We start from the raw sequence: 72,089 nt of genomic DNA, 5'->3' as shown, positions 1-72,089 counted from the left end.
TCACGGGTGAGATTATTCATAAGGTAAATCAAATCATGAAATATATTAATTAAGTATAACAATATACTCCATGCTTTGTTCTATATATGAGGATATCAGAACTGATACTGTTCAATGTTTGTCTCTCTTTAAAAACCTCTACAGCAGGGGTACTGAACTCTTTTGTTACGAGGGCCAGATATGACTTAAATGTCACTTGATCAGGTTGGGCCATGTGTACCAGCCCAGATTGACCATGTGTACGAGCCCCCAGATTTGGACTGGAGGGGGTGGCTGCCTCAGCTGGTGAGCCCACAGCATGCTCGCCAGCCCAGATCGGGAGCGGAGGGTGGCTTCCTCGGCTGGGAAGCCCAGTGCGTAAATCGCCCTCCCTTGCAGCCCCAACTTCAGGGGTGGCGGGGAAGGATGATCTACGCGCTGGGCTGGAGCTCCTACCTTCTGATCTCTGCTGCCTGCCGGTTCGGACCTTCATGTGGAGGGCTCAGCCAGCAAGTGGCATGGCTTGGAAGGCCCCTGCAGCCCAGAACTGGGAACAGGTGGAGGCGGGGTGGTGGTGGCTGCCTTGGCTCTCGGGCCGGATAAGAGTGCTCAAAGGGCCAGATATGTAGGGTTGCCAGCTCCCTCTTTGCCACCGGCCAGAGGTTTTTGGGGCAGAGCCTGAAGAAGGTGGGGTTTGGGGAAGGGAGGGACTTCAATGCCATAGAGTCCAATTGACAAAGCGGCCATTTTCTCCAGGGGAATTGATCTCTATCGGCTGGAGATCAGTTGTAATAACAGGAGATCTCCAGCTAGTACCTGGAGGTTGGCAACCCTACAGATATGGCCTGTGGGCCTTATCTTTGACACCCTTGCTCTATAGCATACTGAGAAGAAGATAGGGTCAGGCAATTATTCTGACTCAGCCCCTTCAACAAATTTGCTGCAGCCGCTGAAGTCAGGACAAGCCATGGACAGCATACAGGAGTCTATCTCAGATTCCCTGAAGTCAATGTTGTCAGCTGGGAAAAGTGGAAGCTTTAAGGGAATCAGCAGATGGAATTGTTCTGCTGATGAGCAAGGCCAGATTGACTATTTATGCCAGCCTTGGCCAGAGATTTTATATTGCCTGCCAATTGTAATGACTGATGTTGATTATAGCTATTGTATACTTGAACAGGGCTCTGATTTCGTAACATGAACACTCTACAGTAGCCCACTAGGCTAGGTCCCACTCTCTGGTCACTGTGCAGCTGAGCAAGAATTGAGTATCTTTCAAATTGGCCAGAAAACGTGCCTCCCCCTCCTTCTCTGTGCTGCTGTTCCAGTCATGAGTAGCCTAAATAGGCCTGGGCTTGTGGGTATTGCTTAGCCCTGTTGGGGTTGTCACAGGGTTACCTGGTCCTCTCCTCCGACGGGAGTCTATTCTGCTGCTCTTGGGAATGTCTGCATGTGTGCGTGCGGGTGCTAACGCACACGCATCACTTCCGATTTAGAACCGGAAGTACCGCCTTGCAAGGGGCCTTATACATCTTAGTTTGAGTGGTAAAGGGGCCCCTTACCACTCAAACAAAGAGTTTGAGTAATATAAGGCCCCTCGCAAGGAGGCACTTCCGGTTCTAAACTGGAAGTGACGTGCATGCGATATGTAGGCGCTCGTGCACGTTTGCCCACCGACCCTCAGGTAGTCAGCGGGCAGAGGGGTAAATTGCCAGGGGTTTGCCCACCACCAGCGGGCACCTGGCAACCCTAGGTTGGCAGGATTACTACAGGATGATGCATGTTAAGCCTGCGTGGGGGAGGACACATGAGGACAGAGACGGAGTTCCAACAACACCATCTTTATTGAGAACGAGAACAGAACTGGAACTACAGTGGGCAGACTCTGCTTATATGCCCCCCTTCCTGCCTGCGGCCACTCCCCCCAGACCGTGATGGGGGGGGGAACAACCCCCAGTAACCAATGGGTACACACAGGTTTAGGAGCCTTGGAGAATCCCAAGCTCAGCCGGGTTTTCCCTGCTTACCCACACTGATTCACATCCATACATCCATATATACATAACAATGCATGTTGTTGTTTTAGATTGATAAGCAACCCTGAGGGATCCAAGGATGAGGGGAGGTATCCAAAGCAGCCACTTTGGACTCAATGATACCAGGAGGTTGGGGGGAGGTTATTCCTTCAGTGCGGCACATTGATCCCTTACATGGTGCATAGTGATAAGAGTTAATGGATAGCATCTCTGGGCACAGTTTTGATGTTGGCAAGGTGTGAATATGAACCATGCTGAGTTTTGAGCCAGGATGGGCTGCCCAAATGCTTGCAAACCTGCTTGGCAAGCCTCTTGGGGCTCCCACACTAATGGGGGTAAATGTATTAGGTGCAGTTCAGAGGTTTTATCAAATCCTAGTTAACCCATATCTTGCATCTGGTGTCTTTATTTCAGGGTTTGGAAGCAAAAGGTGGTGACAGATGTTTGAAGAAGTTAGGTGTCCTGAATGCCAGCAGACCTGAAGGCAAGAGGCAGGTAGCGTAGTCAATTAGCAGTCCGAGGGTCAATACCGGGCTGTTCTAAGTCTGGATCCAAAGTCAGTATCAGAAGCAAAGTCCAAGTCCGTTCCAAGGTCCAAGCCACAAGAGTCTTAGTGTCAGAATCGAAGTCAAAGTCTGTTCCAAAGTCAAGGCCACAAGAGTATCCAGCACTATCAGAATACACAGAGTGCTAGTACTAAATTGCTCCCACACTGGCCTGGATGCAAGTGCCTGCTTAAACAGGCCTATGGTGCGCCAGCTGTTGCTTGTTCCTCTGACTCAGCATTCCTTGCTGGATGCAGCTCATTAGCCTCATCACAGTCAGTAGGGAGTGCTCTTTGCTGGACCTACAGTAGCACTCCTTCTATGCTTGTGTAGGAGTGCTCTGAACCTTTGGCACCTCTGGGGGGCTCTCTTATACATACATACATTCTTATGTATTTATTTACTTCATACATGCTCTCTCTTTCTTCCCAGTGGGGACCCAAAGTGGCTTACGCTGTTCTTTTCTCCTCCATGCTATCCTTACAACAACCCTGTGTGGCAGGTTTGTAACTGTTGCAAGGACACCCAGCAAGCTTCCATGAAAATCCAAACCTGGTTCTCCCAGAACCTAGGCTGACACTCTATCCACTGCACCAAACGGGGACTAGGTAGGGTTGCCAGGTCCCCCCTTGCCGCTTTGTGAGGGTGGGGCATCCCCACATGTACATAGCATGCACAGTGCGATGACCTCACTTCCAGAAGTGCTGGCATCGTGTGGGATGCTCTAGCACACTCCTCCAAAAACTCTATGGAAACCAGCTGAGGGATGGCAGGCAGCCTTGTTAATTGGCAGGCAAGTGCCCACCATAATCAGGCAGTTGGCAACCCTTGGTACTACTGACTATTGCAACAGTTGAAATTAACAGACATCTAACATGAATTTCCCATGCTCTTACTTATTTTATTCAAGTTATGCCCTCTTGTCCTGAAATTATTACTCTACTCACAATTGTAAAAATAATCCTGATGAAACTGTCACGATTGCCTAGACTGATATAACCTTTTTAAAAAAATATCAGCAGCTCCAGAACAGTAGCTGTTTTCTTGTCTTCCTTAAATAGGGGTGATCCATTGCTGACAGGCCCAATGCAAGGGGCAAGCATGATATACTTGGAAAGGAAGGGAGTATCACATGGCTGCCTGAGAAACAGTCTGTCTTCTCCCATATCAGTACAACGATTCCCAAGCAACAGTGCAAGAATGCATGCGCAAGAATAAAACAAAATCATTGATCCAATTTAGAGCTCTTAATTAAAAAACCCCATCTTTTTTGAGAATTCAAAGATGCTGCTCGCAATGGGCAATCCAATTATGATTTGAACTGCTGGAAATTTGCCCACCCCTAGTTATGCACATATACAATATTAATTACTCAAGACTATGTATCTGCACTCCTAACAACCTTCCAAAATAGGGAAATGCAAAGCACTCTGCTTCTACTGATTATGTTAGTGTGACCCAATTTTCATGCTACAATTGGGAGCTTTTATAAGCATCAACCATAGTTATTGCCATCTAGAGCAAAGCTTCAATGCTAGTTTTGCTACATGGCTGCAGTCAATTGCAAAATTGTAGATTTTTTTGTTCCCAACAAACCTAATATTCAGCCAAGGGAATTTGGCAAACTCCTGAGATCCACAGCTTTCATTTTCTGAAGGATCATGTTCCTTGCAGTTATATGTGTAATCTTTTATATTTTCCTAAAGCACCCAATATTTTTAGGCTGAAAAATAACCCACTCATACTAATCCGGAATCCCAACACTAGAATCCCACTAGGTGCAAGGAGCCACCAAATTAGAAAGCGTCCCCATTCCTTTGAAAGGACAAAGAAGCTTGGGACACAGTTCTTTGTGAGCAGCTTGTCCCCTTCCAATGCCCTTGAGCATAAAACATAGAAAAGTTATGGTGCAAGCCTTAGCTTCAGGGCCAAAAGTTGTTAAAGGTAAAGGTAAAGGTCCCCTGTGCAAGCACCGGGTCATTCCTGACCCATGGGGTGACGTCACATCCTGACGTTTCCAAGGCAGACTTTGTTTACGGGGTGGTTTGCCAGTGCCTTCCCCAGTCATCTTCCCTTTACCCCCAGCAAGCTGGGTACTCATTTCACCGACCTCGGAAGGATGGAAGGCTGAGTCAACCTTGAGCCGGCTACCTGAAACCAACTTCCGTTGGGATCAAACTCAGGTCGTGAGCAGAGCTTTGGACTGCAGTACTGCAGCTTAACACTCTGCGCCACGGGGCTCCTAAAAGTTGTTAGGAGGCGTGCAAGTAGCTGCACTGGCGTCTGTGTCACTTTTTCTGGCAAGACTGGCCGGGAACTGGCATTGTGCTGCTCACACTGGCCTCCATGCACTGCCGTGGCAGCACAGCCCTGGGATGCCAGCTCGGCCTCCTGCCGGCGTTCTGATGGTGCTCCTCTGTGTGCTGTGTGCCCGGGGCATTCCGGGGGCGGGACTGCCTTTAGGTGGCTTCTGAACCCCCCTTCAGGCCGGGAATGCCTCCTTTGCCCTTACCTGGAGTTACACCACCTTTTTAGATGGTACAGCCCCGTGGAACCCTATGGAGCAGTTCCACGGGGCTCGCAGGTAAGGGCAAAGTGCCAGCTTCGGTGGGGGGAAGAATCCTCCTTTGGAGGCTGTGTGGCTGCACTGCCTCCAGCCACCAGCTCAGCCCTCCCCCTCAGGAATGGGCTGTTAGCACACTTCCCTGAGAGCAAAGCCCACTGGCCAGAACTGAGTGGGATTCTGAGTTGACTTGGTTAGAATTACTGTCTTGAAGTTGCAGCAAAAGAAAATTTGCCCTGAAAGAAAAATACTCTCTCTCTCTCTCTCTCTGCTTCTCATCATAAATCCAGTGAGAGCACTTAACCCAACTCTGATTAAATAAGTTTGGCATGGGATATAAAAGAGGCATTAATTAATATTTGGAATGATATGCAAATAATATGACTATCAACCATTTTCACAAACAAAAAGTACCTTCCTTCACAACTCATAATTTCTGCATTCATAATTCAAACAATATTATTTTTCTGTATCTCTTACTGTTCTCTTGTTATGACTGATTTCTCAGACTTTCAGATCCAAATATGAAAATCCTCATTTGGATTTATTCCCCAGTTACATATTTTTCAGTAGCTTGGCTGATATGCATACATATACATACATATATTTTGGCTGATATACATACACACACACTACCAACCCCCCCCCAGCCCCCACTGATGCCTTGTGCTCTGAGTTTCAGCTACAACAACGGTCCTCTGAAAATCTGAGTCAAATAGTTACAGGAGTCTGATACATTTTCCCAAAGTTATAATGTTCTTACTGACTCACATAGTAGAAGAGACTGAATGAGAAGCTGAAGATTTCAGAATTTTAATATTACAAAGAATTCTCTGCTTAGTTACAAAAATGTGATTGAATAGAATAATATATTAGCCAATATTTTATTCCATCTGTTCCTGTGTATTTGTCTATTAATTAATGTAACACATTCATCACTTTTCAACTTCAATAGTTATCAAAGTGACTTACAAAGTGGAAGTACTGATTATCATTATTCATAACAAAATATTGTCGAAGGCTTTCACGGTCAGAGTTCATCGGTTCTTGTAAGTTATCTGGGCTGTGTGACCGTGGTCTTGGTATTTTCTTTCCTGACGTTTCGCCAGTAGCTGTGGCAGGCATCTTCAGAGGAGTAACACTGAAGAATAGTGTCACTGTCCTTCAGTGTTACTCCTCTGAAGATGCCTGCCACAGCTGCTGGCGAAACATCAGGAAAGAAAATACCAAGACCACAGTCACACAGCCCGGATAACCTACAAGAATTATTCACAACCTCCGGCAGGATGGCTGTTAAACTGCCCTGTAGTCTCTGTCCTCCTGATCATACCATAGAAACCATGCCAGACCAGGGGTGGACCTACATTTTTGGGACCCTGAAGCTTGAATTGTTATGGGGGCTCCTCTGCAACCAGTAACGAGATCTGGGCAACTGCTCTTATCTTTTTCTATGGGGTTGTTCTATGGCCGATATATTGGCTCACTCTCTAATAGAGAGGGAGAAGGTCATCAAAGGGGGCTCATTAGGATAAAGAGGTGAAAATCTGATTTTTGGTGTTAAAATGCAGAAACGATATGAGTGCAGCCTGAATGGAGAATTAAGATGTCTTTTTATGGTTCTGATTGGCTCTAGCCTAAGGGCTGAGCTACAGAACTATTAAGCCGTGCACCAATGAAGGATTTGAGGATCCAGCTGCCAAAATGTAGGCTATGAATAGATTCTGGTGAGCTCAGTGAGCCCATACAGCTGGCGGTTTGGGCGCTGCAAACCCCAGGGAAATTTTTGAAATTTGACCAATTACAGGGACATTTTGAGGCCATATGAAATGGGTATTAGAGCATATCCTAAGGTCAATATTAAGTCATTCAACCCATTGGCTTATGATTCTATCACTAAAATAGCCTTATTTTAATAACAAACACTTTAAAAATCTCCATCGATTTTGTTGAAAAAACCACTCATTAAAAAAAAAAAGTTGCTTCAGAGCCCCACTGGGATTAGGCCCCCTGAAGCTTAAGCTTCATTAGTTTCATAGTAGATCCACCACTGTGCCAGACAGTCTACTATACTTTTCTAGAGATTTATAATGTGATCCTAGACTTCAATTAATTTAGAAGAATGTAACTCTGCTTAGGACTGCACTGTTAGGGATCGTGTTAGGAACCTTATTGAATCATGAAATCATGTGTCATGATTTATTTACTTACTTACTTTATTTATAGCCTGCCTTTCTCAGTGAGACTCAAGGTGGATTACATAGAGTAAACAATGTGTTAAAGGAGTGTGCGCTGTCCTCAACAAGGGCCAGGACCTTTTCAGCCCTGGGCCTGGTGGAACTCCCTCCCTAGTGACATCAGGGCCCTGTGGGACTTGAAGGAGTTCCATAGGGCCTGCAAGACAGAGTTATTCCACCATGCCTATAACGGAGGGCAGCTGCTGGTTGTCATCTGTGCTGGACTCCCTACCTCCCCCTAGTTTTATTAAATTGTGGGAGCACTGACGGCTCTACTGAGCCCTCAACAGCTTTTATATATGGTTAACGCCAGCTTATTCTATTTATGTCCTTTGGGTTGTCTATTTATTAATATTGTTATGCAGTTTTAATAGTTTTAATGGTTGATGTTTTATAGTTTTATTGCATTTACTGTTTGTTGATTTGTTGTTACCTGCCCTGAGCCTGGCCTAGGCTGAGGATTAAGGGTGGGATACAAGTCTAAATAAACAAATAATAAATAACATGAGAGATCTAATAAACTATGCAGTCGGGCTAGACTGCAACAAAAGATCAGACATGATATGTCAAGCAATGCAGAAAATGGAATTGTAAAGTAGAAAACAATGCAATAAGAGCAGGACAATAATACAACAAATAGATAATACATGCAAAGTCGCAAAGACTACAGTTCTGTTCTCTTCATAAATGTGAATTCCTGAGCCACTCTGTTATACTAGCTCAGTTAGCTTTATAAATATGCTCTCCAGAACTGGGCTGTTTTACTTGTATTCTCCTTAGGGTCGTGCAAAAACAAAAATCGGTAAATTTCGGGTTTGGGTTTATTGGGCCCGCTTTCCCCCCCCCCGGTAAACCCAGAATAAGCCAAATACCCATTCTGTTAAAGGGGTATTTCGGCTTCATTCCAGGTTTACTGAAAAAATTCAGGTCCATTATAGTCTATGGGGATTTTTTAAAGCTCCTGTGGGGGCATTTTTGGAGGTAGAGGCACCAAATTTGCAGCGTAGCAGTTAGACTGTTGACTTTCATCAGACAGTATGAATGAGGGGGGGATAAATTAGTTATTGCAACAAGGCATTTCAAAGAATAGATCTCAGATTTTCTGGCCAAGATATTCACCTTGAACACCTGAACACATCTTGTTCAGTCATAAGAGTAATCTATGCTCTTAACTCAACAGCTCTCAATATTTTAACAAAGCTCTGTTCACAAATGAGAGCCATTCTTGCAAATTGTTTAAGCCTGAACTGCTATCAGCATATAACAGGAACAAAACACTAAATCCCCATTTGGACATCTCAGCAATTTAGATTTAGAATTCTTTAGATAATATTTCACATACCCCGCAGCCATTTATATGCTAATGTTTCCTACAAATTATCAGATACAACCTTTTCAGGCCATAAATGACCTGTCATATTCATAACAGCATCTGTACTGGCTGACGGGGTTTTCCCCTTCTATTCTATTCATCCCAAACTGCACATCCATAAAGAAGCTAATTTCAGTTTCACAGCTGATAATGTTTCCTAGTCTTATAATTTACTATGTGCAAAATAGTTCAGAGAAACCGGCATCCTGAAAATTTAAGGGATTTAAGAGGAGGGTGTGGATGACTGATAGAAAGCAAAGAAAGGTGTTTTGTTTTCACTCTTGATTTTGAACTATTCCTGTAGTTTCTTATAACCAGTTTTGCACAAATTTGTGTTTCACAGTAGAAGTGGTACCTTGTTGAATTTTGCTTTGACAGCATCATTGGTGTACCCTGTGACTACTCAGTGCTTAAAAATATTTTCTGTGCCCTGAATTCTTGCAACCTGCATAACATGCAGAATAATACAGTTTGAGTATTCAACAAGAAAAGAGATGTGCAAGATATGGAAACACTGAAGCTCCCCTCTGACTCATACTTGACATTTAATTCAGCTACCTCACAGGTTTCAGAGATTTCAATAGACATTCTTTATTCACCAATATATTTTAATAACCATTAAGGGTATTTATTTATTTATTAAAATGTGTCCTGCTTCTCTGAGCATTCAACTAGCTTACAAACAAAAACAAATTATACAGAAAAACCAATAAGACCAAGTTCAAACAATTATACTAATCAAAGTAATCCATAACAAAATTGCAATATTCTTGCTGCCGAAACTAAGCCAACACAAAATGAACTGAATCTCAGCCAAGAAAAGCTTGCTGAAATAGAATTGCCCACCACAGCCGCCCACCAGAGTTTGCTCAGATTTTCTCCTAACAAGCTTCACTTCTGAAAACTCATGTGCGTTTCATGTGGATGATGTTCTTTGATGTGAGAATAGAGGGCACTGGGGAGCAATCCTGTCTATAGCCCCTGTAAAGGCTAAATAGAGTTATCTTTGAGACTCCCCAAATCATTCAGAGCACTCTGGAAACCTATCAGATCAAGGGTTGCCCTTCCCCTGATGGTGGCAGGGGATTCTCCACTTCGAGCCCTCTCCAAGCCCCCTCCCCCCAACGCCATTCAGTCAATCAGTGGGGGGACTTACCAGCTGCAAAGGGAGGCCGGAGGGAGGCCAGCATCAACATACTGACATCAAGTGATGTCACATTGCTGACAATCGCAGGTATGCTCTGGTATTTGGGCAAAACTCTATGGTAAAAATGGCATCCCTCGGCCTCCATTTGCAGCAAGTAATCCCCCCCCACCTGCCACCCCCCACTGGTTTCCAGGGGGTACCTGGAAATCCTAATCAAATCCACAAGTGTCCAGGAATGCAGTATCTTAATTAGTCACCACCCCTGTGAAATGGAGGGACTAATCCAACTTAGGCCCTGATTTGGATGGCCCAGGCTAGCCTGATCTTGTTAGATCTCAAAAATTAAGCAGGGATGGCGCTGGTTAGTATTTGGATGGATGACCACCAAGGAATGCCAGGGTTGTTATGCAGAGAAAAGCAGTGACAAACCACCTGTTTGTCTCTTGCCTTGAAAACCCTACTGGGTTGCCATAAGTCAGCTGCAACTTGACAGCACTTTACACACAGAGTCCCACCTAGGCCTTTTTTTCATACTCATTACAAAGGACAAATTTCAGACCTCTCACCAGATCACCAGTCTTATGCCCAATGCAGAACATTAAATGTCATGTGTGCCTTTTTATGTATACAGTCTAATGCAGGGGTACCAAATATAAGGCTTGTGGGCCAGATCCGGCCCCTTGAGAGCTCTTATCCAGCCTGTGAGCCAGCTGAGGCAGCCACCCCTTCCCCCACTCTTGATCTGGGCTGGCGAGGCATGGCCCGGCCCAACCAAGTGACATTTATGTCATATTCGGCCCTTGTAACAATTGAGTTTGACACCCCTGCTCTAATACTACCTGAGACCAGTTCATAATTAATATGGAAACCATGAATTCCTGAGCATAGCCAGAAGAGCTAGAAATTTTTAAAAGGTGGCACCTGAATTTTGCACCCAGAATAAACATTCTGCACTTCATATGTACCTCTGAAGAACTGTTCTATATACATAAATTGGGCTACCAGTTCTATGAAAGGGATCCTTCACTCTTTGCATAATACAAAGAATTTCACATCATGGTGCTGCAGCAGCAGGAAAAAATGCGTGGAGGAATTTCCCTTCCGTGAAGCTCTGAAAGGGAAGGGTACCCTATTAGGATCTCAATTTTGTAATCATGAGCCTAGAGAGTAGTACAATTTATGAGGAGTAATGAATTCTAAAACTATCCATACTCTAACACAAAGGCTATGAATGCCAGGGTTGCTCCATATGTGCTAGTTTTTTACTATTTCAATAAATTTCTATTTGATGTGTGCTGCTTCCACATGCTACAGAAGACTTCTTTTGGAGAAGCATAAAGAGAGAGGGCAACAGGAGGTATTGTAGCAAATCTCATGCAGAGTGTCAAATATCTGCTAACACAAAGGATCACAGAATGCTTGGGAATTTCATTTACTTCTACTTGGAAAATTCAGGAGGAAGACTGAAAGCAGATCATGCCCACATTTTCCTAGGACTAGATTCCATGTCTCAGAGAAGACCTAGCCCAAAGGGAGACACACAATGTCCCCTCTAATAACTGGTTTGACAACGAATGTAGGGACTTAAAGACACACATTCGTGATATCTATCGTCAATATCGGACCTCTAAGGGCACACACCCCTACCGATAAAATATTTTAATCTTAAAAATTCATTGCATCAACTCATAAAAAAAGAGAATGGAACATACTAATATCCAATGGGAACATCTTCAGGCCATAACTTCAAATAATTCAGGGGAATTCTGGTCTGTGGTCTCTGGGTCAATCAATACCAAAGGCCCTCCTATGTCATACATCTCCCCCAATAATTGGTACCAATATTTCACAAGAATTTTCCATGAGGAAGGACTGGGTGGGAATGAGCTGATGCCTCCCTTTCCAGACGATGTACCCAAGTGGCCACCTGTCACAACAGATTAAATAAAAATGCTAATTGACCATTTTAAACTGAGGAAAGCACCTGGCCCAGACGTGCTAGGCCCAGAAGTGCTCAAATCGGACCCTAACTGGTGGTCCCCTCTACTGGCCCAATTGTTTGCATGGGTGGATAAAACTGGTGTCATGCCAGAGACAGGGACAAGTGTGATTTTGGTACCTATTCATAAAAAGGGAGACCATACATCTCCATCCAACTTTAGACCAATAAGTCTTTTATCCATAGTAGGGAAGCTATATGCCAAACACCTACTTGACAAACCATTAGCTTGGATATCCAAATATGGGATATTAGGCCAAGAACAAGTAGGCTTTTGCCAGGGGAGAACTACATTAGACCACTGCATTGTTCTTTCACACCTAGTTAATAAATACTCCAGGAAAACCAACTCTAGGCTATATACAGCCTTCTTGGATCTAAAGGGTGCCTTCGATTCCATATCAAGAGATCTATTATGGGATAAATTAATTGGAATGAATATTGATAGAAGATTACTACTTCTCATTAGAAGGCTGTACACTTCCACACAATGTTTTTCTAAAAGGGGGAGCTTTGACAAGACCAGATAGAAATGTTCTGAAGGCCAAACAAATGGGATCAGGAAGTCCTTCCCTTTGCAAAAGTTTGGGTATTCTCAATGTCTTTCCCTGTTTCTAATCTCTTTTATTTTTGGAATGTGATTAAGTTTCTGAAATTTATCATGAGCTTTGTCATGCTGAAAATTGAGTCTCAACTATATTTAGTAGATTGGTGTTGATTCCTAAACCAGTGTCATAATTGTTAGCTTGGAAATAATTCACCAAGCAAACGTACAACAACAGCAGTTTATATGATAGCTTGCATCTAGTGTGGCATACGTGGAGATAACTGGCTTGTTGAATAAACTCTTTGTGATGAATTGTTCATTCAGCTCTAATCTACAGCTGCCATGTTTGAATTCTATTACCTATTGAGCAATAACATTTTTACTGACCTTCTGGTCCTGCTTTGTTTCTCCCTGTGAGAGTTTGCTCTTTCCTCCTTGAAAATGCCAAACTTTCTTTCATTGTGTCATCCATTGCTTAGCAATGAAACTGCTTACATGATCTTTAACCAGGGATTGGCAAACATTGTCATAGCATCCTCCTATCAAGGCATGATCGTTTGCAAGGCCTGTTGAAAAGAAATGGAATCTGAACAAAAGTTAAAATTAAAAAAACAAAAAGTGGACTGTATTATTCATGAAATCATAGAGTTGGAAGAGACTACCAGGTTCATCTAGTCCAGCCCCCTGCATGATGCAGAAAATTCACAACTGTCTCTTTTCACCCTCCCCAAATCCTCCAGGATCCCTGGCCAATCTGGCCTGGAGGAAGATTGCTTCCTGACTCCAATGTGGCAATCGGCATTATCCTGGGTATGTAAGAATGGGCCACAAGAGCCAAACACTGATGCAACTCTTCCTGCCCGCCCTCTCAAGATCTGCCTAAGTTCACAGAATCAGCATTGCTGACAGATGGCTATTTAGCCTCTGCTTATAATCATCCAAAGAAGGAGAGCCCCCAACTTGAGGAAGCCTGTTCCACCGAGGAACCGCTCTGTCAGAAAGTAAACAGAAATGTTTAGCTGAAAACACTTCTGATTTAATTTCAACCCATTGGTTCTGGTCCAGCCTTCTGGGGCAATAGAAAACAACTCCACAACACCATCTTAAATTTGATTCTCACCAACAGGGAAGATAGGGTTGCCAGGTTCCTGTTGGTGGCAGGCAAACCCCCAGCAATTCACCCCTCTGCCGGCCGACCAGCTGAGGGTCGGTGGGCAAACGTGCACATGTGCATACACATCGCGTGCATACACATCGCAGCACATCACTTCCGCAAGACACCCTTAGCTCTGCCCCAAAAGTCTCCCATTGGCGGAGAGGTGGGACCTGGCAGCCCTAAGGGAAGAACTGGTTGATGAGGTTAAAGGAGTAGGCACTCTGGATAGTAGTGACAATGTATGCTTGGAATTTACAATATTGGAAAAACTATACGTAGTCAGACATATAGGTTGAACTTTAGGAGAGCAAATTTTAACAAACTTAAACTTATGCTGGGTAGAATCCCATGGTCAGAAATACTTAAGGAGAAGGGAGTTCAAGAAGGGTGGGAGTTTCTTAAAAAATGAAATACTGAAAACGCAATCACAAACCATTCCTATGAGAAGGAAAAATGGGAGGAGCCTAAAGAGGCCACGGTGGCTCCATAAACAGCTTTTTAAAGATTTGAGAAATAAAAAAGACTCATTTAGGAAGTGGAAGGAGGACCTTATAACCAAAGAGGAATATAAACAAATAACTAGAGCTTGTAGGGAGAGTGTTAGGAAAGCTAAAGCTAGGTGCTTGTGCACTACCCCAATGCCAATTTTTGGCTGCAAATGCCTTCCCTCATCACGTGTTCTGTTTATGCCATGTTGAGCTCTGCTTCCCTCACAAGAAAAGACTAAGGAAAAGTAGGAATTGAGTTCCACCCTTTTTTCGTCTCCTGTTACAATTTCACTTTCCAGTCCCCGCAATGGGCTTATTTTGTCCTTGTTCTTATTCTTACTCTGTACATAGGAAAAGAACCCTTTTTTGTGTGTGTGTGTTTAGCATCTCTCACTAGCCTAAGCTCATACTGAGTTGTTTTCTGTTGCTCCAGAAGGTCGGACCAGAACCAACGGGTTGAAATTAAATCAAAAGAATTTCTGTATTCACATTAGGAAGAATTTTCTAACAGTTAGAGCAGTTCCTCAGTGGAACAGGCTTCTTTGGGAGGTGGTAAGCTCTCCTTCCCTGGAGGTTTTTAAGAAGAAGCTGGATGGCCATCTATCAGCAATGCTGATTCTATGACTTAGGCAGATCATGACAGGGAGGGCATCTTGGCCATCTTCTGGGCATGAAGTATGGTTCACTGGGGGTGTGGGGAGGGGACATAGTTTGGAATTTCCTGCATTGTGCAGGGGGTTGCACTAGATGACCCTGGTGGTCCCTTCCAACTCTATGATTCTATGATCTATGAAATATTTGACATGTTTGGAATTCCCCCTTCTCCGTTTTTTACACCATTAAATATTTTAAAAAATTGTTTGGAGATGGGAGTAAATTGGCTCTGTGATACCCCCAAGGGATGGCTCCCTGTGAACCCCATCCAGACAGAATGATTTTCCATGTGTCTAGCTAGAGTTGAGTTTGCTCCCACAGTAAGGTCCCTATTGAATTTATGTATCTATCTTCATTGTCTGTATCCACTACAGAAGTTCTTCTAATCCTGTGAGAGCCATCACTTTAGACCGCATGAACTGGTTACTCAGAAGGTGAAGACAAGTCTGAGTGAAAAAGGAAGGTTTTAACTCAGTGAACCTCAACTAACCTAGAAACAATACTCTTAGTACATGCAATTTAGCCTGTGTCTGTGCACAGACAACTTGCTGCCTGTAAATAACCCTGATTTCAACTGGGCTTAGCACAAGTCACTGTGCACAGATTGATCAGCAGCTGTCAGCAGAGTGCAATTCTAAACTGAATCTCACCCTTCTTTGCCCACTGAATCCTTATTTTTATTGGAATCTATTTATCTCGGAATAAGGAGGATCAAGCTATTTGAATAAACAAACTAAGAAAGAATCTGATGGCAAGATGAGATAAAGAAGGAGTGACCAGGGATTGAAATAATGGAAGTTGAAAGATTAAATCAGTAAGAGCAAAGCGAGGGAAAAAAAACCCAAAGTACAAAACAAGATCCAAGAGATAGGGCTGAAGATGAAGGCAACAAGACACATATTAGAAATTCTCTTTTGAGCGCTTCCTCCCAGAAAAAGATAACAGACAGAAAATTGGATTTCACTGAACCACAAGCCTATTAATAATTAAGGAGACAAATCAGATGAAAAGTACTTAAGTCAGAAACGGCAGCCGCACCTTTCCCCCAAGGAAGAAGTGCAATCGGTCCTGTGGTATTCTTGAATCTAGAAAAGGCAAGATGTTGAAGTTGGCAGGTAACATTATTGCCTTGGAAATTATGAGCAAGATTGTGGTTTGGGTCCAGCCTCTACCAATTTCCATCCAATTACTCCCTTCTGCTAACTCAGCTAAATCATCCTGCTTTCCCTGTCCCCTCACCGAAAGGTAAAGGTCCCCTGTGCAAGCACCGGGTCATTCCTGACCCATGAGGTGACGTCACATCCCGACGTTTACTAGGCAGACTTTTGTTTTACGGGGTGGTTTGCCAGTGCCTTTCCCAGTCATCTTCCCTTTACCCCCAGCAACTGGGTACTCATTTTACCGACCTCGGAAGGATGGAAGACTGAGTCAACCTTGAGCCCGGCTACCTGAAACCAACTTCTGTTGGGATCGAACACAGGTCGTGAGCAGAGCTTGGACTGCAGTATTGCAGCTTACCACTCTGCGCCATGGGCTCTTACAGTCACCTCACCTAGCATGCCCATATTTGGACTTCCACTTCCCCTGCGAACACACCATCCTCCACTCACCGCAAACCCGCAAATGGCATGCCAAGTTCTGAAGTCCAGATCCAATTCTATCTAGGATCCTAGTTTTGCACCAAATTTGTCCAGTCATGGTTGTTCTTCTATTTGGATCCAGGTAAATCTGGGCACATAAAAGGGTACTCTAAGCCTTTGCAGTTGGTTTTGCTCCTGAACCTCTGCCACTACTGAAATCATGGTAAGTGGTACCTCCATCAGGCCTTTTCCACTGCTGAAATCACAATAAGCCGGTAGCTAGTTCTATTCCTGGACCATCTTCCATCAACCCCTCACCAGACAGCACCATTCTTTTCAGGACAGACAATGTATGGGTCTGATCAGGCTAGCCTGGGCTATCCAGCTCAGAGCAGCCTTACCTATAGGCATCCCTGATTAGGCACTAATTTAGGACAACAGAATTAGGAAATGTACAAGATTTATGTGGCTGCTATATATAACTGTCATGTCATAACATCAATTCAGTATCTTTACAGGAGAATAAACATTATTTGTTTATCAAGTGTTTTCTCTCTCTCAGTTCCTTCCTTCTGAATGGGAGTATTGTGTTGGATTCGGAGCTGTGCATATAACAGGATGATCCCAGATATGTACCTTGAAACCCATGTGTGGATCAACAGGTGTACAGGATGCTCTACATGTGAGAGGCCTGACGCAAGGACCATTTTTGGTAACATGACACGTGAATGTCCATATGCACACTTCTACATAACAATATCATCTAAGGAAATAGGGTCACTTGCATATTCAATTTTTTTTTTCAGACGCCAAAACCACAGTTTTACATTCTGCCACAAACCTTCTCAAGTCTTCATCTAAGTGAATAAGACTACAGCTTCTAGTTATTACAGATGCATCAGATTACCTATTCACCACAAACTAAAAGCTGCTTTAGATTTTAAAAAGTGGGTTCTACAGCTGGGGTAACTATTCTTTGGACCATGTCTCTCTGCCGATTGGTGATCTTTGCTTCTTCCACTGTAGGATGGAGCTGCACTAACTCCCTTTCAAACTGTTTGCCCGTTATCTTCCTTAACTCCCACTATAGCAAAATAGAACAATAAAAGGGAATGGTGAAAAAAATCTGCATTGTAAACTTATAGCAGTGCTTGTAATTTTTCAGTAAAACCTTCATCATTTTTATTCTTTGCTGTAAACTTATATATGTGCAATGTATTATACACATACAATGGATGCACACTTACCGGACTCATCCATGCTGCTAACTTAGTGGGCACATTAAAGGAACTTCTCTCCTTTCCGTTTCTGTCCTTATGGCTCTCTCAGTGCCAATTTCAACTTCCAGCAAAATATTGAAGAAACTGTGGCAGCATCTTTATTTATTGCCTAAGGTTGTTATCCCTCAAAGGTATGCATTACAATACTACATTGCACATCATTCCAGTTCATGAAGGTGTGGTAGGTAATTTAATCAGCTACATATGATATATTACTGTTGAAGTAGGTACTGCTATCCCAAATTCCAATCAGACTATACCATTTTCAATGGTATTACAACTGATCTCCAGCTGACAGAGGTCAGTTCACCTGGAGAAAATGGCTGCTTTGGCAATTGGACTCTATGGCATTGAAGTCCCTCTCCTCCACAAACCCCACCCTCCTCAGGCTCCGCCCCCAAAATCTCTCACTGGTGGTGAAGAGGGACCTGGCAACCCTCTGTGTGACTCATGTTTGCAGAGAGATTTGAATCTGTAGTTTTCTGGTTGACAGCTATATACTCCCATTCACTTATCTCCCCACTTGTGCTATTCACAAGCTGAAGTGAACATGTGTATGATCTGTGTACAGTATACACTTGGTTTTTCTTTATATGTGTGTTGCTTACTTCTTCTGTTCACTCAATGCACATACACCTGAATGAGTGATTGAAACCGTACATTTATCCAGGTACTGGTGTCTGGTTTCATTTGTAAAGTGAACATGCTTTGGCTCTGTTTTTACAAACAGGTGTGTGAATGTATAGGCAAGATGCAAGGGAACTTACTATAACATGCGGACCGGGTTTCTATAGCCTACAAATGGGATGGAGCGGCAACCTTAAGTCTTTTAGCAATACGTACTGACAAAGTTGGTGAGGAAATGTGTACTATGCTCATTAATATCTCCCCTATTTGTTTAATGTGATTTCCATCAACTCTGCCTGTTTTCACAAAAAGCACAAAGAGAAACAAGTGCATACCTTACTACCTCAGCCTCGTTTCCTATGGGAAAAAAAAAACAGATTAGCACATTGGATACTTCTTTGTGTTTAGTTCCTCGCCCATCCTGTTTTTCTGCAGCCATCCTTTTTGACTGTGCTTGTCCATTTTATTCTGAACACAAGGGTAAGACAACATCCCTTTCAAAATGCTCTGGAATGGTTTTGTCAAAAGGCTCTATAAACATTATAAAAACAATAATCAGATTCATACAGAGTTTTCGATTCCGCTCTGCTCTTCATCAGCCGTTGGAAACACGGAGGCTTTTGTTGAGGGGAACAAAATCAAATAAATACGAAGACCTTTGAAATTCTGCCATCATCCTTCACAAGCCTTTCATGCAGCAGATTACTATTTATTTTCATGATAAGGAAATAAAAGAAAGACGTTTTGTGTTAAGATGGCTTGGGCGCTGAAAAGCCACAAAAGATGTACCCAATCTATTTGAGGGAAAGTGCACATAGCACAAACATTGCAGCTAGTGAGTCTCTGAAAGAAATCAAAACATTTAAACAAGCCCCAACGTCTTCCCTTTAGATGGCAGTAATTTTTTTAATCTAGAGGAAAAGCCACTGTCAGCTTCCTAAAACGAACTTAATATCACCTCAAGGCAATTTCCACAGGCACTGAAGTGGGAGAAAGATACACCATGTGTATTTTTAAAAGCCCCAGAGAAAACCAACATCTATAGACAACTGGAGACCATTCAAGTCCTGATTCTCAAGCATCTCTCCAAAGAGAAAAAAAAATGGTGAAAGGAACATTTACATTTATGTGAACAGAGAATGAAAGAGAATGAAAACATAGAAGCAACTAGAACAAAAACATGGCCAGACTGTGGTATAAATGCAATTACATTAGGATAATGGAGTGTTAACTAGCAAGCAGCATCCCCCAGTTTCTGCTAAGCTCGCAGGCTTCTATCTCGTCCACCGTACTGTCAAAATGTGTTTGGTGAATTAATATGATTGCTCCTGATGGAATAGTCTCTTTACACAGTGGCAGTCTTTTATTTCTATAATTGATAGAGTACATTAAACTCTAAGTATGTCTGCTTGTTGGAAACATACATTTAATTAGCCAATGTCTCAAACCTAAGCACAGTGAAAGTTTTCCTCAGGGCTACAATCAGATCAGTTCAGTGCTGCAGCTCCGATACACCAGGGTACTGCGACAAGGACTTCCACCCTCACTTCTGAATCTCTCTATGAGGAGGGTTCTGGTTTACCCTGTGACTGAGAATCCTACCTGATTGTTGTTCAGACACAGTGAGGCGGCCTGAGATTCAGCCAAGAAGCAAGTAGCTTTAGTAACAAACCCAGTAATGGGCTAGATTTTCTCATGATTGATATTGTGCTCCATCCTTTATACATACTAGGTTTCAAGGAAACTTTCAGCCCCAGGGCAGAACTTGCTCCTTAGAAAGTTTGAGTTGGAGCTTGAGTTTGAGCAAGGCCTTAGCCTCAGGGTCCTCTTTTCAGTGGGAGGGATCAGTATTACTCGCTGATCAATAAAAACAGAACAAAAACATAATTCTAAAAACAGCACAACTAAAACAAAACTTCTGGAAAAAAAAGCTTTAAAATTCAAGGCACCCATCCTGGGCTGTAATCTCATTTTATGAACTGTGTTGTATTACTCAACACATTTCCCTCACTCAACAACAGATTTAAAATGGCCACTTAATGACTATACTCAACTTTGCATCGCAGACTCCGTATCCTTTTCCTTGATAGTAATGTTTTGTTGCTGTTGTAGATTATCTTTAAAATTAAACAGATAAATCTCATGCTCAGAAAATAATTGATTTCTTGTTCATGTAGAAACTAAGCCTGAGTATGAGCTTCTTTTCTAAAAGAGCTTATTGTCTAGTTTGCATATCCTGTATTTGCCCTTTTAACTAAATTTAAACCTCCAAGAAAAGGCACTTCAGACAATGTTGGAGATGCACTGCTATGGAAACCTAGATGGGTCAATTATTTCTCTTTCAGTTTTAGGTTCTCTTACTTCTTAGGGTGCCAGGTTGACATATCAAAAGACCTGACAAAATGACTTCTTGAGCATTACTACTAATAATGTCTTACTTCTTCAGTGTCAGTTAAATATCAAAGAATATTACTTTGCCATAGCTGTTATTATGCTCCAGGGATCCCTAACCTTGCTTAGCCTGAGAACAGTTTTGGAATTGGGTGCTACCATAATATGGCTGCTAACAAGGAATCATAAGACAATAGGGGTGGGTACAAAAAATGTTAGTTATCACTAGGTTTTCACTGGAAAGGGAAAATAGCAGCATTGATGAAGGGAAAGAATCAATGCCATCTTTCCCCATCTAGAGCAAGGGTACATGTGTGCACACATGAAGGAGGAGGAACAGAGGCAGGTGGGAAAAGATGCTGGTGCTATTGTTTCCCCATCCAGAGCAAAGGTGCCTGCATGTACATGCCACCACCTCATTTGCATGAAAGAGAAAGGAGATAACTGTTGAGTTGCTAGCCTCCAGGTAGCTGGAGTTCTCCTGGAATTACAACGGATCTCCAGACTGTAGAGATCAGATTCACTACAGAAAATGGCCACTTTGGAGAGCAGAAACTATGACATCACATCCCTTCTGAGCTCCCTCCCCTCCCCAAACTCTGACCTCTCCAGGCAGCCTTAGAGATGAGCTGCTGCAGTACCTTTAAAGGAAAAGATATGAAATTCTTTATGACAGATCTGTAGGAGGGGAGGAGAACTGCTTTTAATTGCTGTGAAGAGGGACCTTCTGCCCATCTCTGCTGTTAGAGGTTCACAAAGATAAGAGAAAAGGGGCTTCATCAGTGGGATGTCATCATAACGAAATTTCATTTCCTTGAACTCACACACATGAACACATGAAGCTGCCTTATACTGAATCAGACCATCAATCCATCAAAGCCAATATTGCCTATTCAGACTGGCAGTGTCTCTCCAAGGTCTCTGGAAGAAGTCATTATATCATCTACAACCTGTTCCCTTTAACTGGAGATTCTAGGGATTGAACCTGGGACTTTCTGCATGCCGAGCAGAAGCTCTACCACTGAGCCATGGCCTCTCCTCAAAGGGTCTTAATCCCAAATAACTTTTGCTATATTGTATAGCTGTTTTGAAAATTCTACCCTTGGATATTTGGGATGAGACCATGACTCAGTGGTAGAGCATCTGTTTTGCATACAGAAATACTCATTTTCAGTCCTTGCCATCTCCATTTAAAAGGATGATTCAGTTAATAGTTGATGTGAAGACCTCTACCTGAGACCCTGGAGAAACACTGCTATTTAAAGTAGAAAGTAGAGAGACCCAGGTCTATTTCAAACCATAATCTGTTCTAGCAACCAGTTGCTAACAGATTTTTTGTGTCATTTCAGATACAATTGTTTTTACTCCTGGCTGCTAACAGATTAAAAATAAATAAATACAAAGCCGCTTGTGTTTTGTTTGCAAAGCAAGGCTGAAGTGCTTTTTAAAAAACCCAAACTTTTTCCTTCCATTTCTTCTTCTTTTTTGTGCTCCTGAATCACTGTAGTGTGGTGTTAGAAATGTCTGAGGTGCTTCCAAAAATGCTGCTTTCCCCCACCCTTTTTCGCAGTGCGTTCTTTTTCATTTTTTTTAATGTTCTCACTCAGGATAAAGCAGCTTGATGTGTGTTCCTTTACTTTAAAAAATACAGTAAAATTAATTTTGAACAGTGAATATAAGAGAAGAAAGACATCCTTATTCCTTTCTGAAAGAGATCAGGTTTTCTTTTTTAAATTAATACATGGAAGGAAAACTATATTGGGTTACAAATGGAGCAGAACTCTTAAAATATTTACACCAAAGCAAAAGCAAACACAGCACAAGCCATTAGATTCTGCACATGCAGATGAAAAAATCATTACAATGTTATTTCCTCTTTTTACGCTCAGCCCCGTCCCTTGGTTGGCAGGAGCGAAACCTGAAACAGGACAGTTTAAAATGACAGTTAGACCAAAATAACTGGTTATTTTTGGATGCTTGTCTTTAATCATTTTCATTTTTAGCACTGATAACGTTTTAGTATCTAAGCATCATTCTTTTTTTTCAGATTTCTTCTATAACTTCTGGAACTATCTAAAATTATGCTTCATTCAGCATTTACATTGAATCAGGGTTAAATCACATGATTATACAAAGGGTTGGATTGAGACTAAATTTTCTATCTGTGGAATGGAACTTTCCTCCCTCCCACTGAATGCTGTTCTTGGAGGAGAGGGGACCAAGAGGAATGGTCTGCAGAGGGAAGGGGGAATTGGTTGAAATTGACAATTTAGTCTGGATCCAACCTAAAAAATGTGGACCATGAGGATCTATGCGGAGTCACAAAACAGCCATGCAATTCCTTTGCGAACAACTCTTATCTTATTTATTGCATTGTCACATGGTTCCATTTAGTAGAAAAGCCACAACCTCCAACTTTGGTTAAAAGGATCAGAGAATCCATTTCACAAGATTAGTGTCCGCCATTCATTTGGAGGAGGGGGAGATCAAACCCAGTTCTCCAGATTAGAGTCCACTGCTCCAAACCACTGCTCTTAACCACTACGCCAAACTGGCTTTTGTGTATGGTCAGTTCCAGAGAACTGTCATGTTAGCCTCCAGCTTGGGAATCATTACCATGCCAATCATCATTTCTATGCAGAGGTTCATTGTGTGGGTTAAAGATTGTGTCCATGGTGGCAGGCTCTACCACTTAGAATTACTGAGTCATGGCAGCTGGATCATATGATCATCCACATGTGTTGGGAATCCCACATTTGTCTCATACCCTGTAGTGCCTGGTAAACCTTATGTTTGACTTTGTTCATTTCACTGTAATTCAATTGTAATATACATGTTGCTAGCTGCTTCCAGAGCCCCATGGGCTGCACAAGTAGAACATAATTTTTTTAAAAAATAAATAGTTCAAATTATATAAGTTTTTTGACAGTTCCCTGACTGTTGATAAAAGCATCCCTCTGACTAGCATACAAAGTTCATTGTATTGAATAATTTGTTGCCTCACTGCTGATTGAATATTAGATTAGCAGAGTGCTGAAGGCACATGGGACAGTGAAATTACCAAGGGTAGTGCTGAAAAATCAAAGTTACATACAGAGCTTTTTTATCTCAGCAAACTATTTTCCCCCCATCAAGTCACCGCTGACTTTGAGTGACCCTGTAGAGGTTTCAAGGCAAGAGGTGTTCAGAGGTGGTTTGCCATTGTCTGCCTCCATACCATGCCCCTTGTATTCCTGGGACGTCTCCCATCCAAATACTTGTCAGGGTCGAGGCTGAGAGTGTGTGACTGGGCCAAGGACACCTAGCAAGTTTCCATGGCAGAGTGTGGATTTGAACCTGGGTTCCCCAGATCTGCCCCACCTTAACCACTACATCATGCTAGGTCTCACTAGCAAACTAACACGAGCCTTTTATTGTAAGAAACTCCGTTCTAGACAGGATAGAGATAGGATTATATCTAGTCTAACTAACAAGGATAGATAGGGATGCAGGAAACATGTACAGCTCTCATAGTGACAAGATGAAGAAGGGAGAGGTGTTAGCCAGAAGGAAGGAAATGCCCTGAGAGGAACAATCCACGCATCAAAAAGAAAGCAATATGACCTGTCTATTTCTCTGGCTCTCTATAGTCCTCCTATGAAGTCTGAGACAGCACAGAATCCTTCACTTCCCACAACTGCCTTAATGTTCCTAGTCCCTAGAAAAGTAGTTTGTGGAACTATTGAGCTGAATCAAGTAACTTGATAGGAAAAGGATTCCTAAATTTGACTGTGAGACCAGATTTGTGAGCATTGGCTTCTGTGTATAAAACTGAGCTCATAAAAACAGAAATCAATGACTGAAGGATATTTGTATTTCCTCGTTTCTCCTTCCAGTCTTGTTTATCTTATATTCTAATTAGAGTTTTCCTTTGGTGAATTCCCACAGGAAATTCAGCTTTATTTGACTTTCCCCCCTGTTAAGGAAGCTATAATCTAACATCAAACCAACATATCAAATGAATCAGATATAATTCCCCTTCCTTTGATAGTTTGAAATCTGTCTCTTTCAGGTTCCCTTTCTTGCCTACTGAAAGCAGTATAGTCTCTTTGAGGTGCTCTGTCTTAGTACTTATTTATTGATATGCTTGTTTTAAAAATATATATACCTTATCCTCTCTAAGAATTGAAGGTGGTTTACATAAATTATGGAGGTGTAGCGACCCACAATTATATGCCTGGTACTGCAGTCTGATGAAGGAATAGTACACCCTCAGCAGTTACTTGAATGCAGCCATGAAGAAATCTCTCTGCCTTTTAAACTTTTAGCTCTCAGCAATCACTATTCAAACATGAAAGGATTAATTATATCTTGGGTACCTAAGACTCAATTTACGGGCAAGAGTTGTGAGGCTCAGTTAGTTTATAAAATGTTTGTAATCCCTTTGAGAGAGGCTGTGTATGAAGACAGTGCACATATTAATAATCAGTTGTACCCTTTCAATGTGTAATCTTTGATGACATTTTCATAATGTGTGTATTTCTTTATTATATGTATTAACATTTCCATTTATTAGGGTTGCCAACCTCCAGGTACTAGCTGGAGATCTCCTACTATTACAACTGATCTCCAGTCGATAGAGAACAGTTCACCTGGACAAAATGGCCACTTTGGCAATTGGACGCTATGGCATTGAAGTCCATCCCCTTACCAAACCCCACCCTTCTCACATTCTGCCCCAAAACCTCCCGCAAAGAGGGACCTGGCAATCCTACCATTTATGAAAGGTAAGAGTTAGTTTTTGTATGAGGTTTTTGTATGTTTCTAGGATTGGACATCTGACAATGTGCATACTTCTGGTACACTAAAAAGGGCATTTCTTAATCTGAGTAGATATGGCTACATTATTTAGTCTTAGCATTTCTACAGACATGCTGTAGCCAGGTAAAAACAAAACAGAGCTGAAAAAAAATACTCTGGGTAACAGGCCATCTTCACTTGAGAGGCCTATGGAACAATAAACATCATGGATTATTTATTTAGGTATTTATTATTTAAAACCCTACAGTCTTGATCAGTCAATTCCTGTGAAACTTATAAATTGAGATAAAAGTTCCTCACAGTACAATTAAAGCCATATGAAAACATTCAGTTGTATCATCTAAAAACAGCAGCCTGAACAGTCCAGCCCAGGTGTTTCCATGAATGCAAGAATTTCAGCTCACGGAGTGCAATTTTTCTTGCCTTCCCTCTTTCCACAACTGTGTTTAATGCCCCCCCCCAATACTGTTCTTGGATGAGACAGAACCTGCAGGAGCAAGATTTTGGGTGGCATTTTGGGCTGTCACAGGACTGGGGAAGGCAGGAAAATCATGCTCCATGATCTCTCCTGCCTTCTTCACCCTCCTGAAATAGTTTGGTAAAATATAGAGAATCCTGTTATAATTCCCCTCATATATACAACTGCACACAAATATAAAATTACATTCCCATTAATGCCAGAAAATGAGAAATAGGAGAGACCTACACTGCAGACTCATTCCTTTAGGGCATTATTGGGAATGTAATTTTATATTTGTGTGTATTTGTATATACGAGGGGAATTCTAACAGGATTCTCTATATGTTACCAAACTATAGTTCCCAGGATTCTTTTTTTTTTTTGTATTTACATATGCCCTTAAACCATAACCTTAAGATATGTAGTGCGATTTCTGATTATTTTTCTATTGGGGCACACTGTAACAGTACCAGACTGATATAAAATATAAAACAAGTATTCTAAATGCTGTTGTATAGTTTGATGGTTTTCCTAGAACAAACTCTCAACTCAATAAAACTTGAATTATTGCTCTAAGCTGAAATGTGAGAGAGAGCAAGAGAGAGAGAGAGCGAGAGCGAGAGCGAGAGAGAGAGAGAGAGAGAGAGAGAGAGAGAGAGAGAGAGCGAGAGAGAGAGAGAGAGAGAGAGAGAGAGAGAGAGAGAGAGATATGCGGAAGATAATTACTGTTTCCAGAGCATTGCTTACACTTGATTAACAAGCTGTGCTTGTTCATACTCCACACTGTGTGCTTGCGTGATGCTCTGACTTTTGGCCAGATGTTGCTGACAGACTGGTTTAGAAACTTGTGCTGACTTAGCACTTTCCTATTCAAACAGAGTGATAGCTAACATCTTCATTGTGGCATATGATTTCACAGCATTCTTGTCGACCCAACAGCTTCCTACAGTTGCTCACATGAAGCAACATGAAGTTGCCTTATACTGAGTTAGACCATTGGTATTGTCTACTGTGATGGCCATAGCTTGCCCAGTGCCCCAGATGGAGGTCTTTCACATCATCATTTTTTAAAGTGGAAATGCCAGGGATTGAACCTAGAACTTTGCATGCAAATCAGATGCTCCACTACTGAACCACAGCTCCTTTCGTTCTTCAGAGGGGAGATTTCATGGCCAGCTGTTTAGGTACTCCTGTGGCAAACAAGAAAAGCAAACATCAAGGTATGCATTTTACAGACAGTTATGCTTATTGTGCAACTGTAGATTCAGATTCACAAACTTGAGAAAAACTTGAAACAGAATTTCCATTGTGTGGAAGAATTAATGAAGGATAGGTACAAGAAATTTAGTCAGAGATATGAACACCCTGAAGTAATCGCTTGTTCAGGCCTGTCTCAGTCAAAGTGTAAGAATTAATTGTAGTAGAAAACTCTTTCTTTGCCTAAGGATTAACTCAGAGGAAATATAACATCTGAAGAGCTGGAATTGATTTTTAACTGGCTCGTACAGGAACTACTCCATCCATTAAGCTTGGAGGTATAAGGAGACAGCTGACTGACATCCCATCCAACTCTACAAGGCATCCAATCACCTTAAAAACCTTCAAAAAGTGAATTCCTCTGATAGGTAGCACAGCAAAAAATGACATACTCTTCTTTTTCTGGATGAATTGCTCTAGACTTATAACTAATTCATAGGTCTGGTAATTTGTGACTCTTAAGGAACACATTGAGAAAGAGGTCTGATTCACATCTAGAAGTAATTTTCAACATGGGAGCACTAACAGGCAATAAGAAACAGCATATTCTAATTGAAGTTGGCCTGTCTATACTTCTTAAGATCATTGATTTGCAGTGTAAATCAGAAGTTTCTAATCTTGTTGATTTTGTGGCACTTGGGGAATTCTGGAAACGGGTAGTGGGCATCACAACAAAATGGCAACCACTGGAGCTGAGGACAACCATAAAATGTTCAGAGGTTCCATAAAGGGCTTCCTGAGCTCTTCTGAAGCAGCTTCTAGTCATGAAGTGGAGGAAAGTCAGGATTGGTGGGGACATGGCACCCATGGGCACCATATTGGAAATCACTGGTATAAGCTGTGTTCTCACATAATTCCTCATTTCGAAGGAGTTGCACATGAATAATTCTTAGCTGATTCCCCTGGTGTAGCCTACTAACTAAGCACTGAACTGCAAACCAGGAAGCTACCAATTTGAATCCTATTCCTGCCATGAATTTATTAAGTGGCCCCTCTTCCACATGCAACTCTGCTAACCCTTATCTGCAACTGTGCAGAAGCCAGGCTTTGCTGCCTAATCTCTCTTCCCCTCTCTGGCTGGATTGGGCCACCAAAGGGATTGGGTGTTTTTTAGTCCCTTGATATGTCTGTGCATGCATGCAAGTGTGTTTCTGTCACTGCCTGGTTCCACAAGCCTCCTCTTCTTCCTCCTTTTGCTTCTCTGCAGAACATAGCAGCTGCTTTCTTTGACTGGACGCTGAGTAGTTGTGGTAGGTAAAAGCCATTGCTGCCACCTTTGTCCTGAGGAAGATAAATGGGTGGGAGAGCAAGCAGAGGCAGCAGCAGCTATTCCTGGATGCCCTGGCTGTTTTCTTGCTTGTTTCTCTAGAATAGGTGAGTAATGGCAGCTAAGAGCAGCTATACTGCTGCTCCTCCTAATTCTGGTGCATGTCCTTCAGAACTAGCTCATTACTTGGGTGATAGATATCTTGTACCTGTTTTCTGGGTGAGGAAGAAGAGAGAATAGGGTTGCCAGCTCCAGGTTGGGAAATCCTGGAGATTTGGGGGTGTGGAGCCTGAGAAAGATGGGGTTTGGGGAGAGGAGGGACTTCAATAGGGTATAATGCCATACAGCCCACCCTCAGGTGAACTGATCTCTGTTGCCTGGAGATCACTTGTAATAGTGTGAGATCCCTAGCCACCACCTGGAGGCTGGCAACCCTAAGAGAAAAGGAAGGAAGGAGACTGTGGCAGAGGGCCTCAACTGAAAGCAGTCATCATGAAAGAATGTTACAGAGGGTCCCCCAAAACTGAAGCTGGCCCCAAGTTCTTAACTTTCTGCTTCCACTCCTTAACTTTCTCCTTTTCATTGTGGAAGTCATTTCTATATGTTTCAGCTGTGGTTGCTGTTGACATAGTGACTGTGGATAATAACTAGGCTGAGGAAGGGAATGGCACTATCCACCAGAAACAGGATCAGGTTTCACAGCCAGGGCTGACAAAACTATAGCTTGGAGATCTACTGTTCTCTGCTCCTGAAACCCTCACTACCCATGGCCAGAAGAAGAAATGCCATGTTGACATTAATGCATGCAGGTCCTCTCAGAGGTCCATACAAACTTGGGCTTAGAGTTTCCAACGCTGCATTCCTGGAGATTGGGAGGTGGAGCTGGTGATGGTGGGATTTGGGGGGGGGGGGAAAGAGATCTCAGCAGAGTATAATGCCACAGAATCCACCTTCCAAAGCAGTCATTTTCTCCAGGGGAGCTGAACACTGTAGTCTGGAGATCCACTGTAATTCTGGGAGATCTTCTGGCCCCACCTAAATGTTGGCAACCCCACCTGGGCACTACCAACATTTGCAGCCTCTAGCCAAAACAAAACAAAACATGAAAACAAAAGGCACCAAAAAGAGAAAGATATAATATGGATATTTTTAATTTCAATGTTTTTTTCTAAACAAGTCATGAAATTTATCAATTTAATTAATATCTAGATTAGGGCCAGGTCAAACGTCCCTCACCCCCACTGACTGGCCCTGGATGCATGGTAAGTAGTGATGTCTACATGCCTAGATGCTATGGGACTTTTTCAGGTATTGATTGATGGATGAGCTGCTAACTTGCTATGGATGCTGTGCAAGTGGTTCTTGCATGGTGCAGCAAGAAGGGGTGCAATGGATACTGCTAGTGTTGTGGTGAGTCACTCCCAAGTGAGGACAGGATGTTGACTAGCTTAAAGTACATTCAAAAAGCTGTGGCCATTTGGGTGGGTCCACAGAATTGGGTTGCCCACCCATCTCTTTTGGTACTTTAGCAACAGCCATGCTTAAAAATAAATTTTACCCATTTAAGATCATAGAGAATCCATGGTTACTCTCAAAGTACTCTGATCCATTTGGTGTCCTACATGTTTCGAGGTCATTGCTAAGGTCAGCATATACATAATATACATCTTTTAACTGAACAAGTATTCAGTAGTTGTCCTTAGTCTGAGATGATTGTTTTGATACTAATATCCAAGCCAAGTCCCATTACATTTTAAGGGTGGCATATCAGCCAAAAAAGTTCTTCTCCAGAATTGTACTAAATCATATTCCATTTCCCGCCCCCCCCAAAAGTATCATGCATTCAAGAATAACTTCTGCCTTCCACACAGATGGATGCATAAAGACTAAATTCAAATTCATCTGGCTTCTGAATTTCTGAATGTGTAGAGAGATTTTACTGGCATCTGGAAATAGCAGTAAATCAGAGCAGGGCCAAAACTCAAGACAGATTTATCAAGTGCAAGCACCATACGACACAGGAATTATGACCAGCTTTACTTTCCCCCATAATAGGTAGCACAGTCAGTTTTGACATTTGTTACATTACAAGTTAATTAGGGCTCGGAGAGCAGCTTTCACTACAGGACCAGCTACTAAAATGTTATAAACTGAGACATATGGAAAATACTCTCTTCTGATCCATTACAATAATCAGTGGCTTATTTGACAAATATTGGTATGGGTGGGTGAAAAGACCCTGAATAATCTCTTCACAGACAGGAGAGCTCTCCCCCAGCCTCAACTCTATAAACAGTTAAAGAATAGTATCTCCTGAGTGCTGCAAGATGTGTGACAGGAAGAATTTTCAGTGTGTGTGGAGGGGCAGAACTTGGAGCAAGACCTAAAAGTTCTGTTCTTGGATATATTCAAGTTTTAATTGCACAAAGCCAGTATGAACTTGAGTACATTTGATGTGGCTAATTAAACATACTTCATAACTACTACAGAGGTGTTCCCGATCAGTAAGCATGTGCAGCTGAACACACACATGAGAGACTACCTTTTCTTCTTCTAAATGAGACTCCTGGGCATTGCTTGAAAATCTCTGTGACTACTACCTAAAATATGCATTAGACTTCCTCAAGTACTTCAGATCCCTACGCTTCTAGCCAAATCTCTTAAGGGTTTGGGCATTTTTTATCCTGGGTTCTCTTGCTGTTGGGTCTTCCTACAAGTTAGCCAATGGTTGCTGTAGGAAGCCTCTACGGCGCCCATCAGTGGGACCTGTGTCAGAGCAAATAACTCAAGTTTTCCTTTCTAGGGAAAGGAAAAATGTGAGTAAATGGCTGTATCCATGAAACAAACATCCCTAGCTTCACAAGCAGAAAATAAAATAATTTGGTTTTTTTTAGATATGCTCTTTGCATTTTGTACAGAGAAATCCAATTTGTTCTTTGTTCAGAACATTTCTCTCCCTCACTTCAGTTATAGAGGCATACTCTAGATTTTTCTGCTCCCTGCCTTCCCTAGTCATTTTCTCAGTTTCATTATTAACCAACCCAATCCTGTAAAATAAAATTGCCCCTATTAGTCCTAGCTTGAGTGGTTCTTCTATATAGCCTTGAACCACCAGCAACAATACCAGTCTTGTTTATCAGTACATACAATGCACTAGGCAGAACATGATCACCAGTCACAACTCCTAATGGGAAGGATACTTATGTGGTGGTGTTGTCAATATGTCATGGTAAACACACCACACTACTAACATTACATTGACTGTCTCATCACTAGCCCTGGCTGGTAACTAACTGCACAGAAGGACTTTATAGTGAATAGAACTGGCAATCCAGGACATGTAGCTTGCCTCATTGGGAATTCCTTTTCTCCAGAGCTACTGAATGGCAAGGAATACCTCTTTACATCTGGTCACATTAATCTGCAAACAGGAAAAAAAACACATACAAAAACATGTTAAATGGAATGAGAGTAGATACTCAGGACTGAAATGTGAGAGCTGAATACAGACCGTTCAACCCTGCGGAGGTTTTCTCATTGGGTTATCAATTTTTTTTTACTGGCTTGGCCTCTGCACTTTTCAGTATATTACTCTAGCTAAGTTTTAGAATTTTACTGTACAGTCACAGTTCTCTCAGAACTCTCTCAGCTCCTGCAGAGGCAGGCAAGAGCAAACAACCTCTGAATGTCTCTTGCCTTGAAAACCCTACAGGGTTGCCATAAATCAGCCATAACACACACACACACACACACACACACTTTACTGTGGGACCAGCTGCCATAATCTGAGACACATCTGGGTTTAATCAGAAACTACTTATTACAAAAAACATTTTGGAAGATCCTGGGCACAAAGTATGCTGGGCAATAAAACAACAAAGCATTTTTTGGGGGGCGGGGTCTAGATTTTCCTGGATTGCTTAGATGAAAAAACTGCAAGTTGCTTCCCTGAAAGGAGCATATCATGTGTCTTTCTGACTTAAGATGCAAAACTGCTTAACAGTCCCTCAAAGCATACAACTGAGAAATGGAAAACAACACAGCTAGAGTAATATTCTGAAATTTAGCAAGCATTCCTAGCCTGTGGTAATGTGCTGTATCCTTCTGTGTTAAGTTATTGTTAAAGACACAGAAGAAGGACTAGTTTAGACAAAAAAAGTGACAACCTTTGGGTGGTTATAAACTGGAGTTGTAACACAACTGGCTACCAGTCATTAATTAACTTGTTATGAAGTTTCTGCACTTGATGTCTTGAACACTTTTGAGATGTTAACAGTGGATGCAATCTTGCTTAACATATTTGAAATGCTTCTAGTGTAATCGTAAGCAGAGTTTTATACGTTTTCTAAGTCAAATGGATTGTGTGTGTGTGTTAAGTGCCATCAAGTCGCCTCTGACTTATGGCGATGACCCTATGAATTAATGACTTCTGAAAGATCCTCTCATTAATAACCTTGCTCAGGTCTTGCAAACTGAGGGCCTTGGCTTACTTTATTGAGTCAATTCATATGATGTTGGGTCTTCCTCTTTTCCTGCTACCGTCAACTCTTTCTAGCATTATTGTATTTTCTGGTGACTCTTGTCTTCTCATAATGTGACCAAAGTGTCAGGCTGCTATCTCGGTTTCAGTATTGTTTCTGTGTCGGTGCTGTACTGTCTAGCCTCAAGGCCGACCACACATACCAAGGCCTGGGAATACTGCTCCTGAGAAAGTTGACTCTGTCTGTGTATGCTGATGTTGTATAATCTCCCGCCATTTACTGCCTTATATTATCGTTCGGCTAGTGAGACTCTCATAGCTGCCATAGTTCCCTGTATGCACTGTATTGCCTTTTTGACCAGTAAAAGCCATCTGCTTGGATTCTATATGACTCTGTGGTGATTTCTGGTTCGAAGGGTCAGGAGCTTACATTATGGCAGCTATCTCTCACCTTCTTTATTGTACTACTAGTCAGGCTGGAGCCCAGGGGGGTTCGCCTGCCGCTTGGATGGGAGCTGAGAAGCTCTCCGAGTGACCTACTATCCTGGATTCCTCTCGGAAGGATCCCACCCTGTTACAGGACATAGTCGCTGAACTCTTCAGAACTACCCTAGAGGTTTGCCGCTTGAGGGGACTGGTACAGGAACAGTGGCAATCTCTTAAAGGGACTCTCTGGATGTTGACGTCGGAGGATACTGATACTCGTTTAGATCTTCAAGACTTGGATCAATTACTGGACGATGCCCGGTTGGCAACTGAGGATTTACAAGTACTAACTGGACTTTTGGATAATCTTATTTCTCGAGAGACTCTTTCCTCTAGTTCTACCATGGCAGGAGCCCCGCCGGAGGGTTTTTCCCTGATCCCGGATGCGGCCAGCTGTCAGGCTGAAGCCAAGCGAGTCGCTATTCGCACCGCTCTTCTCCTTGTGGAATGTACAAAGGACACCCCGGTCGCCACCTTGGCTCAAGCTTTGACCTCGACTTTTGGAGCCGATGCACCTGCACTGGCGGTTCGAATACAACCCTTGCTGGGCGGGGAATCCGACCCCATACTCTCACTCCTGGAAACAGAACTTTTACCGCGCATTACGGCGGAGGCTGCCCTAAGACTTGAGAACGCCAAAGTTCTTGCGGATAAGGATGCCGCCGAAGCGGCTAAGGTCGCAAGAGAGAGAGAGGCTGCTGAAGCAGCCAAGGCGGCAGCAGCAAGGGTTAGGGATCGGGCGAGAATGGATACGCGCCCCAAGGACACTGTACAAGGGCTATCAGGTCTGTCTTTTTCCCCAGCGTTCGTCCCGTCGCGCGCGACCCAACGCGCACGCCGTTTGGCTGACCGACGTCGAGACTCAGGAGAGTCTGAAGACGAGGATCTTTATGGAGATAGCTCTCAATGGGCCACGAGCTTCCAGACCAGTAAACCTCATCTCACTGGTGGCCCAAGTGAGGAGGTTCACCTCTTACGAGCCCAGAATCGGGAGCTCTCCGACCGTGTTGATCAACTCCAAGAACTAATGGAACGTATGCTTCAGGATAACAGGCAATTACAACAAACCCTGATAGCCCAAGCACAGCCTGTTCCGATACCGGGTCAGGGGGTGCCCATCCAGCCACCCCAACCACCCGCTAATGTGCCTGCTCCACCCTTGCCTCCCGGAGCTCCCGTTGTTCCTCCGCCCGGACCACCCGTGCAACCGGGCCAACCTGCGCCCGGCCCTTGGAAGCAACTTAAATTGAGGACTACGTACGACGGATCTCTCGAGACTTTGCCTTGTTTCTTGCATCAAGTGGACAGTTATATGCGAGAACAAGGACAACTTTTCCCCACGGAAGATAGCCGGGTGCGTTATGTAGCTTCCCTTCTGACAGGTAAAGCAGCTGACTGGATGGTCCTCCAGTTTGACACCCGCTCTTGGGCTATTCGTTCCCTCAACAACTTCATGACTGCTCTGAGAAGGAGGTTTGAAGACCCCTTCCTGGGGGAAAGAGCCAAAACGGAACTCTTACAACTAAAACAAGGCTCTGCTACAGTTCGAGAATTTGCCGATGAATTTCAACGACTGGCAAGTAAAATTGTAGGCTGGCCCGAGACCACCCTAATTCATCATTTCAGGGAAGCCTTGCACCCTGACGTTCTGAACTGGTCATACATGCGGGGCGATCCCGATACCCTTGAAGACCGGATTCTATTAGCCGAGGAAGTGGAAAGCCGCCGACGCTTTATTTCCCTAGTCCGTCAAAAGCACAAGGAAAAAGGCACCCAAAAGCCTCAATCCAAGGCACCACCGCCCGTCCCACGAAATCCTCCACGTCCGCCCCAGGAACGTGAAGCCCGATTTCAGAGAGGTGCCTGTCTTACTTGCGGAGAAATGGGCCACTTTGCAGCTGTTTGCCCGCACCGCCATGAATTATTTCGTCCCAGCACGACAACCCGCGCCAGAGGTCGTCCACCATGCAGAGGCACCGCGGCCACCCGCAGCGCAGCTCCGGGAAGACCCACACCCTCTGCACTCCATGCCGGAGACCCAGCCTCCCTGCCTACTACCAACGACCCCGCCGGGTGTCGGATTACAAGTGCCCCATTGGGGGACAACTTTCCCTCTTCGGATGAGGAAAATCCTTGGAATTCTCTAGCCTTAAACCTGGAATCTCCCCTCGACCTGTCAAAAAACGGCTCCGGTCTGTGGTGAATGGAGCGTCTCCACAGACCTCTCAGGATCCTCCTGTTAAACCGAATGCTCCTACCAAAATCAAAGAAGTGGACTCCACCGTCTACGTGGATGCGGTTTTACAACACATTAACGGTGGTCCACAACTACCCGTCAAAGCACTAATCGACTCCGGTTGCTGTCGCACTCTCATAAGCGAAGCCACTTTTGCTGCACTCAGAGCCGAATCTGAGGCTTTACCCGCCCCTGTCCAATTTGCCCAAATGGACGGGAGCCATTTCCAGGGGGGTCCAGTTGATCACCGCACCATAGGGGTGGCAATGGGAATTGGCTCCCACTGGGAGCAAATAGACTTCACTATAGCCCCTATCCGTTTTGAAGTGGTCTTGGGTATTAACTGGATTAAAGGACATAGTCCCAGTATTAACTGGGAAACAAACACTATCTCCTTCGCCAGCCCCATGTGCGATCAGCACCGGCAGAACTTTGCACTGTTATATCCGCCCGTCCCAGCATTGGCCTCCGATGTCCCAGCACTTCCAGTCCTACCTAATGTATATCGAGACTTTGCGGATGTCTTCGACCTTAAAGAATGTGATACCTTACCCCCCCACCGGGCCTCGGACTGTACAATTGAGGTGGTCAAGGACTGCACATTAACCAAAAGTAAAATTTACCCTATGAGCGCTTCCGAGCGCACTGTTCTCCGGGACTTCCTTGACAAAAACCTCGCCAGAGGGTTCATTCGCCCATCGAATGCCCCGAACTCGGCCCCCGCGTTTTTTGTCCGAAAAAAAGAGGGCGACCTTCGTTTATGCATTGACTTCAGGAAACTCAATGCGGTTACCCAAACCAACGCCTATCCTATCCCATTAATATCTGATATTTTGGGACAGTTACAGGAGGGCCGGGTGTTCTCCAAGTTAGACTTGGTGGAAGCCTACTACCGAGTCCGCATCCGCGAAGGAGATGAGCACCTCACTGCCTTCTCTAGCTGTTTCGGTATGTATGAATTCCTCGTGATGCCGTTCGGATTAAAAGGGGCCCCGGGGGTCTTTATGCAACTCATCAACGAAATCCTTCATGACTTGCTGTATCGCGGGGTGGTGGTTTACTTAGACGACATTCTAATTTATTCAAAAACCATGGAAGAGCATGTAACTCTAGTCCGAGAAGTTCTGCAGCGCCTGCGCGACCACCAACTCTTTGCAAAACTGGCTAAATGCGAGTTTCATCAAAGCCAGCTCACATTTTTAGGATACATAATCTCCCACCAAGGTCTTCGCATGGACCCTGTCAAAGTCCAAGCCGTTCTCGATTGGACTCCTCCCACCAACCGCAAACAAGTGCAACAGTTTTTGGGATTTGCGAACTTTTATCGAGGATTCATTCCTAACTTCGCCCAAGTGGCCCTACCCATTACTGATCTACTAAAAACCAAAGGGAAAGCAAACACAGCTACCTTACCCTCCGCAAAAATCCTGTGGACTGATCAATGCCAAGCCGCGTTTGTGGCTCTCAAACGCCTCTTCACATCCGAACCCGTACTACAGCACCCGGACCCAAACCAAATGTTTATTGTGCAAGTCGATGCCTCCGATGTAGCTATGGGAGGGGCCCTCCTCCAAAAAGGTCCGGATGGCCTCCTTCACCCGTGCGCTTACTTTTCGAGAAAATTTGCGCACGCACAATTGAACTGGCCCATTTGGGAAAAAGAGGCAGCGGCCGTTCACCATGCCCTGACTCTATGGAGACAATTCTTAGAGGGGTCCAATATCCCCTTCGAGGTTTGGACCGATCACAAGAATCTAGCTGCCCTCACGGGGTCCCATAAACTTTCAGCAAAACAACAACGTTGGGCTGAATTCTTCGCTCAGTTTCGTTTCGTCCTAAAGCATGTTCCTGGGAAGCAAAACGTTCTCGCAGATGCCCTCTCCCGGTTGCCACAATACCCGGTAAAACTCGAGAGACCAACTGACTCTCTGTTCCCCCCTACGCAAAGGGGAGCCCTTCCTGTACTCGCCGTGCAAACTCGATCTCAGCAACAGCATCCCAGATCCAGTTCTCCAGCACCTCCAACCCGAACGGCTACCCAACCGCCCTCGCAACAACAACGAACCGACGATTCCACTCCTCCAACCCCACCGGCTGCCCTACCGCCTACAATCTGCGCACCACCGCACGTAAGCACTACCCCCATAGCTGGTCCTAAGACTACTTTAGCCGGGGGGGGGGGTGTTCCCGCCAAGGTTCCCATCTCCGAATCCTTTTTAAATACCCTTCGGGACCACTGCCTTTCTGAACGCTCCACTCACACCCTACCCCCTGGGGTAATAGAACAGGGAGGCTCATGGTACAAAGACTCTAAATTATATGTACCCAAGGCACTTCGAAAAGACGTTTTACACTTAGCTCATGGAGTAAAAACAGCTGGACACTTTGGATTCCTAAAAACTCTCCACTTATTGCACAGACAATTTTGGTGGGGGGGAATGCGTTCCGACGTTGACTCTTTTATTCGCAGCTGCCCTGTTTGCGCCACAGTGAAGCGATCACAAGGCAAACCCCCGGGGCTACTGCAACCTCTAGAAACACCCAACAGACCATGGGAAGTGATTGCTATGGACTTTATGACTGATCTCCCTCTCAGCGGGGGAAAAACTGTATTATGGGTTGTTACTGATTTGTTTTCCAAGCAAATCCATTTAGTTCCATGCGCAGGGATCCCCTCTGCTCAAAAAATGGCCCGCCTCTTCGTGACACATATCTTCAAATTACATTCGTTTCCGCGCAAAATAATCTGTGACCGCGGCAGTGGCTTTGTTTCCAAGTTTTGGAAAGCATTCCTCAAGTTGGTGGGGGTTGAACAAGGATTGTCTACTGCATACCATCCTCAAACCGATGGTCAAACTGAACGTGTAAATGCTGTCCTTGAATGTTATTTACGCTGTTATGTAAACTACCACCAAGATAACTGGGTAGAACTGTTACCTTTTGCAGAATATGCCTACAACAATGCTGTACATCAATCTACAGGTTTTAGCCCGTTCTATGCAGTGTATGGACAGGATTTTGGTCCTGTTACGCCCAGAAATAATGTGGAGGGGGAGGGAGATCCTGACGTTGCTTCCTGGGCACACACCCTCCGTACCACTTGGCCTTGGCTCGTTAGCAATCTCGACCGAGCCAAGCGCAAATACAAAGCACAAGCTGATAAACATCGTTCCCCCGGGGGCGAACTGCGAGTGGGTAAATTGGTCTATCTTTCCACCAAAAACCTACGTTCCACCCGTCCGTGCCTTAAACTCAATGCTAAATTCATTGGCCCATTCCCGATCACACGGGTCATAAATCCTGTCACGGTGGAATTAGCTCTCCCGAAAACCCTGAGGCGTGTGCATCCCGTTTTCCACATTAGCCTCCTGAAGCCCCATACGGCCTCTCCACAATGGCATCCCGATCCGCCCCCCGAACAGCCCATTATGGTGGGGGGGGAAGAGCACTTCGAAGTCTCCAAAATCCTTGACTCTCGTATTCACCATGGAAACCTACAGTATTTGGTCCATTGGAAACACTTCCCCCCTGCCTACGACGAATGGGTTCGCGCACGAGATGTCTCCACCCCCAAACTAATCGATGCCTTTCACACTGCCTACCCGGACAGACCATCCCCCTTACAGACTGGGAGGGGGCCTTAAGGGGAGCAGGATGTCAGGCTGCTATCTCGGTTTCAGTATTGTTTCTGTGTCGGTGCTGTACTGTCTAGCCTCAAGGCCGACCACACATACCAAGGCCTGGGCATACTGCTCCTGGGAAAGTTGACTCTGTCTGTGTATGCTGATGTTGTATAATCTCCCGCCATTTACTGCCTTATATTATCGTTCGGCTAGTGAGACTCTCATAGCTGCCATAGTTCCCTGTATGCACTGTATTGCCTTTTTGACCAGTAAAAGCCATCTGCTTGGATTCTATATGACTCTGTGGTGATTTCTGGTTCGAAGGGTCAGGAGCTTACACAAAGTAAGCCTCAGTTTGGTCATTTTGGGTTCTAGGGAGAGTTCAGGCTAGATTTGATCGACAACCCACTGATTTGTCTTTTTGGCGGTCTACAGTATCCGTTAAACTCTCCTTTAACACCACATTTCAAAGGAATCTACTTTCTTCCTGTTAGCTTTCTTCATTGTCCAGCTTTCACACCTATACCTAGTAACATTGAATATTATGGCATGAATTATCTTATTGTATACATAAACAGAACAGAGAAATGAAAATAAGAGCCATATCACTGCAATAATACCTATTATATCAAAAAAGAGAAAGAAAAAGAGATAGAAAAACACATTAAAAATTATACATACATGATCCCATAAACAATAAGCATTGTTTGATGTTAGCAATAATTATTGACCATAGCGATGGTGATTATCATAATTGAATTATAATTTTCACAATTCCATATCTTAGCATAAATCATAAAATACCCTAGATAATACTCAATGAATATAGATAAGAAAAATGAACCATAGTAACTGCTATTGGTATTTTCTAAACATACTTCTTAATTTACATATTATTTTCATCTAACAATAATACTCTATATCAAGAAGATTAATAATAATCATTTCATCAATCTTCTCAGTTCCCCATTTTTAAGAATACTATATATATCATGGTTTCCATTTATCTTGAAATTATTTAATTGGTCTATTATTCACATAGTTAATTTAGCAATTACTGCATATTCAGCTAATTTGCTTTCATACTGGCCACCATTATCATATATGTGAATAATTCTTCCAAAGTTTTTGTAATATTTTTGGTACAAAGAAGATCAGGAACTGAATGTGTATATACTCCTTTTATATACACATTCAGTTCCTGGTCTTCTTTTAGCAGAGAGAATTGAGCTTCTCTATTTTCCGCTTCCAATTATGTAATCTATTTGTTTTCTGTATTGATGATGTCCATGTATACAATCATCTGTTCGGTTGCCTGAAACGTGTTCACAATGAATAACTTATTTTCATAGAATTCTATGAGTTGCTCTCCTGACTCATTTTGTACTCCTAGCCCAATTTTTTGACAATATTTGACTCTACCTTGTGTCCCACTTTTGCATTCCAGTCAGCTATGGTTATCAGCACATCTTGCTTAGGTGTGTGATCACTTTCTTCCTGGACACTTGCTTAAAAGCTTCCAATTTCTTCCTCTTTAAAAGGGAATTAGACCATGGGGCTAGATGTATAAGTGGCTTTTGGTCATGAAAGCTAAATGGGACTTCCAAGCTATGTGTCAGTATCTCTTTTGATGCCAGTTGTGGAGGGGGAGTCAAGGATTACAACAACAGTAGCATTTGGCTTCTGTGCCTCAGGATGTGGGCATTTGGCTGGCTACTCTGGGAAACAGAGTGGGTGGTCTGATTCAACAAGATCTTAATGCATGTAGGTTGTTAAGAGGCTCAATGTATATTTTTCTTGCTCAGTTGAAAAATACCTGGATTTGCTTTATTTGGTAAAGGATAATGTGCTGAGATATCATTTTAAAGCATTTGTAGTAGACATCAAAGAATTATGAACTGGATGCCAGTGTAGAGTAATGATAATTGATTTTGTATTATGTTCTTACAGAAAATCAATAGCCCCCAATACAAAGATGTTAATTTCCTTTGAAACCACTTGATTTTCTACTTTAAAAATTCTTATTGGTTTCCGCTGTAAATAAATCACAGTGATAAATTGCTTATCCTGAACATTTTTCAACATCAGGAGAAAAAATTAATTCCCTGTTCTTATTTCTAAACTACTGAAATGTTGGTCATTAAGAAGTGGGGCGGGGCATGTCATGGAGGTGCAGTGGAAATGTCTACTAATGTTGCTGTTTCAGAAAAGAGCCTTTTAAAACAGAATGTACATTCATATTATAGACGTTGAAAATGTAAAAATTGGTATATGCATCAGGTCTCAAAAACCTTTTAGTTGTTCAACACTTCAACTTGAGACTATTTTGTTAGAAAATGTGATGTGATTATTTGGTTAACCACTGAGAAAGCTGTGACATGAAATTAGTAACCTTCAATATATAGTTTTAAGAGTATCTGCTAATTATCCTGACTGGGTAATACTTCTAGAATACAAGAATTCAGAAGAGTTCTTAAGCCAGGTTTGACAATTGTTGAACCTACAATCCTAAGAATGCTTTCCTGGGAGTAAGTCTTACTGAATAAAATAGGCATTGCTTCTAAATAGACTTGTCTCCTCACAGTGCCATCCTAAGCAAAATTATATCCTTCTTAGCTCATTGGCTTTAATGGACTTAGAAGGGCGTAACATGTTATTGGGTAGCACTCTCAAAAGGCAGGAACTAATCAGGCAGTTATGAACAATTCAAGTAGTTCTTAACTTCTGTTTTTTTCTGGTTAAATAAATCTAGATTTCATTCAATTTGAATTCCTTTCCATATCTTCCAATGTTTATCTAGTATTATATTGTTGTTCTCTGAACAGAGACTGCACCACAGGAATAAAAACAACTAAGGCTGTGCAGCTTTGTTTTCCCAGTATTTTTGGGATTTGGGTTTAATATATCCAGAAAATTTTTAAAAAATTCAAAAAAGCAAATATAATGGATTTGGCTTTTTCAAAACATTTTTAAAAATTGGATTTATTAAACCCAAACCTGAAAAATACACAGCATAAAGAGTATTCAGTGTTGTTTAAATGCTAAGTATGAGAGCCAGTGTGGCGTAGTGGTTAAGGGTGGTGAACTCTAATCTGGATAACTGGGTTTGATTCCCCACTCCACCACATGAAGCATGCTGGGTGACCTTGGGCCAGTCACAGTTCTCTCAGAACTCTCTCGTTTGGAGGTTCTAGCAGGGGAGCGCAGCTATCGTATACCCTTGACCGAAGAACTGTATACTCCTTCTATCTGGGATGGTCGTCCTCTTCCACCGAGCGCACAGCTTCGGGAGGGATGCACATGGAGCGGTGAGGGAGGTAGGGGTCACCCGCCTAGCCAGCCAGATCAGCTGAATCAACCCTGGCAATCAGTGGGGTGACAGATGTCACAGCTTTACCTCACACATCTGTCTGTGACATCTGTCACCCCACTGATTGCCAGGGTTGATTCAGCTGATCTGGCTGGCTAGGCGGGTGACCCCTACCTCCCTCACCCCCTCTTTTTGGGGGGGGGGAATAAACCCGGAATGGGGCGGTGAGGAGAGGTTTCGTGGTCAACGTTTGGTGGGGGGGCGCCTCTTCCTTCTCCTCAGAAACGTTTCCAGAGCCGCACTCAAGGGGCCAAAGAGCCGCATGCGGCTCAGGAGCCGCTGTTTGCCGACCACTGCTCTAGACAAACAAGTGACATGATTTCCTATATTTTACTAGTTAGGCAATGGATTCCTGTGAGTATAAAACTACAAGTACTCTGATTTCTGAAGTATAAAAAAAGAGAATAATTGTCTCAGTTGAAGCCTTTTGGTACCAGAGTTTGGATGGAAACTCTTACTGTTAAATTATGCATGCATATATTGCAGTGACATTTCATGTACTCAAAACATTCATTCAATAGTGATGTTTAATCTGGGTGCAGTTAGCATTCTGTCACACAACAGAAGAGAACATTAGTGAAACATTTGAACGGCAGTGTTACATTATGTAGCTAAGTGGATTTAGAAAACAGTCTCACCAACTTCCTACCTATCTTTATGTTGTGGCAACATTAGTCTTTGTGCCTGTGGTGCAAAACAAGCAAATGAAGAAACACATGGTAGATTCTTCCAGTAATACATGTTGACAGCTCTACTAAATTACACATGTAGCTAGTTCATTGAAACATGGCGAAGTCGCTGACCCTTCCTCCCCTCCCCCCCAATAAAAAAGTGCTGTGAAAAATTGACTCCTTTTCTTTCGTAGAGAAAGAAATAGCTGTTTACTGGTAGTAGTCTGCTGGTCAGGCAAGGAAGCCACTTACATAGCTATTGAGAAGTCAAATGGCAGAGAGAGAACAACTGAGTTAAAACACCAGTGCCGTACACATTACTCATACATCTAAAAACACTACAAGGTTTGGCGTTTGGACCTTGCAAAAAACAAGTCTGAGGTTGGTGCCAAAAAGTCATCAGACTGGATGCTGAGAAGAGGTAAGAGCATTCCATAACCACCACAGTACAACAGGACTATTGAGGGGGTTTGAATGGCAGGCATCTATTAAGGGGGAAGGGGGGAAAGAGAGTTGGGGTTTTGCTATTTTATTTGTGGCTTTAATGAAAATGTTTTTAACGATTATTGTAAACTGCCTTGAATTATGAGGAAAGGCAGGATATAACAGCGCATTCCTGAGTAGCGCCGGCAGCCAGGATGAAAGGCCTCTGGAGGCCGGCGAAGGCCTGCGATGGTGCAAGGGCCCACGGTGCCGGTGTCCAGGAGGCATATGCTGGCATTTGTGGCCCCAGCGCTGGTGTGAAGGCCTGGATGCCAGTTGCTGGCTGCTGCCGTGGCAGTATCGGGCCTGGATGCCGACGGAGCCTTCCGCCGGCATCTGAATGCCAGCAAAGACCGCGTCGTCATCCCAGGAGGTGTTCCTGGGGCTTCCCGGCATCCCGGGAGGCATTCCTGCGGCATGCTGGTGCCGGCCGGGAGGCGGGGCTGCCATTAGGTGGCCTCCTAAGCCGTTATGGCTTGGGAACGCCCCCTTTTATTTTTGAAGAGATATACCACCTTTTAGGTGGCGTATCTCCCGTGCAACCCTATGCGGGTTGCATGGATTTTTGGCGCCGGGTGGAGGTTTAGGCCAGGCCGAAACCTCCTTAGGAGGCAGCGCCGCTGCGTTGCCTCCTAAGCCCGGCGCAGGCATTCTGCTCAGGAATGCACTGTAAATGTTCTAAAAACAAACAAATATACTGTTCATCACAGAAAATGGCTGCGGTTAAGGAAGATGTGGGGAGCGGATGGCAAGATATGCTGAGGGGAAGCAGAAGCTGCTGATTTTGAAGCAAAAGTTAGCAAGCCAGATCTTAACATACGTGGTGAGATGAGGCTCTGGGGAGTTCTTTGCTCATTGCAGGCTGAGGAGTTTCAGCTTCCTCAAAGGGATCTTTCTTCACTCTCTTAGAAGCCTTTAGGTGCTTTCATGGCCTTTCCCCAGCTTCACTTCTCTTTACCACAGGGAATTGGGATGCAGGATTATGATCGCTGCTGGGATTTTAATGATTCCGTGCTTTTCTATACATCTGGAAGTCAAGTTATCATGTTGGTGATGTTAGAATCAACAGTACATCAGCAGAGGAATAAATACTAAGCATAATTATACAAACTGGATACGAAGGGAAAATATAAAAAGTTGACCCTTGCGGCAGCTGTAGGGGAAAGAGCAAAGCAAGCAGTTTATAAGCAGATTGGTTTTTGCTCTCTGGTTGAGTGGGAAATATATGGTGTTTTAGTATCATTTCTCATGTGCTAGCTTACATGGTTCACTAGTCACTTCCAAGGTCACAAAGAGTCACCTGATTTACTAAATGTTACTTACTTCAAATGCTGGTAGTGCAAGCTGTATGCTTATTTATGTCTTCATAAGTGTACAGTTATAGCCATTTGTTTCCCAATACATGTCTGAAGTAACAGAGAGAAATTAAAAACATCACTCATGCAGTATCCAAAGTGGCCATTGTGGCCACTGAGGAAAAGGTTTTCATTTAGAATGCCAGCGAGAAATGCCGGGATCAGCAGAAGGCAGAAACAGATTTGTTGCACGAAAGGAGAATGTCTTGTTGGAACAAAAAGGAACCTTAAATTATCGGTTATACATCTTCACAGTGTGTAAGATCAATATGGCATTCTCCACAGTCTTCTTCTCAAGGCAATTTAGAAATCTTATGAATCTAGAGTCTTTTTATGGGCTTAAGTGATTTGTTGATCCAGTGATTTGTGGCTGGTATAGCAGTGTATTCATGCATGTGGATCTGTCTGCACTTAAAAGAAATGCCTCATCCTTTTCAACTTGATGAAGAGGAGAAGTATGCATCCATCAAAACAGAGCAACCTGAGTTCCATCTGTACATGAGTTTAAACATGGAGCCCTACAAAGCTGTTAGGCCACAGTTTCTCTGGGATAGTCCTACTGGAACAATTCAGAACTTAACGGGTGTGCAAAAAGACTTTTGGGAAAATTGGATTCAGGTATATTGGACTCAATTTTTTTGGGGAGGGGGACTCCCGAATATCCCCAAATTTCCATAGCAGCATGGGTTTGCTTTTTTGGGGAGAATACTTTATTTTTTACCTTAAAAGGTGCCAGGAGTTGAATTTGATGGGCCATTGCTCCTTTTGCCCAAATTGACTAGCCACCCCTGCTTGGTTGGTTTAATTTGAATTTATATAAATGCTCTCTTTTCCTAAGGGCATGGCTGCTTAGGATAGTAAGTGTGTGTGTGTGTGTGTGTGTGTACTATATATATATAGTACATAAATGTATATACATATATGTTGCACCCCTCACCTTTGTGCACCCAAGGCAAGTGCTTTACCTGCCTCACCCATGTAATGACCCTGCTTTATAATGAGCTCCATCTGCAGAAACAAATTCATGAGTTATTTCTCACTGAAAACAACTTATGGAATCTCATGTAATTAATTCATCCAGGGCCAGTCAATATGAGCAGTTTCCCTATCCTCTAACATGTCTACTTAGTAATGGACAATTATTATTATCGTCATCATCACCACCACCACCACCACCACCATCATCACCAATTGTTTCAATGGCACTTTTCAGCATAAAAATGCTTTCTGGTGTTTGGCACTTCTCCAACAATGGATGCATTGAGTATTTTTGCAGAGCAATGCAGACTTGAATGAGTAAGTATTATTGATAGCAAGACATTTCCAATAGGGTAGACATGTTAGTCTGCTGCAGCAAAACCAAAATTGAGTCATGCAGTACCATAAATACTAACCAAGTTACTTGTCCAGTTTCCAGTTTGGTCCTTCTTCAGTTGGAATAGCCTATTTGCCAGTGAAGGATGCTCACAATGAAATTTGATGACACATATGTTTCTTGGCTTGCTATACCACATTGGTCCCACACCATTTTCTTTTTGCAGGAGCCTTGTTTGGGTTCTCTGTGGAGTTTATGAAATGTAACACATTTGCATTTCATTGCTATCAGAGCTTTTCAATACTTGGGGTGGGGGATTTTTTTTTTTTTTTTTTGCCAGAAATTCAGAACACCTCCCCATCCAAAATTCTCACCAATTTGTTGCTGAAAAGTATTATTTCATTATTTTCCCACAAAGAATGGAAACAATGTCTTGTCAAAAAACAAAGAACAACCCTGCTACCTGAATTCTGCAAGAGTTAGTTCCAGTGGTTTGACCTTTCCAATTCTTATGTTCAGCATTCTTAACTTTAAGCATGCCTTGAAAAACTCATTACTTCTTGCCAAGAGTTTAAGGATTCTTGTCTTTTCCCAGTTTGAATCTCTTCTTTGTTCCATATTACCAGAGTGAGGCTTTGGCATGGTTCCTTAATGCTGACACTACCTCCAGGTGCTCCAGAAATTGAATCTGTGTTCAGCATGATGCCTCAGAGGAAGTTACAGCAGCAGCAATGGAAAACATCCCGCCAAATGCACAGCATGTCAAGATAATTTTCATCTGTTGTAACTGGGGGAATTGACAAAGAAGATTGGCACTAGACAGTTTTTGCTCTCGGGAGGGTTGTTTGAACTGGTATGTAACACAGTGGAGAACAATAAAAAAATTCCCACTGCAATATCATCTGTAATGGCTTTGAAGGAAGTACTTGTAATAAAATACAATGGGATTGTTTCTGCACTCACAGCTCCAAGTTTTAAAATGGTAGTATTCTTTATAGCCTCTAGCACAACTGAGAAGGGAGGCAGAACTTTTATTTCTAGTAATATTTGTGCAACTTCAAACTTGGGTGGCTATTGTTAGCCAACACATGAAAGCTGCTTTCTATTTAGTCAAACCATTGGTCTATCAAGGTCAGTATTGTCTACTCTGACTAGCAGCAACTCTCCAGGATCTCACATCACCTACTACTGGATCTTTTTAGTTGGAGATGTCAAGGATTGAACCTGAAACACACTGCATGCAAAGCAGATGCTCTACCCTGAGCTAGAGCCCCACCCCAAATAATCCATTTATTTGAAACCAACACATGCCTTGAAATTTACCATGCATTCCTGAGATTCGGCGTACGGGAACAGCAGGGAGAAGGCACAGGCGAGCTGCCTCCTAAGGCTGTTCCCCGTATGCCGGAAAACAAAAAAAGCCATTTTGTGGCTTTTTTTTTGTTAAACGGGGCCTTTAGCCCCATAGAGAACAGCGGGGCTGCACCTGTTAAAAAGCAGGCACAGCAACGCTATTTCCGGCGCCAGCGTAATGGGGCAAATGGGGACAGGAAGCCACCTACCGATGGCTCCTCCCCCCGGCCCGCCTCAGGAACGCCTCCCCATGCCAGTACGGCAATTCTCCGCCGTGGCCTGCGCCATGGAGAACCCATGCCAGCAGAGGGGCAAGGCGCAGCTCCGCGGTGCTCGGGCACTGATGGAACTGCCCTCGCCGCCAGTGTAAGTGCATCTTGTTGCATGATTAGACACACTTATGCTGGCAGCGGGGCCACGCTGCCTCCTAAGAGGACTCCCCCCCCTCAGGAATGCACAGTTAGTCTTCTACTTATTGGTCTTGAATAAGGAAAGAAAATTAATAGTGGCTCATTAGGATAAAGGGTCAGAAAATTATAAACCTTTGATACCACCATGGAGCTGAAATATAAAGTTGGATCCTACCAGTTTTCTATCTCAGGATCACTCCTAGTCTTTTTCTTTACCTAGCAGTACCCTGCAGTTTCTGAAAAGCTGATGCTGGTGGTTACAGGATATTACAGATAAAAAGACGGGGTTAGGAACTGCATAAAGGAGGAGAATTGGCTGAGATCGCCGTTCTTCCTCTTCCAACATCAGATAGATATACTACCCATAATTAGTTAGTTATTAAATCATATCAGAAATGTGATAGAAAGAGCAGTGCAGTAGAATGATATAACCTATAGCATTTGCTGGTCAAGCATCACAAATGGAGTAATAAACATGACATATATATACAGTCACTATGGCTAGTACCTACTGACATGGATTTGTCTAATTCCCTTTTAAAACCATCTGGGTTCTCTTCAGATCATATAAATCTTTTGCCTTTTATTAAAAAATCTCACATTTGACCCACTCATTGGATAAAGAAGTATTTCCTTTTGCCCATCCTGAATCTGTTACCCATCAGCTTCACTGGTTGCCCCTGAGAGCCAAGTGACAGGTAACAGTTGCCTATGGCTGCCAGCACCATTTTAGAAGCATTTGTAGGTCTTTAAAAATTGCTGTGAGGACCCAATCCAGATTGGGTGGGCAGTGTGGCGGGCCCAGGACCTCTTGTTTCTACCCCCTGCACTTTTTCAGGTGCAGAAACAGCCCCTATGGCTCTTTTGGTACTTGAAAAGGCACATGGGCGGAGGGGACAAGAGCTCCTGAGGCTGCTGCATCACATGCCTGATCCAGATCAGGGCATCACAGCAATTTTTAAAGAACTACAAATGCTTCTAAATGGCTTTGGCACTCTCAAGATGGCCACCATCACTTTTAATTTGGCCATCTATTCTAGTATTGAGTAATTATCAACATGGCCTCATCTGCAGATACTTAAATCCATAGATTGGGCCATGGAGACAAAAGGGGGATTTCCCAACAAACTTGGGGGACCTCCAGATTTGCCGAAAAAGGTGAAAAGTTTAACAACGGAGTATGTGTGTGTTAAATTTCCCCAAACACATGAGTGCTGCCTGTGCACACTCAGACAATGTGCCTCCATTGGCCCACCTTAGTCCATGGTGGGCACGAGGTAGGTGCAGGTGGTGGTGGTACTGCAGGTGGGAGGTGGGGGAGGGCAGGAGTTGCCAATGCCATCCACCTAGAGCTGAAGCAGTGGCACTGTCAGCGGAAGAGGAGGAGCTGCTGCTGCTCCCTTTGTCACTGAGGCTGCCAGCACCAGCCCCTCCATCTGCTGCCTCTTCTCTGCAGGTGGGCAGGAGAACAGGAGTGGAACCTGCCCCCCAAATAAAGTAGCACAGCAGGAACACTGCTTACCACTGTTCTGTTGCCACTAGCACTACCACCACTGCCTCTCTTCTACAGCAGGCAGAGGAGGAAAAACAGCAACCATTACCCCCTCAAATGAGCTTGGCAAAAGGTAGGGAGAGGGGGGAACTGTGGTGGGGCTGCAGGCTGGCTGATGACTGGCTGGACCAGCAGGCAAGCAGAGGGGAGAGGAGGGAATTCCCCTCCCCGTGAGTCTTGGGGTCCTCCACTTGTTACCTTTCCAAATATTCATCAGGTAATCTATTACTATTGGAAAACAAGACTGAATTCATTGTTGCCTTCTATAACTATTTTCACATTCTGAAACTAGAAATGGATTTACATTCTCCTGTTCATTCAGAATGACCCAATTTGCATAAGTTTAATGGTACCCCCTCAAACCTACAGTTACTGGGAAGGTAGTCCCTGACTTCACTTCATTAAAAATTTGCTTTTGTACATGCAAACCTCCTGCCTCCTTTCATCTTGTGACATCTGAGTTTTCTAGTCCCTTACTGATATTCCTGTTCTATTTATTGCCTACAGTTCAATGTTCTCAATAAGTTTCCAGCATCTCAAAAGAAATCTTTAGCCACACCAGGTTCCAGTCAAAGCCACACTTCTGTTAGTTGTCTTGCCAAATTAAATGTACTTTTAGCCGCTGCCGACCCAAGATAGTGTTGAGGTGATTCATTTTTTAAAATATGTTTCTCATTAAATTTTCATAAAATGTAAAAAACAAGACATGCATTATTTACAATAAATATAAAAAGTGATGTATCTGTGTGAACCTTATGTTGCCAGTAATTAAGAAATGCATTCATGTTCTGAATAGGTTCCTTTCCTTGCCACAGTCCTTCTTTGCCAATATAATGAGTTAGTTTTGACAAAATGGCAAACTGGGGCAATTGATTGTCCGTTAGATTATTGCTGGAATCAATGGCATTCTTCAGGATTATCGATAGTATCTTGTAGCATAGGTTAACCTGTGGTATATCTTTATTATATCTCACCTTTCTGTTAAAAAATAGCTGCTAAAAACACAAAACATCCCAGCAGACAAGCAGTCAAACAGTTATCAGGCTGCCAACTTGGAAGGCTTTAAGAGGGGAATGGACATATTCATGGAGGAGAGGGGTATTCATGGCTATTAGTTAGAATGGATACTAGTCATGCTGCATACCTATTCTCTCTAGTATCAGAGGAGCATGCCTATTATTTTGGGTGCGGTGGAACACAGGCAGGATGGTGCTGCTGCAGCTGTCTTGTTTGTGGGCTTCCTAGAGGCACCTGGTTGCCCACTGTGTGAACAGGCTGCTGGACTTGATGGACCTTGGTCTGATCCAGCATGGCCTTTCTTATGTTCTTATGTTTTCTCTCTAAAGTCCTGAGCTGCTAGAAGGTGTGGTTGAGCAGGTAGAAAGGTTCAGCCCTTGGTTTAAAGTTCTCCCCAAGCAAAAAGAAAGTGCTATACTTTACTGTAACAAAATAAAATAGTATTTTGGGAACAAAAACATCTGCTACTTTTGTGATAAAATTTATCATCTTGCTATGGAAGTAAAGCAATTTTCTTTCTCCAAGCTTGCTCCACTCTTGCAAGAGTGAGGGGGGAAAGGGGTGAGATTTCTTCCATTTCCCGTTTCTTGCTGCAGATCTATGCTGTCTGGCAGAGTGTCTAGGAAAATCCTCTGATGCTTAGCCATGGCTTTGGAGTATATGCAGAGGACTGTTGGGGGAAGGAGAAAGCAGAGGAAGATGTACTTCTCCAGACACTTGCTTTTTATGGTTGTTTGGACCCAGCCATAGCCCTTTCTTGTTCCCTGATACCACACTATTTTCAAATGTCGATAAACTGACTAGCTGATAGACTTTATCAATTAGTTTCATCTTGTGGTAATTCAAGCCTTGGAAGTGACTACTTATCATGTGCCTCATGACTTTATGTATAACTATATTTGGTTTTGTCTTACTAGACTTGCAAATGTATATACACCAAATTGCCTCAGTCTTAAAATAACCTTTTCTGACCTGTATGGCGCAGTCTAGCCTGATCTCATCAGATCCCAGAAGCTAAGTAAGGTTGGTTGTGGTTAGTATTTAGATGGGAAACCACCAAGGAAGTCCAGGGTTGCTATGCAGAGGCAGGCAATGGCAAACCACCTCTTGCCTTGAAAATCCTACGGGGTCGCCATAAGTCAGCTGTGACTTGATGGCACTTTCCATCACCATGTATCAAGGCCTTTCACATACCATATTTTTTCTCATATGGAGCTAATCTCTGGGTAGAAGAATGTCCCATGTGATGTAACCCTCAGATGTAATTTAGCACAATAGATTTACTTTTCAGTACTGTGTGATTGTTTATAATGTTTATATGTTACATATGTTCCCCCTCAGAAGTATTCCCTGACCTTACCTGAATTCCCAGCTTTCATTTTTTTAAAAAGTAAATCTCTAGCCTCTTTATTGTAGAGTTAGAAGAAGTGCAAGAAGGTTTCTCCCCCCCCCCCCCCACTAATTGCCTAGGAATCAAGAGAGGCTGCAACTTGACAGCACTTTCTACAACCATCAAAAATACCCCTTATGCTTTAAACAGGTCAGTCTGTCTTAATGGGGTTACAGTCCCCTAAAAGAGCAGGTTTATACCTTTGTATGCTGATAGGCCTATCCTTTCAGGTGGATGCTCAGGTCTTCTCTGTGGCACATAGCACCTTTGGCCTATTTTGCTTGGTAACTAGCTGTTCTGTATCCTTGATAAGCACAGTTTATTTATGGTTATTGATGTTCTGATTACATCTAGGATCATAACTGTGATGCACTTCATGTCTGCAGACTTTGATAATGACTCAGAAGCTGCAACCAGTTTATAACGCTGCAGTGTCCATGCAAAGTGAAGTGAATATTCTTCACTAGTATTAAAAGAGGGCCACTGATAAATTTCTGGCTACAGTTCAAAGTACCGGTTATTAGAGTTGTATGTTTGGACACTTCCTGTCCAAATATATATCCAAAACATGCCACATTGGTATTTTCCAGATATATAAGCATGTATGGTATTGGAGATTTTTCAGAATACTGGTAAATAGGGCTGTTGATTCGGTTCGGCCCGAACTGAAAAACAGCCGAATTTCCCCTGATTCGGTGGTTTTTAGTTCGGGACGAACCGAACTCAAAAATGGAGGGCAACCGGGGGAGCCGAATTCAGGGAGTTCGGGAGTTCATGAATAAATCCGGCCAATTCGGGGCACAGCAGCATAACCGTCAGTAAGCAGAATTCTCCTCCCCCGGCCAATCGGTGGCCAAGCTGGGTCTTCTTCTGGCCAATCAGTCAGGATTGAGTACTGGAGGAATCAGCTGATGTGCAGCCCGGCCGGGGAGAGAGAGAGAAATCCTCGTGTGTGTGGGGGGGGGGTGCTTGTGCACATTCACTCCTTTCTGTGGCTGCAGGGGGCGTATTATTTGGAGTACAGACCCCAAACTTTCAGCAGAGATTCAGACCAGCCTTCTTAAGAGACCACCCAAGTTTTGTATACATTGGGTCAGGGGGTCCCGAGATATGGGCTCCCCCCTTTTTTCTTTCCATGGCTGCAGGGGGCGCATTTTTGGGGGTAGAGACCCCAAATGTTCAGTGGAGCTTCAAATGAGTCTTCTTAAGATACCCCCCAAGTTTTGTAAACATTGGGTCAGGGGGTCTCGAGATATGGGCTCCACCCCTTTTACCTCCCCCCTTTTCCATTTCCGTGGCTGCAGGGGGTGCTTTTTTGGGGATACAGCCCCCAAACATTCAGCATAGCTTCAGACAATCCTTCTTAAGATACCACCCAAGTTTTGTAAAGATGGGTTCAGTGGGGGCAGAAATATCGGCTCCCCCTTTTCTCTTTCCGTGGCTGCAGGGGGCACATTTTTTGGGGTGCAGATTCCAAACTTTGAGCGGAGCTTCAGACAAGCCTTCTTAAGAGACCACCCAAGTTTTGTAAACATTGAGTCAGGGGGTCCCGAGATATGGGCTTTCCCCTTTCCCCTTTTCCCTATTGGGATAAATGGGATCCTGTATGCATCTCCTCCAGAACAAAACGTCCCGTGCCTAAATGGAAACGTCTTGGATTACCCAGTCCTCCCTAGCCCCTCCTGATGGAACAGAAGACAGCCACAGTAAGACCCCTTTGGGGGCTTTAATCTATAATTTTTCTCCTGTGTGTGTGTGTGTGGGGGGAAGCAGAGTCTGTGTGTGTGTGGGGAGGGAGCAGTTTCTGTGGGTGGGTGGGAGCCAAAGGGGGCTTTTGCCGGTTCTGCCTGGGGTGTGTGTTCCCCCTCGAGTCTCTCTCTCCCTGGTTTGAGGGGAGTTTCAGTTGTGTGTCTTCAGGTTTTCCCTCATTCATAAAAAACTTCTCAGCTGTTTGTCGGGGCTGGGAGCTTTGTGGGTGGGCGGCAAGCTCTGCTCAGAGATGCACATTAAGGGTGGGGGGACCCCTTTCGGGGCCCATATCTCAGCCCCCCCCCCCCCGACCCAATCTTTACAAAACTTGGGGGGTCTTTCAAGAAACGTCCTTTGAAGCTCTGCTGAAAGTTTGGGACCTCTACCCCCAAAAATGCCCCCCCAGAGCCACGGAAAGGCACGGTTGTGTTTTTAATGGCTTTATTCGGCCGAATTTTTTTCCTGAACTTTGAATTCCTGCCCAATTGCACGGACCCGAAGCGGGGGAGTTCGGACTTCGGCATATCCCGAATCTAAACGGGCCGAATTCAGCCGAATCCGAACTATACCGAATAGTTTTTAATTCAACAGCCCTACTGGTAAATGGGTCCTGAAAAAATCTGGGAATATTCAAGAATATACAGGAGTATTCAGGGCCAGTATTTTAAGGCTCTCAAGATTTCTTCAATTTCTTCAATTTCTACAATTTTGCAGATGCATGAGATATACCTATATCTAGATTCCAAACATCCAAGGGAAATATGAAAGCTGAGTCTGGATTTTATACTGAAATGTGACAAGAGGACATACAATTGGCAAACTGCCCATAAGGATCATTCCAATGATTATGGATTTAAATATGGGTGTAGTTCCCTAAATTGCCTTTTCATTTCACATTGTATTGTTCATAGCTGTTTTATACTTCTAGGATTTAAAAAAAGCTGAAAATCCATTTCTGATTAAAGCCAACAGAGACAAAACAAAAGAAAATTATGATGAAAATGAATTATTGCAACAATGAATGCAACAAAGCAAATTACAATTGTGAGCCAACATTAAAAATGCACATCTCTATGTTATAGCTGGTGGTTACACCAGCCTGTGTGGGCTTGATGAAAGTAACAGTTTTGCAGTTGTATAGTTGGCTAGTATGAACATTTATGTTTTGGATGCTGACTGGCAAGTAGTCCAGGGATGGGTAGACAAAGGAGCTGCTGTTGATTTGGAGAGACTGCTGTTGTTTTCTCACATCATGTATGGGGTGCTTTATCAAAATATACCCTTGCTCAGCATATCAAACAATAAACGGATGCTACCAAAACACTTTATTTAGTTATTTAAAATATGTATGCATAGGTCAATCATTGGCCACATCCCTCTTATACAAAGATGGGCAAGGATCCAATTTACAACAAGTGGCCTTCACAAAGCCAAGAATTCTGTCAACATCAGTCATGGAGACCAACCTTAAACTATCTATAACACACTGACAAGAGGTTGCCACCAGTAAGCCATGCACAAGCTTTGAAACTGGCATCTATTTCAGACCAGGTGAGAGAGATTTTATCAGCAAAGAATCACTATTCCTTTCCTTTCTCCATTAGAAGTGCCTTGATTCATATATATTGAGCAGCATAATTCTAAATCTTTTGTTTAAGGGATATATAAGGACTGAGATAAATGTTGCCACTGCCAATGTAATCTTAGGATTGCTGTCACTTAATAAATAGGGTATTAACTCAGGCACAGAGGTACTAGACCAATCCGTTAGAAGAGGAATAATATAACTTGATTATAGAGACTCATAAAAATGACACTCCAGGAGCACGTGTTCTAGAGAATAAACAGAACCAGAAGAACATGGGGAGGTCCTTTCCAAATATGGTAGTTTATGTATCTGCCTTGCATAACCATAGAAGGGTTAGCATTTAGTTTAGCAAGAAAAAAGCTCTTAAGAAACGAGGAGTTGTCAAGAAATAGGTATAGACTAGCAAAACACAGTGTGCTGGTGGAAATTAGCAAAAGCAGGATGCAGTTACAGCAACACAGACCACCAAATGTTTATGCAGTAAATGCTTTATGAAACTGACCCATAAAGTTCTCTATTAATACAAAGCTAAATCTACTAAACTTATGCACAAAGAAGTATATAATCCAAAGCTAATCTATTAGTACAATATTATTCAATACAAAAATGACCGGACAAGAGAGCAAACCACATGAGGAGAATAAAGCCTCTCCTAGCTGAAATCCAGGCAGCTGTGATGGCTTAGCTTTTTAGAGCTGCTGAATGACCAGTAGCAAAGTCTTGGTGGAAAGCTTGCAGCTTGCAGCTTGACATGTTGAATCAATTACAAATGTTATTTTAAAAAAGCATAAAGCAATATAATTATTAATTTGTTATACATTTTAATGAATTTATGATTGTATTTTGTATTTTATATTAGATGTCCTGATGAAGCAAATTGCAAAATGCTAAATAAACTCGTTACCTTGCACCTTGCCCTCCATGATACAGGGTGCAATATCAGCTCCTATACCAGATTACCCCCACTGTAGAAGATAAAATCCTATGCATAGTCCTTCTCATGTGTCTGACACAAGACAACTTGCAAAAATCCCATCATTGCCATGGTAGCCATGAAGTTCTGAGCAAAGAGATCTTAGCATGGATGGTGAAGTCCTGCAGCACTATGAAATTTGGGGTTCACTACACCAATTCCACCAACTAAGTCAGAACTATGACCAGCATGCCAGGCAGATGGTATACTAGCAGTAGCCCTAACCTCTCCCTGGAACCCAACACAAACTACGGAAGATCAAAATTGGCTTTTGTCAGTGCAAGGAACTTGTGGAAGGAGAAACACTCATGAAGATAGTCAACCCCCCTCCCTGTCTCCCTGTTCAGGATTGACAAAGGATTGAATACTCAGCTGGGACTAATTAAGACAAAGCAGTATTAGAGTTAGGTGTCTATATCCTCCAGCCATTCAGTCACACATGCCAGGTCAACACCTTCATCTCTAATCAAACCCTTTATCAGAGAGATCTTATTATTTGCAGCCTTGGAATTAATCAACATGAAGTTTGAAGTGTGGGGTCTGACAGCCCTTTGACCTTCATCCCACCAAATGGGACAGAGACTTTACATTTTACTTCTCCAGTACTGTCTGGTATGCCTCTTTTGCCAAGAGGAAACTGACTATGTAAGACCTATAGCTGGAATTACTGCTCAGGAAAGTGATGAGCAGAAAATTATACATCTTGCAGACCACACATAGGTTGCAGTAGCTGGAAGAAGTCATAAATGGAGATGCTGAACTGGAGACTATATTCTGGGACCAGACTGCCTAAAGCAGTGGTTCCCAAACATTTTGGGTCACCACCCCCTTGGTTCCACAAAATCAACCCCAGCACCCCCTACCCAAGCCAACAACACAGTTGAAGAGGCCCACCTCTAGTGCCCCCCTGCTGCCCCCTTGCCTCTTAGTGCCTCCGTAGGTAATCCCACCGCCCCCCGGGGGTGATACTGCCTACTTTGGGAACCACTGGTCTAAAAAGTCATCATGATGCCTAGGTTGCAACTCATGCAGGAAATGCTTAGTAGCAGGGAAAGCCAGCAGGGTGATTTCTGTTCAACAAGCACACAAATTGTCTCCTTATCTTCCAGTTAAGCCATGAGCTTCTTGTAAGCTCTCGCCACAATATTCCTTATGACTGCAGTCACATAGAAAGCTCCAAAGCTGAGGAAACTGAAGCTTAAGAAGCAAGGCTGTTTTCCGATTTGGTTTTTGGCAAGGGTATCAAGAGATCAAAGGAAAATGAAAGTATCATTCTCTGATGAACATATCCACACAATGAAGGGAATAGCTTTTCTTTTGAAATCATTTTTTTCCTGTTTCTTTTTCTGTTAAAAAGATTACATGCTTTTAATACTGACAAGTTGCTAGGTAGTGTTTCTTCAGTCTCTCTACATCACTGCTACTTACAAATAAACTATTTTATTTTTACATTAGCAGACGTTTTTGGTCCAAGGTGGAAAATTTCACTAAATTATGTAAGCTTAACTTCTCTGCCCAAAGATTTTTAATGGGTGCTAATGGGGGTAGAAAATACACCTGCTTATAATCTCTCCCACCATATATTATCTATTCCCAATACAAATACTTTATTTACCAGAAAAAAAGATTAGCACCGCCTACCCCAAAATGCCATCAAGAAGAAGTGGGGAACATCTTAAATTCACATACAAGTTATAGTTATATACAGTAATTAACAAAACTTTTTGTGTATGGCTATTTAGGGGGATTGCCTTACATTCAAAGTTTTTTTTTTCTTTTGGGTACTTTTGGGGTATTTTTAACAGATTTTTTGAATATATACTTAGGTAAGGAAAACTATGGAATCTTGTTTTTAGAGCTGCAAATAGCATGTTATCTGTAGGCTTAAGTAAATGCTTTTGGGATATTTGGTTACTGTACATAAGTAGAGGGAAAGGCTGATAGGGTTGCCAACCTCCAAGTACTAGCTGGAGATCTCTTGCTGTTACAACTGATCTCCAGCTGATAGAGGTCAGTTCCCGTGGAGAAAATGGCTGCTTTGGCTATTGGACTCTATGGTATTGAAGTCGCTCCCCTCCTCAAACCCCGCCCTCCTCAGGCTCCACCCCAAAAACCTCCTGCCAGTGGTGAAGAGGGACCTGGCAACCTAAAGGCTGAACATGAAGTCATGCCTTTTTTCCAGCTGTTACTGGGGAAACATTATTAAACAATAGGGTTATCAACCTCCAGGTAATAGCTGGAGATCTCCTGCTAGTACAACTTTTATCCAGCTGATAGAAATCAGTTCACCTGGAGAAAATGGCGGCTTTGGCAATTGGACTCTATGGCATTGAAGTCCCCCCTTCCCCAAACCCTGCCCTTCTCAGCTCCACCCAAAAAACCTCCCACCGGTGGCGAAGAAGAACCCGGCAACCCTATTAAACAAGGGCTGCTTACAGTCCCAGAACCAAAGGAGGTTAGGATGATCTTGGGCTTGGGCTTTTTCCATGGCAGCCCCAGTCCTATGAAATAGGCTGCCCAAAGAATGAGGTAAGTGTTGTCTTTGCTGATTTTTATTTAAAAAGACAAGGCAGAATTACTGACAGGCTTTTGGAAATTGGCCTGCATTGTTTCAGTGTATTGCTGTTGGTTTTAATGTTTATGGTTTTATCTCTGTTGTTGGAAACCATATCGAGTGCTTGTCAGAAAAGTGGTAAATCGTCATGACATCTAACTCTGAACTGGGCTATAGAGCAAGGGTAAAATATCTGCACAATGGAGCCAGGGACAGGCAGGGTGGATTTTTCTACAAACCTAAGGAAAGTCCTGGGTTTGAAAGAAAATCTGAAATCTTATATTTTACCCCTCTAAATAATAGAAGGGTGTCTGTAGGGTTAGGAAATGAATATCCACGGAGATCTTGCAAGTCATATTCTTAGATCTCAATGGCCATTTGAGGAATAACTAGGCAAGCACAACAATGTCACCTAACTTCCAAGTCTTGGTTTCTGTCAGTAAAGGCTGAAAAGGAAGCAGGACTGTAGTGAAAACCCCATAGAGCCCTCTTGAGGGCTCTTTCCCCCCTCCCTGCGATATTCCCTGGTGAAGGGAGGACTCCTTGGCTGAGGCCTGGCAGCAACTACCAGGGAACTCACTACCACATGATTTGCTCAACTTGTCCAGGTTCATTGATAGCCACTGACTTGCTACTGTGAAAATTGTGTGACTTGACAACAGGGTTGCCAGGCCCCCCCGGGTTTGACGGGGACCCTCTAGCATATTCCTCCCAAAACTCTATGGTTACCACACAACTCACTGCCTTGCAATTTGAACAACTTGGCTGAGACTGATAGCAGCCACCGAGTGATTCACTGACATGTGACTTGCCCAGGCCTCACAACCGCCATCGCAAAACTAGGCCAGGCATCTCACTAATGTGCAACTTAAGCAACTTCGTTGGGCATGGTGATGGATTACTTAGACAATCTGTTCTAAATCAGCATCAATCACTTGTTGATCTATGGAACCCTTGGGGCTGTGATATGAATACAAAGAAAAATATCAAAGATTCTTTTTTTTACTTTATACTCCATTCTGCATTTTCTAAAAAAAACTTTATACTCCATTCTGCATTTTCTAAAAAAACATCCCCTTTATGAAGCTATAGTCTGAAATTTGTTTGACTTTGACTGATAGCATTCACAGCTCACTTCTTCAAATATTTACTTAATTAGATAAATTAACTTTTAAAGGTATAACATTAGCCATGTTAGCTAAATGACACAACGTTCTGAGGTAATATACCTCACTTTATCGGATGTTAGAGACAAAGAGCAATGATGAGTTATTATCATTGGGCTCTATTTGTGAGCTTTATAGGGGTATCTGTCTGAATGTTGGACTGAGATTGCTAGATTAACAGTGCATTCCTGAGAGGAATGCCTGCGCCAGGCTTAGGAGGCAACCCAGCGCCGTTGCCTCCTAAGGAGGTTTCGGCAGTGCCGAAACCTCTGCCAGGCACAAAAAACCTGTGCAACCCTCATAGGGTTGCATGGGAGATATGCCACCTAGAAGGTGCGTATCTCAACAAAATAAAAAATAATGTCACCCCCGCCCCCCAGCCGGTGCCGGAATGCCTCGGGAATGACTCCCGGGGTGCCGTTACACCCCGGGAACGACTCCCAGGATGCCGTCACACCTTCCAGGTCTCCGCCGCGGCCTGTGCCAGTGGCCAGAGGCTGACGGAAGGCTCTGCTGGTGTCCGGGCCCAGTTCTGCTAAGGCGGCCAGGGACCTGCGGCCGGGCCTGCACGCTGGCGCCGGGGCCACTCACACCGGCATGCTCCTTCTGGATGCCAGTGTTGTGGGCCCCAGCGCCGGTGGAGGCCTCAGGAATGGGCGTGCCCGCCGGCGCACCTCAGGAATAGGCTGTAAGAGTGCAATCCTGAGATCCGTGGCTGCCGGGAGCGGCAGAGCCGCTCTGACTCCTCAAATCCTTCCTGGCCACTACAGAGAAATAAAAAGTTTTTTTTTTTAATTATAAAAGGAAAAAAGAGGAAATGGCCTATTGCAAACAACAAGGCAGCACCACACAAAAAAAGGTGGCTCAGCCCCACCGCTGCTTAATTGGGTATACCCAGGGTGAAAGGGTCATGTAGGGTTGTCAAGTCCCTCTTCACTACTGGCAGGAGGTTTTTGGGGTGGAGCCCGAGGAGGGTGAAGTTTGGGGAGGGGAGGGACTTCAATGCCATAGAGGCCAATTGCCAAAGAGGCCATTTTCTCCAGGTAAACAGATCTCTGTCGGCTGAAGATAGGCTGTAATCAGTGCCGGATTTACGTATAAGCTAAACAAGCTATAGCTTAGGGCCCGACTCTCTTGGCCCCCCAAAAAAATTTAAAGGAAAAAAACGTTTCTCGAGACTAGATTATAAGTCTTTGTAAATTGTGTTTCTAAAGGAACTTTTGTTTTTGCCAAATGCCTATGTGTTTGCATTATTAAGTTTGTTATGAATAAAAAATCATTTTAAGTTAGAGCTGAATAATTATTTCACTATTAATATACTTCTTCTTGTGTTTCAGTTGAACAATTACTTTGATAAAATACATATTTTGTTATGTGCAAATGGATTTAGATACCTATTAGGTCCATAAATTACCATATAGCATATATTCAACACAACAAACAGCAACAATTTTTTGTTGACAAAGGACAGCTGGACATATAAAGGGCCCCATTACCTTCAATAGCTTAGGGCCTCATCAAACCTAAATCCGGCCCTGGTTGGATAGCAGGAGATCTCCAGCTAGTACCTGGAGGTTGCTGAGGTAAAGATGCACTGGTACTACAAAAGTCTGGCTGAGAAAACAATAGTACAAGGCTCACAAAATCGATTGCAAAAACATGTATTAAACAAGTAAAACAGTGAAAGTGCAGACGTGTGCTTAAAAGGAAACTTATCAAACTATCTACACACAACAACGTAATATCTAATAAATACAAATCAATTAATATGTCTTAGTATGTAGTCATTTTCATTGAGCAAACCTGTCGGGAGCAAGAAGAGTCTGTTTGAGAACTTTGTATGTAAGAACTTTTGTACAAGAATTTAAGGAGTTTTGTCTCCAGTTTGAACGGAGAGTGAAGAAGCCGCCCTCAAGGGGCGGCGAAAACGCGAAGCATCCGGACAGCGTTCCGATATCTTCCGTCTCTTGGTCTTCTGTCTTCAGTCCTTATGAATTGCAAAGGACGCGTTATTTATGAACTGTAATAGAGTCCTTTTGACTACATACTAAGATATATTAATTGATTTGTATTTATTAGATATTACGTTGTTGTGTGTAGATAGTTGATAAGTTTCCTTTTAAGCACACGTCTGCACTTTCACTATTGTACTTGTTTAATACATGTTTTTGCAATCGATTTTGTGAGCCTTGTACTATTGTTTTCTCAGCCAGTACCTGGAGGTTGGCAGCCCTAGGGTCATGGAAGCTGCCTAAAGGCTGCTCCACCCTCAGGGACTGCACCCCTATGCTGGGGGTGTGGTTGTGTTGGTGGTGAGGGCCGGCAGCATCCAGATGCTGCCATGTTTGCCCCCATGCCGGCGTAGATGCCACCTTATTCTGTGATAAGGTGGCACCTACACCGGCGTGGGGTCATGCAGGCTCCAAAGGAGTTTTGCCCCCCCCTTCAGGTATGGGCTACCCATCTGCCTCTGGGCTTACATTCTCATAACACTTCCCAGTCATATTTTTCTTAAACTGGTGGGACAGCTAATATCACCATCGCCCACTTTATCCTTCCCTCACACTTGTGCCACAGTAGATTCAGAGATGTCAAGAGCTTGGCTAAACGGCTTGTTCCATTTTCTAGGTGTCAGGATAACTGGTATTTTAAAAATGGGCTCTCTGCCTCCAATTCTACTTCAAAGGCTATGCAGGAAATAAAAATATACCTGAGAGCAAGACATCAGCATTCTGTAACTTAGCTTCTGATCTGAAATTGTGATGAGATAGCCATTTGCCAAAATTACTCTCTTGAAGTGTAGACAATAAGGACTACAGCAGTTTTTGGCCCGGGGGGAAATTTTGTGTGAATATTTAAAAATCTGTTTCTCACAGTAAACACAATTCTACATGCTTTGATATTCTAAGCTTGTGTAACTAAACCTAGGCTGAGATTTATGATGGTTCCATGTGATTAATGATTATGCAGCTTTTTAATATACATTGTTCATTATATGTTATTGATTTATCTACAAGAGTCAAATCGAATGGATAAGTTTGCTTGATGTTGGTTGATAAACTGGGGTTTCCTTTCTTGCCAAGCCTGTTTTTGAGAACATAAGAAAAGGAATGGAGGCTAGAACTGGAAACTCAGCTGCGGTTATAGTCCTGAGAAGAACCAACAGCTGCCAAACAGGGGTCTGAGGGCAATTTGTAGTGCAGAAGTGGCGAGAAAAAGGAAGCACTTAACTTGTCCCTGCTGACTGCCTCTGCTCTGTAGTCTCTTTCTGCCACCAGCTTCTCCCCAGCTGTTGTTCCAGAAGAATGTTTACTGAGTTGCTGGATTGCTGCCGCCAACTATTTCATTGTGGTCTGAGCAGAGCAATGATTGTGGTCATGCTAGAGGGGCAACTTTTGAAGTAAGTGTATTCCTCCAGAAAGAAAAATCAACCTTCTAAACTGGTTGTGGGACTCCAGTTTGAGAAAATGGCCAGTAAGCAGGAATGTAGAGGACAAAGCCTTCTCACAATGTTGCACTGTGCAGAGATCTCTGACTTTCCACCATAAAGCATAAAGTTGGTCATGTTTCCTTCTGCCTAAGGGATCCAACAAAATGCCTAGTTTTCTTCAATTCTGTTTAAATTTCATCTGCTTAAACATTACAATTCACAGTGTCATCAGAATTGGACATAGATCTGTCGTTCTTTTCATGTGTTTTTGTTGCTAAACATTAAACTTTTTTTGCTTCTATTAGAAAATAATAGCTAACAAAGTGGACTTTCAGTATATTTATGAAAGGAATGCTAATGCTCATTTTTAGTTGCAAGGAATGTCTTCCATTCTTCTCTGAGTCTCAACACTGTTTTTTACAGTTTTGTGTTCAATGTCCCTCTCTTCCCTCTAGGGCCGTGTTGGCAAACCTATGGAACGCGTGCCGCAGCCGGCACACTGAGCCCTCTCTGTGGGCACGCGTGGACCCATCGCGTCTGCCTAGGGCTGTGCCGTGTTGCCGTGGTGAGGGCGCTAAGGGCGGCGCTCCTTCTCCCCAAGCCCATGCTCCCTAAGCCCATGCTCCCCAAGCCTGCGCTGGCGCCCTCCCTCTCTCAGCTGAGCTGCGACCGCAGCTCAACTGTCTGTCGGGGCCCCACCCGTCTTCAGTTTGGACGGGGAGGCTGCGGCCGAGCACCTTGCCACGCCCCCCCTCTCAGCTGAGCTGCGGGGCTTCAGTTTGTCTGGGGCCCCACCTGCCTAAAAAAGCATTTAAAAAATTCTACAACATTTGCAGACAATCCTACAAGCCATCAGGAAATCTACAAGGAATTTTCTAGCATTGTAGCAGCTGCAAGGGTGAATTTCAGTAACAGATTTTTACAGTTAGGTAACATGGAGACAACCCTGTGTTTTCTTACTTCTCCAGATAAAGCCAAATTTGAAGAACTTGATCTTTCCTGCCTACATTGGTTAGATTTAGAAAATCTGGAAATAGAGCTTTCTTGAAATTCTATTAGCTCCATCTGGAAAAATAAATTCTACGACCTGCGTGAAACACTTAAGATAGAAGGGATGCCAAAGGACAGCACAGTTAGTTCTGAAAATGAAATCCTTAAAGTGTGGGATTCTCTGCCAAATAATTTTAAGTCAATGAAAGCACTTGGGATTGCTTTCCTTACTTTGTTTGGATCATCTTATGCTTGTGAGCAGCTGTTTTCAGCTTTGAATTATATCAAATCTGACACCAGAAACAGGCTAACAGATGACCTGAGTGCTGCATGTGTTGCTCTCAAACTTACAAAGTATGAGCCAAGGGTAGACAAATTATCAGCATGCACACTAGGGCTGTCAAAAAAAAAAATTCGGTACAGTTCGGATTCGGCCGAATTTGGCCCTTGTGGGTTCGGTACGTGCCGAAGTCCGAACTCCCCCACTTCGGATCCGTTCAATTCGGTGGGAATTCAAAGTTCGGGGAAAAAATTCGGCCGAATAAAGCCATTAAAAACACAACCGCGCCTTTCCGCGGCTCTAGGGGGGGCATTTTTGGGCTTAGAGGTCCCAAACTTTCAGCAGAGCTTCAAAGGACGTATATTGAAAGACTCCCCAAGTTTTGTAAAGATTGGGTCAGGGGGGGCTGAGATATGGGCCCTGAAAGGGGTCCCCCCCACCCTTAATGTGTATCTCTCAGCAGAGCTTGCCGCCCACGCACAAAGCTCCCGGCCCGACAAACAGCTGATGAGAGCAAGGGCGGGGCAGGTGCTAAGAGCTTTGCAAAGCAACACAACTGAAAAGCAACACCTTTGCAAACATGCAAAGGGCGGGGCAGGTGTGAAGAATTTTGCAAAACAATACAACTGCAAAGCAACACAAGCACGCAATGCAACACCTTTGCAACAGTGCAAAGCAACACCTGACACCTGGGAGTTTGCATACCATGGAAAGGGACAGAGGCAGCTAGCTATGCATAATGAGCAGGAGGGGGAATTTCTCCTTTTGCATTGGACTTGGGACCAGGCAGATGCATTCTTTAAGTCACCATTTGAAAACCAGTTTTGAGCAAGCATCAAAATAACCTAACTGATCTTATGAATGAGGAAAAACCTGAAGAATAAAAATGAAGCCCCCCCTCAAACCAGGGAGAGAGAGACTGGAGGGGGAACACACACCCCAGGCAGAACCGGCAAAAGCCCCCTTTGGCTTCCCCCCCCACCCACAGAAACTGCTCCCTCCCCCCACACACACACAGACTCTGCTTTCCCCCCCCCACACACACAGAAAAGAAAAAATATAGATTAAAGCCCCCAAAGGGGTCTTACTGTGGCTGTCTTCTGTTCCAGCAGGAGGGGCTGGGAGGCTGGGTAATCCAATATGATTCCATTTGTATCCAATATAAGATCCATATGTATGCATCTCTTGAGGGTGATCCATTCATCCCAATAGGGAAAAGGGGAAAGCCCATATCTCGGGGGGCCCTGACCCAATGTTTACAAAACTTGGGTGGTCTCTTAAAAAGCCTTGACTGAAGCTCCGCTGAAAGTCTGGGGTCGGCACACCCAAAAATGCGCCCCCTGCAGCCACGGAAAGAGAAAAGGGGGGGAGCCGATATTTCAGCCCCCACTGAACCCATCTTTACAAAACTTGGGTGGTCTCTTAAGAGGGATTCTCTGAAGCTATGATAAAAGTTTGGGGGCTGCACCCACCAAAAAGCGCCCCCTGCAGCCACGAAAATGGAAAAGGGGGGAGAGGAAAAAGGGGTGGAGCCCATATCTCGGGGGGCCCTGACCCAATGTTTACAAAACTTGGGGGGTATCTTAAGAAGCCTTGTCTGATGCTCCGCTGAAAGTTTGGGGTCGGCACACCCAAAAATGCGCCCTCTGCAGCCATGGAAAGAAAAAGGGGGGGAGCCCATATCTCGGGACCCCCTGACCCAATGTTTACAAAACTTGGGTGGTCTCTTAAGAAAACCTGTCTGAATATCCCCTGAAAGTTTGGGGTTGGTACCCCAAAAAATGTGCCCCCTGCAGCCACAGAAAGGAGCGAATGTGCACAAGCACCCCACACACACACACATGAGGATTTCCTTCTCTCTCTCTCTCTTTCCCCGGCCGGCCGCACATCAGCTGATTCCTCCAGTACTCAATCCTGACTGATTGGCCAGAAGAAGACCCAGCTTGGCCACCGATTGGCCGGGGGAGGAGAATGCTGCTTACTGAAGGTTATGCTGCTTACTGACGGCCCCGAATTGGCCGAATTTATTCGCGAACTCCCAAACTCGCTGAATTCGGCCCCCCCGGTTGCCCGCTAGTTTTGAGTTCGGTTCCTCCCGAACTAAAAACCGCCGAATCAAGGGAAATTCAGCTGATTTTCAGTTCGGGCCGAACCGAATTGACAGCCCTAATGCACACAACAGCAAAAATCACATTAACTGTTCAAAAAATTTGACGATGTCCTCAAAGATGTCACAAAAATGGTGAATTACATCATGGCTCGTGCTCTGAATTGTCAACAGTTTCAAGCACTTGAGGAGGTTCAGGCACAGTATAATTGTTTACTCATGTACAATAATGTCTGGTGGCTGAGCAGAGGACGAGTCCTGGAGAGATGCATGCCAATTGCAAACTTTTACCTTTCAATAAAAAGTTGTTTGTATCACTGAAAGCTCTGTTATTGGGTTTTTCTTTTAACGCAAAATATGTGAATGTATGAGTTGTTTTTTCTAAACTAAAAACTCAGTATTCAGGTTAAATTGCCGGATTGGCACTTGGCGATAAATAAGTGGGTTTTGGGTTGCAGTTTGGGCACTCGGTCTCTAAAAGGTTTGCCATCACTGCTCTAGGGTATGCCTGAGTTTGGGCATCAAAAGATGGATGCTGCACAGTCACAGGGTCAGATTCCCACCCCCCAAGATGGCATCCCCCAAGGTTCATTACATCTTTTTGACAACTTCCTTGAAGGATGTTCATGAGTAGCCAAAGACAAAAACATAATCCCCATTTTACATAATGCATAAGTGATAACAGCCCTGAAAAAAAAAAAGATGTTTATGTATTCTGCTCTGATCTCATTATCAAAGGTAAGGTTGATGTCAGAGAGTTGAAAGACTGGAAATTGTGCTAAACACCTATTCATGGAAATTGTATTGTTTTTAAAACCTCCTTGGCCAGAGACAACAGAGGGACAAAAGAAATGTTCACGAACAGACCAAAACTTTTCTCAAACCACTGTTAGGCTGTTACCACACCAACAACTTACAGGATATTATCATCATGTTTGGTGTGTGAGTTTTGGATGCGTGTTCGTAATTCCTGATAGCACCATGCCTATTTTGCCAGTGTTGTGATAGCTCCCAAGACAGTTTATTTTTATTTCACACCTCCCAAATTAGAGGTGGGTGCTGCCAACAGAGGGGCAGAGAAATGAATAGAGTGTACAACTTGTCCACACCCCTTAGATTGCCGTCTTTGAAACGAGGTAAGGAAATACATCGTCATATAAGCATTTTTTTAAAAAAACATGGACATTTAACGCTTTGAAATCAAGACCAAACAGAAGGTTTTGGGTGTGAACACACAAAGATAAGACGTTTTTATAAACATCGCAAATACTTGATGCGGTAACAGCCTTAGTTCTCTAAAAAAAATTATTTATTTGTAACCTAAGAGTATATTTGAGACAGCATGGTCATCAGCTGGGGCTTTTCATCCCTCTTCCAGCAGCAACCTACTCATGATTCAAAAAAAGCTCAAAAGGTTGGAGATCCTTTGGCATGGTACCCCATGGAGTATGAGGAGCTGACACTCAAAGAAAAAAGTAGCCCTCCTCTTCGATCAATTAGAAATGCTTTCTAATGATGTACACATGTGCACTGACTCTCACTGTACAGAAAGAAATCAAACTTTCATAAAATGGCTGTTGGCTTGGAAGCCGCTCTTTTTTTTTTTTTTAGCTGCCCCACTTCGACAGGATGACTCTGGAGGATGTAGCTTGAGAACAGCTATCTCAGTACTTGGTTTACACTAATGTAAGCAAAAGGCCCACTGAGAGTGATTCCCCAAATCAGGTAGATCTTAAGCAAATGGTGTAGGAGTTTTGCTTGATTAAGCCTTGAATAAAAAGCTGTTAGACCTGTTTCCTACATATATTGAAATAAATGTATAAGGGATATTGTAGCAAAGCCTGCCACTAAACTCCAGTTTAGGTAAAGGTCCCCTGTGCAAGCACCGGGTCATTCCTGACCCATGGGGTGACGTCACATCCCGACGTTTACTAGGCAGACTTTGTTCACAGGGTGGTTTGCCAGTGCCTTCCCCAGTCATCTTCCCTTTATCCCCAGCAAGCTGGGTACTCATTTTACCGACCTCGGAAGGATGGAAGGCTGAGTCAGCCTTGAGACAGCTACCTGAAACCGACTTCTGTCGGGATCAAACTCAGGTTGTGAGCAGAGCTTCGGACTCCAATTTAGAGATGACCAAAATGTTCCTCAGAAGAGCTGTCGTCCTATTGGTACAGACATTTTACTTCACAGCCACAGGAAAATGGAGGTTGAGAGGACAGCAAGTTAGGAAGCCTGGAAATTAGTTTCATGGTAAATTCCATAATTACTTAACAATGGTTTGAGGGGGGGGGGCATTGGTAGACAAATGCATGGCAATGCTTTTTATTTATTTAAATGAATAATATCTATGATAATAAGAATTTCTTTGAGTTATATTTTTTTCAGACTGAAGGGAAATGTAGTATGCTCTACTCTGACATCCTTTTCCAAGACATTTTTTTAAACCTTTGACATTCCAAAGATTCCAATGAGCATATAAAAGTTGACAGCAATATAGCATCTCCTGCAAGATGAATATAAAAAAAAGAATCAGTGGAGAATTTCAAAGATAAACTTGATTGCTTTTTATGCTCCTTGCACTATTCCTCTGTGAGTGTTCTCCGTGGAAAGTGACATTTTTTGTCACAAGTTATGGTCGTTGCATAAATAGTAATGAGAATACATATTCAATAAACTGCAGAGACCTGAGGATGGCAACTTTGATGTACAGTTGTTAAGAGAGAAGACTCTGACAATCAAAGACAGAATAACTCTCTCTTTTTTTTTAGTTTTCAAAAAGTAACCAAGTAGATTTCTTGGCTTTTTTAAAAAAAGGTGGAATGAAACAAAGGAAGATGAAAAGGATAGTATTGATTTGCTCAAGTTCCCTTCTTCATTCCTTCATATTCATATTATAGATGTCCATTAAAGACACAATATAACTTGGCAGACTAACTGAAGGACATACCGGACAAGAAAAACACCATCTTTATTGTGGCTTCTTAGCAAATATGAAAGGTCAATGCAGATGATTAAAATTTCTGTGGAATTGGAAGAATCAAATTTCAATGACAGCAGAAACTTCAAACAAAATAAAGCTTTAATAAAAAAATTAATGAATCTGTCAACGTAAATAAAATTGGTATAGTTCCTCTTCTCCCTTAGAGCCTCTGGATATAAAAGAACTACTGTTTCTTCCTATATTCAGTCACCTGCAGGTGGTAATTATGAAAAGGTTTTGCTGATAGTTTTTTCAATATGTATTAGTTGCGCAGCACAACAATATATTTTTTTACTGCAATTTCTTCTGACAGAGCATTTTGCTGATGGAGACTGCTGCCAGAAAAATAACAGACACTCTGGGTCCTTGGTAGTCAGAGGTCCTGAATGAGAGGTGGGATGAAGATGGGGAAAATGGGAACAGTGGGTTTAAGGCAGAAAAGAAAACAATATTAACACCCTTTCACTGAGGTTAGATATGAGCAAGGAAGAAGTGGTTTTAAAGGAAGTTTTGAAGGAGAGGGAAATGGTTTGATGAATGTGGAGGAGAGGCATGAAGACAGAAGTTGCAAAAGAAGACAAATGGACATGTTTTTAAAGGAAACTCTGTGTATCTCTTGCTGCCACTGTTGGCATCTCCTTCTCTCTCCCCCTCCATTCTGAATGCATGGGACCAATTTCTGCCTGCTAGTCACATGGGGGCAAAGAAGCATAGATTCTTGGCCATTAATACCTGAACAGGCAACGAGGAGTGGGATTACCGTATTTTTCGCACTATAAGACGCACTTTTTTCCTCCTCAAAAGGGAGGGGAAATGTCAGTGCGTCTTATGGTGCGAATGCAGCGCCGGCTGCCCCGGGAGCCGGCTGGGACAACGCCAGCTGCAGCTGGAAGGCCCCTCCCAGCCACCCAGCACAGGGCAGAGAAGTTTAACCTCCCCCCCCCCGCTTCCCGGTCCCAAGGCTCAGCTGCTGGGCGGATCCTCGGAACGGGAAGCGCGGGGGGGGATCTTTAAACTGCTCTGTGCTGCCTGCCCAAGCAGCGCAGAGGAGTTTAACCTCCCCTGCTTCCTGGTCCGAGGCTCAGCTGAGCCTCTGGACCGGGAAGCGAGGGGTGTGTGCGGAGGAGCAGTTTAAAGACCCACCGCCCCTCCTGATCGGGCTTGCCTGACTGGTCCCAATCCGGCTTGCAGTCTGGAAAGGGAGACTGGAGAGTTCCCCAAGCCCCACTGTGCGCACGCTCTGATCTCTCAGCGCGTGCACACAGTGGGGCTTTGAAGGCTTCAGCCTCCCTTTCCAGGCTGCAAGCCTGACTGGTCCCAATCCGGTTTGCAATCTGGAAAGGGAGACTGGAGACTTCCCCCAAGCCCCGCTGTGCGCACACTCTGATCTCTCAGCGCGTGCACACAGTGGGGCTTTGAAGGCTTCAGCCTCCCTTTCCACGCTGCAAGCCTGACTGGTCCCAATCGGGCTTACAGCCTGGAAAGGGAGGCTGGAGCCTTCCTCCTAGCCCTGCTGTGCGCACGCTCCACAGAGCAGGACTAGGAAACTGGAAGTGGAGTGCAGTAATCCCTCCACCCAGCCCTGGCCATAATAACCTCTCAGCGGTTGGTCGGGAAGCGCGGTGTGTGTGTGTGCAGATGTTAAACTGCTCTGCGCTGCCTGGGCAGGCAGCGCAGAGCTGTTTAAACCACCACCGCCCCCCTTCCCAGGAGTCCCGGGAAGGGGGGCGGTGGGGAAAGAGAAGGAAAAAGGAGGAAAAAGAAGATAAATATATTTTCTTAAAGACGCAGCGGGTTTTTAGAATATATATATTTTTTCTTCTTTTTCCTCCTTTAAAAACTAGGTGCGTCTTATGGTCAGGTGCGTCTTATAGAGCGAAAAATACGGTACATCTTGATCTCATCATGATCTCACTGAAGACCATAGCAGCTCAGAGAGAGGCCAAACCTCTCCCCATATCTACTCCTCACATTGTTAATCAAGGCTTCTCAGCAACTAATGAAGACACTTAACCACACAAGGATTCTGCTGCTCTAGCAATCTGCTCCAGAAAGAAGTATAAAATACATACAAGTTCCTCTCTAAGAGGTTCTCAGTCGAAAGTGATCAAATATGGACGGTAAGAATCTCCCCGCTAAACCACAGCCCGACA

Source organism: Euleptes europaea, chromosome 10, assembly GCF_029931775.1.
Source record: "Euleptes europaea isolate rEulEur1 chromosome 10, rEulEur1.hap1, whole genome shotgun sequence".
NCBI classification, from domain to species: Eukaryota; Metazoa; Chordata; class Lepidosauria; order Squamata; family Sphaerodactylidae; genus Euleptes; species Euleptes europaea.
The sequence above is the reverse complement of the archived record's forward strand: the minus strand, read 5'-3'. Positions refer to the sequence as shown.